Genomic DNA, 72,089 nt, shown 5'->3' with positions numbered 1-72,089 from the left:
AAATCTCGGAGCTCCGAACTCAAGCACAAAGTTGTCTTTTTTCTTATTTTCCTGCTGCTGATTCAATTAAAAAATAAATTTTTTTTTCAGTTTTTTAAAAATTCAAATCCTTATAGCCTGATACATTACCCACACCATCTTAAAAAAATAATTCAATTCGTTTGGTGTTTTCTACTTAATATTTTGTCCTTTTACTCTTAAACACTCGAGCAACTTGGCAAATATAGAACCAAATGGACGAATTCCATACGTTCCTTGTGCCAAGAAAACAACTTCTATCATTATTATCATTACTGTTCATCGTACAAGTGAGCGCTTCCACATTTTTTATCAATTTTTTTAAATTTTTTGAATTCAAACATTCTTTTTAATTAATTATTCAAAAAATTGATTGGATATTCAAATTCAATATTCGTTTTTTCATATTTACATTATTTTTGTTTGCCCAATCTATTGCTAAGAGATAAGCTCTTTGTTGGAAAGGAGTGGTTAAAGGCCATATTGTTATTTAAGTTTAATAGTGGTGTAGAAAAGTGATTTTTGAAAAAAATGATAGTATTTATTATTGTTGTTTATAAGTGCTTTTGGAAAATAAAATTTTTATCTTAGACATTATGTTGTCAAGTAGAAAATTTAATGAGGAATAAAAATGTTTTTAATTGAAAAGCACCTTTCCAAAAGGTAAAAGCTAGAAGTTTTGGGTTGGCTTAAAATTCTAATTTAAAATCAATGTTTGGTTTGAAATAATTGTTTGGGTTGAATGATGCTTTTCAACCTCAATGTTAAGCACACCCTAAAAGAGTGAGCGCTCCTTCAAACACTATGATAAACATGAATAAAATAAGAGATATATTGATTGTTTATGTAATTCAGCTTTCCTGTGTCAAAGGAACCAAATTGATTTAACAATAAGACTTTTATAATTTTTGGGTTTTGTGCATGTAACTTAAGTTATATTAAATATTGACTGGTCTAAATGGAGGCTAATATTACACAAAATGACATTTGCAACTGTTGTAATAAACATGTGACGCTTATTGTTAGTGTTTAATTACTACACCAAGATATCATTTGCAAATTAATATATTTGTCCAAAAATGAAATATTAATGGAGTGATCGGTATCTTATGGTTTACTTTTATTTGAATTTATTATTATTTTGTTTTATATTTGAAGTCTTACGTGAGATTGTTTTGTTTGATACAACTACAATTATACCTGCCAACATTACTGCATGCATTAATTGTATTCTTATATTAAATGACACCAACTTCAAGTTATGACAAGAGAATATTAAGATAGTTCAATAATATTCTCATCATCTCTATCCTTTCTCGTCATCTTCCAATTTTCTAGTTAGATCCCTCTTAAAGTCCTCTCTTTTATTTCTAACAAAACTCACCCATCTCACTAAGCCCTTCCTCACACCTTCTAGCTTAGCCAACATATCACCCGAAGTAAGCTGACATATCGATTTAACCTCCTCCTCAAAAGATTCTTCCATCACCCACCGTGTTTCAAATTGAAACCTTTTCTGCCTCAACCTATTACTCTTCTGCTCCGTATGATTAAGAAGGGGACAATGATCCAAAAAAACAATGTGGTAAATGCTAAATTATTGCATTAGAAAACATGTTCATCCATTCGGCATTCGCCACTCTTCTATCTAGTCGCTCTCTCGTATTCGTTTTCGGGAAGTTTCCTTTTTTCCAAGTAAACCAAGCCCAAAAATATCCAATGTCCATTAACTGACATTCCTCTGAGACTACTCGGAAGACCTTCATTCTCCTCTCCTCTCTTGGCACCCTAACCTTTTCAAAAGAGTACATAATATCATTAAAATCGCCACACACTAGGCAAGGGAACTCTTGAGAGTGTCTTAGATTTCTCAACAAATTCCATGAATCGTCTCTGCTACACGCATACAACGTCCTATAGAAGCCAGTAAACCTCCACTATTTTTCTCCATCAGTCTCCTGAAACACAACATCTACATGACTACTAGAATGACTCCTTAGATTCATTTTAACATTTTCCTTCCAAGCCAGAAAAATACCTCCTCTTGAACCATTGGTCGAAACATCACTACCATTTAAAAATTCACACATTCTATGCACATTCTCCATTCGCACATTACTAATTTTTGTTTACATAAAGAAGACCACTTGGGGATTATACACCTTCAGACTATGCCGAAGCCTTCTTATAGGCCATGGACACCTTAATCCACAGACATTCCAATTAATTATTTTCATTGCGACTGACCATCTTGCCTCTTGGCAGCCGCTGATCAAAAGTGAGTTCGTCCCAACGATCTCCCATCTCCAATCACAAGTGAATTTGTCACAATTGAAACACTGTGATTTCCATTATCCTTTTTAGGTCTTTTCTTCCCATCTCCACCTTCTATAGTGCATTCCTCTAAGTAGCGATCCATATTCGATTAACCCTGTATCTTTAAAGAGTCCTATTGCATACCCGACACAAATTTTAAATCACCTTCCAAATTTAACCCCAACACAAGATCTATGGGAATCCCAGATTCTATCCTTCAATCATACCATAATCCCTACCCTAAATCAAAATGTCCTAGGGTATTTCCCCTTATCTCCCATTCACCTTCCTCCCGTAGCCACACACTGTTCATCGCAGCAGCTCTCCTAGAATGGGCTTTTAGAGACAGATACCATCTTATCTTTACAAATTCTAAGCCTTTAGCTATTCTAACCTGAAAAAATGAGTCATTGTGTCCCAAACAACTATAGAAAAAATAGAACAGGGTCAACCATTTGTATATAAAGTTGACATAGGAACACTTGCCAAGTGAAAACATAATCTTCTTTTTTCACTTAAAGAGCGTCTAACATCCATCTAAACTCGTATATGTAAGAAATTCCTCATGCCTTTACCCAAACTTTTGCCATCAGTCCCAAAAACTTACCCATAAAATCGCCTAACTTCTTTTCTATAGATTCGGTAAAAAACCCTAGGGGTAAATTATGCACTTGTACCTAAAAAGTCGTATAGATTAGCGGTACCTTCATCAGATCCTCACCACCCTCCAAACGATGAATCACTAAAAGATGATTATTGAAAGCCCATGGATCCTTATTTAGTACCCTATCAATATCCATTTTATGAAAAAATCGAAACAAGAACCTTTTATCCCCTAAATCAGAGATCTGAAGTCCTCTTAGAGGATGCCATAGATTTGCCATCGTGCTTCTCATTATTGGAAAGTGGATTACACTCGTTGTGAGAAAGCATCCAACTAGACAAAGATCATAAACCACCATCGTAGAATCAATTTCCTTCTGTACTTGCAAAATCTCCTATTCCTCATCCTTTAATGTTAACTCTGCCAATTCATCCTCCATTTCCATGAATCAAAATCAACCATATTGATAAGAAACACTCTATCCCAAGAACTATCGTCGTTAGAACAAAGAGAAACAAGCCAAAAAAACCCTAAAGAAAAACCAAAACATGCTAGAGCAGCAGATTAGAGACGTGCTAGAGTAGCAGACCTTCGATATGTCGAGTTAATAATTTAAATACACATATTTGATTCAATTGATATATGAATAAGAAAACCCATCTTAAACATAATATATATCAATATTAATTAAGAATGGAATAAAGTAAATCACCAACAATGTTGGGTGTAATGGTAAGACACATTACATGTTCAAAGGATGACACATGTTTAATCCTTGAAAATGGCATTGTTGTGAGGAGTAGTCACGAACTCCGAACATGGACCAACCCTTCATCATCTGAAAGGATAGGGTGCCCTAACCACCCAACAACTATTCCATTCCCGTTGTCCATTGAAACCGCTTTGAATAATCCTCCTTTTGGTGAATTTAGATCGAGCTTCTGATAAAATTTGATTTTTAGCTAACTCGACAATAACCCTTCAAAATATTTCTTATTGGAAGTATCATTCTTCCTATCGATAACGAATGAATAGGATGAAATAATTCGATGGGGGTAGTTTTTGAACCATACCACTCTTGATAAGTAGTCATACTTCCACATATTTAAACCTGGTTTTTGTCACACACAAAAAATGCCATATACCTGGAAATTTAGTATTACCATTTTTCACTTGGTACTTGGTAGTCTATTTTCCTCTCACTTTTTTTTTTTATTTTGATAGATATATACATAACTTTTTGGTTAATTACAAGGTAATGTATTCAAGTTAACGAGTCTAATGCTACTAGAACCAATGGCAACAAAAGAAGTAAATAAGTAAACAGTTTATTCATTAATGTGAAAAGAGTACAAAGAGGACTCTGAGAGACAAACCTTGTAAGCAAGCATATATATATACATGCTGCCGCTTCAAAGAAGGCCATCTTAACAATAAGTTCTCTCAGCATTATTTACTTGAAGCTAATATTATTAGTTCATGCATAATGATTGCTTTCAATCTAAATATGAACAACTTGTTGAATCTCCATTGTAGCGACGTAAATTTTTTTTTGCTTTTCGGTCGCTAATTGAGGCGATTTATTGAAAATTTGAAAACCGACTTTTAATTTTATTAAAAGGGGAGTCGCCACCGATTTTTTTTCTAGGTGTGATCGGACACCTAATAAATTATCTTTTTTTGAAAAGAAAATTTATTTGAACAAAAATGAAGGCCAAATTTGGGTTTACGCGAAAATCCAGAGAAAAATAGGGTTCGGGAGTCGGTTATGCACGAGGAAGGTATTAGCACCCTCGCGACGCCCAAAATTGGTATCTTGTTAAACACGCGTTGTCTTTAATTTCAAAGAACGAATTCAATTTAATGTTTACTCGTGATCCAATTGAAAAATGATAATTTTTAGTTTTCGATTTTTTTAGAAAGGGTGTCCTGTTTTTAACACGAATCGACAAATTTCACCCAACATAGCGATGAAATCGATGACTTAATGTTAAATCGGTACATTGCCTTATTTTTGAAATTAATTAAAACATGAGAAAAATATTCCTAAAGTGAGAAATTAAAATAGATATCATTAATGAAAAATATTAACATGGAATACTAAAATATTAGAATAACAAGAATAATGATATTTACAATAAAAAGAAAATAAAAACAAATCATGTACTAATAATAGAATAAGAAAAATGATATATTTGGTAATAATAATATAAAATAATAATATGTACACAATATATATATGTATATATAAGTTAATAATGGTAATGATAATAATAAAAGAATATAAAAATATAGCTTAATAATATTAAAAATAAAATAATAGGTAATAATAGTAAAAGGGTAAATATATATAATATATACAATATTAAAATAATACTATAAATATAAACGACATACATATAATGAAAACACACAATAATATTAATATAATAAATGTAATAGTGATAATAATATAATAATGATAGTATGAATAATATATACAAAAAATAATAATAATATAATAATAATAACAATATTAAAATACAAAAGCTACTATATATAATAAAAATGTTAAAATAAAGTAATAAAAACATTTATATATATATATATATATATATATATATATATATATATACGTACATAAAATATACACTAACATAATAATAATTATAATAATAATAGCAATAATAATAATTAGTAATAATAATATATACACAACATGGTATTTAAAAAAATAATTTTTTTAATTTTTAAAATAATTTTTAAAAATTTAAATTAATGTCGCTTGAGAACAACACCATCTTAAAATGATCCAGGTTAAAATGGGACATAAAAAGTTTATTCATGAAAGTAAATTACCATGATTGTGATGATGATATCGAATGTAAAATGTGAAGTTTAATAAGAAATATAAGGTCATACTAATTGAAGAAGACAAAAGCCTTCCAATTCGTTTGGTGTTTTCTACTTAATAGTTTGCCCTTTTAACTCTTAAACACTCAAGCAAGTGGACAAATATAGAACCAAATGGACAATCCCATAAGTTCCTTGTGCCAGGGAAACAACTTCTATCATTATTATCATTACTATTCATCATACAAGTGTGCCCTTCCACGTTTTTTATCAAATTCTTTTAGATTTTTAATTAATTATTCAAAAAAAAATGATTGGACATCCAAATTCAATATTCGTTTTCATATATACATTAGTTTTATTCGCCCAAACAGTTGGTAGGAGATAAGCTATATGTTAGAAAAGAGTGGCTAAAAGGCCAGTTAAAGGCCAGCATTATTGTGAAAAAGTGTTTTTAAAAAAATTAATAGTATTTATCGTTGATATTTATAAGTGTTTTTGAGAAAATAAAATATCTATTTCAGACATAATGTTATAAAGTTTGAAAGATTTTTAATTGAAAAACACTTTTCCAAAAGGTAAAACCTAAAAGTTTTGAGTTGGTTTAAAATCCTAGTTTAAAATTAATGCTTGGTTTGAAATCATTGTTTGGATTGAATGATGCTTTTCAACCTCAATGGTAAGCACACCCTAAAAGAGTGAGCATTCCTTTAAGTACTGTGATAAACAATAATAAAATTGGTGATACATTGATTGTTTATGCAATTCGGCTTCCCTATGTTAAAAAGAACCAAATCGATTTAAATTAAAAAAAAGTTAAATGCCATAGTTCAAATTTTAAATACAAATATTTTATTTAATTGATATCCATGAATAAGAAAATTTATATTAAATGTGTAACACCCCAATTTTCGGGAATCCTGTGAATGTTGGCATAGGTTTAATTATGTTAGTGGGCCTCTAGAAAGCCCAAACTTAAGATAGAACCCGACAATTTTAGTTAATTTTTGTTCCATAACAAAAAGGGGATGAAATTATGAAATAGGACCTATGTGAAAATGTTTGAAAATGCTATAGGCTAAATTGAAGTGACCAAATACATAGGAGTGCAAAATAGGAGGATTTGCATGACAAACCTCCCATTTTACATGAAGTGGCCAGCCATCATGTTGTTGTAGACAAAATGTACACTTGATATCCATAATTTATGGTACAAATTGATACAAATTGATAATAGGTTAGGTAAATGTTTCATGATAATAGGTTAGGTAAATGTTCCATGATAATGGGTTAGGTAAATGTTTCATGATAATGGGTTAGGTAAATGTTTCATGATAATGGGTTAGGTAAATGTTTCATGATAAGAATTTCATGTCTTTTGTATTAAAGAATTAAATGGATGAAATATGAAGTTTTATTAAAAGAAAAAGGGGTGAAAAGAACAAAGTTTTGTCCATCGTTGTTCATCATAGCTGAAAGTTAGAGAAGAGAAAGGAGAGGAGAAAGCTCTTGAGTATTCGGTCATTAGGTGGAGGAAAATTGAAGGTAAGTTCTTGGTAGCTTGCTTCTATTTTGAGGTTCATGAGTTCTTCTTGATTCTACCTTAACTCTTGAAGTATATTTTGATTTTTAGTTGTGTTGTGAGCATTTGGTCGTGAATTAAAATGAAGGAAATGGTTGTTGTTTCATGTTCTTTTGATGAAAAATGGAAGATATGTGAAGTTGAGCCAAACAAATGAGCATGCATGTGCCTTAGATGCTAAAGGGAAAAATCGGCTAACATGTTGTGCTTTAAAATGATGAAATGGAGATTATGCTTAAGTAAAAATCATAGATATGTGATGATTGACTGGTGATATACATGTTTAAATAACATGCATGCAAGATAGGTGTATGAAAGAGTGATTTGGTAATAAATCTGCTTGAGACAGCAGCAGTAACGTGACTTTGGAAAATCACCATAAATTGTGGGAGATGAGTTAGAAGCTGCATAAATTATGTAATTAAAGCTTATTGAGTCTAGTTTCTAATGAAATAAACAAGAACATATTTTGAATTCTGTACAATGAGAAATTTGATTTGTAATGAAGAGTGGTCAGATTAGTCAAACAGTGAAACATGGGAAACTTTAAGAAAAATCTGGTATTGATTGGCCATACCACAAAATTCTGAAAACTTTATGGATAAAAGATATATGAGTCTATTTTCAGGGAAAATTAACGGCACTTGATTTGGAGTTTCGTAGCTCCAGTTATAAATAATTTAGTGACTGTTGCTCAGGAAGACAGCTTGCAGTGAAATTATGATTATGTGGTAAACATTGACAAAAATTTGTTAATGAGTTGCTTATTGATTTCTTATAAGCTTACTATGATCTGTAGGTGTGGTTGGCGAATATTGTAAGGGATTAATCGTAGTTTGTATTTGAATAGTTAGATTAATGTGTTAGTAATCCAATTGTAGGCGGTTCGTGTGTGGATCTAACAATATAAATCGCAAGCAGTGTGTAACTAACACCCTCTTTCTTAGTCTAGATCGGCAAAAGCCAAAAGCGAAATGCCAAAACCGGTATTTTATAGATTTGCGAGTGTGCGAATGCTCGTGAGGTAAATCGATTAATGTTTTTGGTAAGCTGCAATGTTTGGACCGCAAAGTGCATGATTTCTATACCCTCGATATTTTTGGGCTTAATGGGCCAAAATTGGAATGATGGGCCAACGGGCCCAATTCGTAAGAACCCTCAAGACGTGATTCGTTATACGTGAAAAGTAGGAATATGCATGAAAACCCTAAAATAGATAAATTCTTGAAATACCTTTAAAAGTGGAAAATTTATAGTTTTACCCCTAGTAAATAAATTACCAAATACCTCTAGGTTAAATTGACCTAAATGCATGTTTGATTGTTGTTATTTCTTGCATGCCATGTTATTATCGATGCATGGGATGGGATATTGACGAGGAAGTCTGAAAGTGGCTTGTCCACGCGTCTTGGAGGCTTTGCCTCAATTCTCGTTGATTAAAAGCGATGAAGGCTACAACCGTGGAGTGTTAAATGGGTGGGTTGAGCTATTCCCACATGGAGTGTATGGCTGGTACGGTGGAGTGTAGTGGTTGGTGGGTTGAGTAGTCTCCCAAATGGGCTTGCATATGTTTCTTGATGTTGCATGTATTTTGAAATGGGCCTATGGGCCATCTTGTTATCTGAATAAGGGCTAAGGCCCGCTTTATTGTAATCTGAAAGGGCTCGCCCAGTACCATATTACTGAATGGGCTTAGGCCCAATGGGCTTGAGTGACTTAGGCTTTGAATGGGTTTTCCTTACACCTGAGTTTCCCCAAACTCACCCCTTTTATTTTCATCCACGCAGAAATCCCCAACCATAGTGGGCTTGGAGTCGTGAGGGAATTGAGTGGCCACCCGCTCAAAGTTTGATTTTCTTCCGTGAACTGGACATCCTTTTAATTACGTTTGAGGTTTTAGGCTTTTAAATGTAATAAGGCCGCTTATTTATTTTTGATGGTTTTATATGTTTTATTAAGATAGATAATATTTATTTTAACTGTTGAAATTGGATAGCTTTAGGCGCGTTTTCAAAAACAACAGTTGATTTCAAAATAACACGACAACAAGCAAAGCTTCCGAATGAAAGTATTTTCCAAAATTAAAATTAATCACTTTTCCTAAAAATGACTTAATCAAATCGGTTTCCTAGAAATATCCATGACGTTAAGGTGTGGCAATGGCGGTGTGCATGTCTAGGATTGGATCCGAAGGAGCTTGGTACTTAAGCGATCGATGGACTCACCACCTCTTTTCCGCTTCCTACCGGTGCATGACTTCCATTCACTTTAACCTATAATGAAATTATCTTTTAAAACACTAAGTAAGTTTTTTCTGGTTCAACAATATAAAATGTTTTGAATGCTTCGATCTGGCATGCCGGATCCGGCCATAACTTCTAGGTCGGGTTTGGGGTGCTACATTTAGTGGTATCAGAGCCTAGGTTGTAACAATTCGGCTGTGGAATGGGTTTACAAAAATAAAGATTTTTGAAAACAAAAATTTTATAAAGAATGCGAAAAACTCGATTTTTAAAATTTAGATCTTTAGAAGGTGGCATTCCGAATCTCCGGCTCAAGTCTGTAAGTATTACTCTGAACTCTTCTGAATATTTTTCTGAATTATCTGTCTGTACTGAAACCCTACTAGGATACTCTAGATAGGATTATTTTGAAACCATAGGAAAATCTGATAAGAGACTGAAACTATAGCTAAACTTCGATTCTGCGAAAACAAACTCTGAACTACTGTCTGATTCATAAAACATCTGTAATAAACACTGGAATATTAATTAATGCATAAAAATTCGTAATCAAGATAATACGATATGAGTACAAGAGGCCGTGGACGAAGCCGAGGAAGTGCTCGAGCGAGATCTTCGTCTTCGAGACAAATGCCTGCGGTGGATGCACCGGTACCACCGACAACAGAGGTAGAGTCTCATGACCGCGGTGCCGAGGATGATGCCCTGTCACAGGAAATGCTTCGTGTTCTGGAAAGGGTTGCATGAGCAAGTTTAGACAACGAAATTCAGGGATCTATTTCTGAATGACTTCGGGACTAACGGAACGGAGATCTTTAAGGGCGTGTCTGGTATAGCCCCGAATGTGGCAGAAAATTGGTTGGAGGCCACAGAACAGATTATGGATGACTTGGACTGCTCTGAGGAGATTGTGAGTGGGGTATCTGTACTAAGTCCCTTGGGTCACTCGGTTAGGGTAGACAAACAATATAGGAATGTACCCTTAGAAACTCAAGGTAAGATTTTCCATGGAGATCTGATGGAGTTACCATTCGGAGAGTTTGATCTCATTTTGGGAATGGACTGGCTTGTTAAGTATAAAGCGACTCTGGATTGTGCTACTAAATGAATGGAGTTAAGGACCACAAAGGATGAGGAGGTTATGGTGATAGGTGAGCGAAGGGATTATTTGTCCAATGTGGTGTCGGCATTAAGAGCCGAAAAGTGGATTCGGAAAGGTTGTGAGGCCTATTTGGCATTTGTAAGTCAGTCAGAAGAGGAGGGACTGACAGTGGATAAGGTAAGGACCGTAAAGGAGTTCCAAGATATTTTTCCGGAGGAGCTTCCAATATTTCCTCCGAACCGAGAAGTTGAGTTTGGAATAGATTTGTTACCTGGAACGGCGCCTGTGTCCATCGCACCGTATAGGATGGCACCGAAGGAGTTAGTGGAGTTAAAGGCTCAAATTCAAGAGTTGTTGGACAGGGACTTCATTAGGCCAAGTGTGTCTCCATGGGGAGCACCGATGCTATTCGTGAAAAAGAAGGATGGTACGATGCGGATGTGTATTGATTATCGCCAGTTGAACAAACTGACGATTAAGAATAAGTATCCACTGCCAAGGATTGACGATCTATTCGACCAGCTTAGAGGAGCTTCTGTATTTTCCAAGATCGACCTTCGATCTGGATATCATTAGTTAAGGGTCAAGGAGGCAGATATCTAAAAGACGACATTCAGGACTCGGTATGGTCATTACGAGTTTCTAGTTATGCCATTTGGACTAACGAACGCTCCTGCAGCGTTTATGGATCTGATGAATCATGTGTTCCAACCATTTTTAGATCAATTCGTAGTCGTCTTTATTAACGATATCCAGGTATATTCTGAAACTAAAACGAAACATGATGAGCATCTCCGTATAGTGTTGTAAGTATTAAGGGAGAAGGAACTCTTTGTGAAGTTCAGCAAGTGTGAATTTTGGTTGAGGGAGGTAACTTTCTTAGGACATGTGGTCTCTGCTGAGGGGATTAAAGTGGACCCTCGAAAAATTGAAGCGGTTTTGGAATGGAAGCCGCCTAGGTCAGTGTCGGAAATACGGAGTTTCCTAGGACTGGCAGGATACTACAGAAGGTTTGTAGAAGGTTTTTCTGTGATGGCAGCACCTCTGACAAAACTCATAAGGAAAGGGGTACCGTTTGTATGGACTGAGACCCAGTAGGAGGCTTTTGAGAATTTGAAGAAAGTTCTAACTGAAACACCTGTATTAATTCAGCCGGAGTCTGGGAAGGATTTTACTGTGTACAGTGACGCATCACACGTGGGTTTGGGCTGCGTGTTAATGCAAGAGGGTAAGGTGGTTGCATATGCATCACGATAGCTTAAGCCTCATGAGGGAAACTATTTGACTCGTGATTTAGAGTTGGCAGCAGTGATATTTGCACTTAAGATTTGGAGACATTACTTGTACGGAGAAAGGTGTACTATATACATGACCATAAGAGTCTTAAGTATTTGTTGACTCGTAAGAACCGAACCTTAGGCAAAGGAGATGGATTAAGTTGCTTAAGGATTATGACTATTCGATCGAGTATCACCCAAGCAAGGCTAATGTGGTAGCCGATGCTCTAAGTCGTAGAGCTATATCTCGATCCGAGAGCAATGTTTGCTCGTCTCGAGTCAGATGATGATGGAAGTCATTGGTGAGTTGCAAGTGAGGCCAACCTAGGTGGATCGATTAAGGAAAACAGTTGAACGATGAGTCTTTGGTCGCTCGTTTTCAACAAGTTAAGGAAGGGAAACTTCGAGTTTGGGAGCCGAAGAGACGATGCAACAACAATACCCTCATCTGTTTGATTAGGTAAATTTCGAGGACGAAATTTCTTTAAGGGGTAGAGTTGTAACGCCCCAATTTTCGGGAATCTTGTGAATGTTGGCATAGGTTTAATTATGTTAGTGGGCCTCTAGAAAGCCCAAACTTAAGATAGAACCCGACAATTTTAGTTAATTTTTGTTCCATAACAAAAAGGGGATGAAATTATGAAATAAGACCTATGTGAAAATGTTTGAAAATGCTATAGGCTAAATTGAAGTGACCAAATAAATAGGAGTGCAAAATAGGAGGATTTGCATGACAAACCTCCCATTTTACATGAAGTGGCCAGCCATCATGTTGTTGTAGACAAAATGTACACTTGATATCCATAATTTATGGTACAAATTGATACAAATTGATAATAGGTTAGGTAAATGTTTCATGATAATAGGTTAGGTAAATGTTCCATGATAATGGGTTAGGTAAATGTTTCATGATAATGGGTTAGGTAAATGTTTCATGATAATGGGTTAGGTAAATGTTTCATGATAAGAATTTCATGTCTTTTGTATTAAAGAATTAAATGGATGAAATATGAAGTTTTATTAAAAGAAAAAGGGGTGAAAAGAACAAAGTTTTGTCCATCGTTGTTCATCATAGCTGAAAGTTAGAGAAGAGAAAGGAGAGGAGAAAGCTCTTGAGTATTCGGTCATTAGGAGGAGGAAAATTGAAGGTAAGTTCTTGGTACCTTGCTTCTATTTTGAGGTTCATGAGTTCTTCTTGATTCTACCTTAACTCTTGAAGTATATTTTGATTTTTAGTTGTGTTGTGAGCATTTGGTCGTGAATTAAAATGAAGGAAATGGTTGTTGTTTCATGTTCTTTTGATGAAAAATGGAAGATATGTGAAGTTGAGCCAAACAAATGAGCATGCATGTGCCTTAGATGCTAAAGGAAAAATCGGCTAACATGTTGTGCTTTAAAATGATGAAATGGAGATTATGCTTAAGTAAAATCATAGATATGTGATGATTGACTGGTGATATACATGTTTAAATAACATGCATGCAAGATAGGTGTATGAAAGAGTGATTTGGTAATAAATCTGCTTGAGACAGCAGCAGTAACGTGACTTTGGAAAATCACCATAAATTGTGGGAGATGAGTTAGAAGCTGCATAAATTATGTAATTAAAGCTTATTGAGTCTAGTTTCTAATGAAATAAACAAGAACATATTTTGAATTCTGTACAATGAGAAATTTGATTCGTAATGAAGAGTGGTCAGATTAGTCAAACAGTGAAACATGGGAAACTTTAAGAAAAATCTGGTATTGATTGGCCATACCAAAAATTCTGAAAACTTTATGGATAAAAGATATATGAGTCTATTTTCAGGGAAAATTAACGGCACTTGATTTGGAGTTTCGTAGCTCCAGTTATAAATAATTTAGTGACTGTTGCTCAGGAAGACAGCTTGCAGTGAAATTATGATTATGTGGTAAACATTGACAAAAATTTGTTAATGAGTTGCTTATTGATTTCTTATAAGCTTACTATGATCTGTAGGTGTGGTTGGCCGAATATTGTAAGGGATTAATACGTAGTTTGTATTTGAATAGTTAGATTAATGTGTTAGTAATCCAATTGTAGGCGGTTCGTGTGTGGATCTCGTCAGCATATCGTCGCAAACAGGTGTGTAACTAACACCCTCTTTCTTAGTCTAGATCGGCAAAAGCCGAAAAGCGAAATGCCAAAAGCGGTATTTTATAGATTTATGAAAGTGTGCGAATGCTCGTGAGGTAAATCGATTAATGTTTTTGGTAAGCTGCAATGTTTGGACTGCAAAGTGCATGGTTTCTATGCCCTCGATATTTTTGGGCTTAATGGGCCAAAATTGGAATGATGGGCCAATCGGCCCAATTCGTAAGAACCTCAAGACGTGATTCGTTAATACGTGAAAAGTAGGAATATGCGTGAAAACCCTAAAATAGATAAATTCTGAAATACCTTTAAAAGTGGAAAATTTATAGTTTTACCCTAGTAGATAAATTACCAAATACCCCTAGGGTTAAATTGACCTAAATGCATGTTTGATGTTGTTATTTATCGCATGCCATGTTATTATCGATACATGGATGGGATATTGACGGAGGAAGTCTGAAAGTGGCTTGTCCACGTCATGGAGGCTTTGCCTCAATTTATTGATAATGAGCAGCAAGGTCGCAATCTGTGGAGTGTTTTGGGTGGGTTGAGCTATTCCCACATGGAGTGTATGGCTGGTACGGTGGAGTGTAGTGGTTGGTGGGTTGAGTAGTCTCCCAAATGGGCTTGCATATGTTTCTTGATGTTGCATGTATTTTGAAATGGGCCTATGGGCCATATCATTATCTGAATAAGGGCTAAGGCCCGGTTTATTGTAATCTGAAAAGGGCTCGCCTAGTACCATTATTACTGAATGGGCTTAGGCCCAATGGGCTTGAGTGACTTAGGCTTTGAATGGGTTTTCCTTACACACCGAGTTCCCCAAACTCACCCCTTTTATTTTCATCCACGCAGAAATCCCCAACCATAGTGGGCTTGAGTCGTGAGGGAATTGGAGTGGCCACCCGCTCGAAAGTTTGATTTTCTTCCGGTGAACTGGACATCCTTTTAATTACGTTTGAGGTTTTAGGCTTTTAAATGTAATAAGGCCGCTTATTTATTTTTGATGGTTTTTATATGTTTTATTAAGATAGATAATATTTATTTTAACTGTTGAAATTGGATAGCTTTAGGGCACATTTTCAAAAACAACAGTTGATTTCAAAATAACACGACAACAAGCAAAGCTTCCGCAATGAAAGTATTTTCCAAAATTAAAATTAATCACTTTTCCTAAAAATGACTTAATCAAATCGGTTTCCTAGAAATATCCATGACGTTAAGGTGTGGCAATGGCGGTGTGCATGTCTAGGATTGGATCCGAAGGAGCTTGGTACTTAAGCGATCGATGGACTCACCACCTCTTTCCAGATTTCCTACCGGTGCATGACTTCCATTCACTTTAACCTATAATGAAATTATCTTTTAAAACACTAAGTAAGTTTTTTCTGGTTCAACAATATAAAATGTTTTGAATGCTTCGATCTGGCATGCCGGATCCGGCCATAACTTCTAGGCCGGGTTTGGGGTGCTACAAAATGTAATATAAATAATAATTACTTATTAATAATAAAATTAAATCATTAACAAGTGTGGGTACAATAATAAAATAAGGCAGATACAGAATAGAGTGGCAACATTATTAAAAACGATAATCACAAATTCTGAAGACTTGAGAAAAAATCAAATTCTTGATTTGTTTTTTGGTCGAGGCTAAACCTTTAGAGACTAAAATATTTTTAGAAACATAAAATAAGAGATATTGCTAAATTAAAAGAATTTTTATAACCCTGAGACTAAAATTATAAAAAAGCATTTTTAAAAATAAAATCTAAAAGCAATTTTTTAAGGAAAAAGTTAGAAAATTCAACGTTAATAAAAGGTACTGTAAACATTTATTTTTCTATATTATTTCAGTGTTTTTCTAATTTTTTAATTTTGTTTTTCTTTTTACATTTTCTCTATTTTTTATTTTATGTATTTTTAAAATTATATTCTCATAATTTCTGACTTTCTTTATAAATTTTAAGTTTTTTTCAATTTTTTAAAATTGAGATTTTTTGTTATTTCTCTATTTTTATTTTTGAATTTATTTGAAAAGAATAGTTTTTTTAATGGAAATAGGCTTTGGAGTAATGGGTATAAACATTTTCAAACTTCAGGTACCAAATTGATGCAATACAATCTTTAAGTACTAAAAAACTTATTTGGTACAACTTTAGGGACTAAATTATGATTTAACCCTTATATATAACACATTTCACATGTGAGGTTAATTATTAGGTCCACTTTGTTTTCGTCTTTCTTATCTTCTCATAATCAAATGCTGAGTGACACGTAATAATAATAATAATAATAATAATACATTCTTGTAAATTAGGCCGGTGAATTAGTGAAATAATCAATTCTTGATTTGATTAAAGTCAATCAATCGATCTTTGATTCGATGAGTTTACTATTCAAAAATTATAAAATTCAAACAAAAAGTATTTAAAATTTATAAATATATTTAAATAACAATAAGGTTTTTATAATTTTGGGATTTTGTGTATGTAATTTAAGTTATGTTAATATTGACTGGCCTAAATAGAGGTAATATTTAACAAAATTACATTTGCAACTATTGTAATAAACATGCGACGCTTAGTCTCAATATCTAATTACTACACCAAGATATCATTTACAAATTAATATATTTGTCCAAAGATGAAATATCAATAGAGTAATTAGTATCTCACAGTTTACCTTTATTTGAATTAATTATTATTTTGTTTTATATTTGAAATCTTACTTGAGATTGTTTTGTTTGATACAGCTACAATCATACCTGCCGCAACATTACTACATGCATTAATTGTATTATTATTATTATTATTATTATTATTTTGTTTTTGTTTTTGTTTTATTTTATTTATTTTCTTTTTTCAATTGAACATTTTAGCTACCGTATTCAATAATTGTCGATGTTGCCGTTCACAATGGCCTTTTGTGCCTATTGCGGCACCAAAGAAGAATTTTTGTTCACTTCTACGATTTAAATTTCCTAAAAATCGGTTCGAAATCCTTTAAAACAATGACCAAGTCTTCAAACTACTCTTTTATCAATTCCTGTTTCGCTCCATCAAATTGTCGTTAGTCGAATATATATTATTCCCCGTGGTTAAACACATCACCTCACAGTTTAGATCACCGAACGAAATCTCAGAGCTCTGAACTTAAACTCAAAGTTCTCTTTTTTCTTATTTTCTTGCTGCTGATTCAATCTAAAAAATAAATTTTTTTTTCGGTTTTTTAAAAATTCAAATCGGTATCCCTGATACATTACCGACATCATCTTAAAAAAAACCAATTCAATTCGTTTGGTGTTTTCTACTTAATATTTTGTCCTTTTAGTCTTAAACACTCAAGCAACTGGGAAAATATAGAACCAAATGGACGAATTCCATAAGTTCCTTGTGCCAAGAAAACAACTTCGATCATTATTATCATTACTATTCATCGTACAAGTATGCGCTTCCACATTTTTTATCAATTTTTTTTAGATTTTTTGAATTCAAACATTCTTTTTAATTAATTATTCAAAAAATTGATTGGACATTCAAATTCAATATTCGTTTTTCATATTTACATTATTTTTGTTGGCCCAAACTATTGCTAAGCTCTTTGTTGGAAAAGAGTGGTTAAAGGCCTGATTGTTATTTAAGTTTAATAGTGCCGTAGTAAAGTGATTTTAAAAAATTAATATCTATAACTGCTTTTGAGAAAATAAAATTTCTATTTTAAATATTATGTTATAAAGTAGAAGATTTAATGAGGAATAAAAAGGTTTTTAATTGAAAAGCACTTTTCCAAAAGGTAAAAGCTAGAAGTTTTGGGTTGGCTTAAAATCCTAGTTTTAAATCAATGTTTGGCTTGAAATAATTGTTTGGGTTGAATGATGCTTTTCAACCTCAATGGTAAGCACACCTAAAAGAGTGAGCACTCCTTCAAACACTGTGATAAACATGAATAAAATAGGGGATACATTGATTGTTTATGCAATTCGGCTTCCCCATGTCAAAAGAACCAAATCGATTTAACAATAAGACTTTTATAATTTTGGGGTTGTGTGCATGTAACTTATGTTAATATTGATTGGCCTAAATGGAGGCTAATATTTAACAAAATTATATTTGCAACTATTGTAATAAACATGTGACGCTTATTGTCGGTGTTTAATTACTACACTAAGATATCATTTACAAATTAATATATTTGTCCAAAAATAAAATATTAATGGAGTAATTGGTATCTTAGGGTTTACCTTTATTTGAATTAATTATTATTTTGTTTTATATTTGAAGTCTTACGTGAGATAGTTTTGTTTGATACAACTACAATTATACCTACCAACATTATTGCATGCATTAATTGTATTCTTATATTAAATGACACCAACTTCAAGTTATGACAAGAGAATCTTAAGATAGTTCAACAATATTCTCATCATCTCTATTCTTTCCCATCATCTTTTCCAATTTTCTAGTCAGATCCCTCTTAAGGCCCTCCCTTTTATTTCTAACAAAACCTCCCCATCTCACCAAGCTCTTCCTTACACCTTCTAGCTTAGCCAACATATCACCTTAAGTAGATTGACATATTCGTTTAACCTCCTCCTCAAAAGATTCTTCCATCACCCACCATGCCTCAGATTGAAACCTTTTCTACCTCAACCTATTACTCACCATCTTCGTATGATTAATAAGGGGAAAATGATCCCAAAAAAAATGTGGTAAATGCTAAATCACTGCACTAGAAAACATGTTCACCCATTCATCATTCGCCACTCCTCTATCCAGCCGCTCTTTCATATTCATTTTTGGTAAGTTTCCCTTTTCCCAGGTAAACTAAGCCCTAAAGTATACAATGTTTATTAACTGACATTCCTCTAAGACTCCTCGAAAGACCTCCATTCTCCTCTCCTCTCTTGGCACCCCAACCTTTTCAAAAGAGTACATAATTTTATTAAAATTGTCACACACTAGCCAAGGGAACTCTTGAGAGCATCCTATATTTCTTAACAAATTCCATGAATCATCTCTACTACACGCATTCAATGTCTCATAGAAGCCAGTAAACCTCCACTATTTTCCCCAACAATCTCCTAAAATACAACACCTACATGACTACTAGAATGACTCCTTAAATTCGTTTTAACATTTTCCTTCCAAGCTACAAAATGACCTCCTCTTGAACTATCGGCTGAAACATCAATACCATTTAAAAATCCATACCTTCTATGCACATTCTCCATTCTCACATTACTATTTTTTGTCTCCATAAAGAAGACCACTTGGGGATTATACACCTTCAGCATATGTCGAAGCCTTCTTTAGCCCGTGGACACCCCAATCAATGGACGTTCCAACTAATTATTTTCATTGCGACGGTTCATCTTGCCCTTTGGCTGCCACAGATAAAAAGTGAGTTCGTTTCAACGATCTCTCATCTCTAATCACAAGTGAATCTGTCATAATCGAAACATTATGATTTCCATTATCCTTTTTGGGTCATTTTTTCCCATCTTCACCTTCTATAGTGCATTCCTCTGAGTCGTGATCCATATTCGATTGTTTCTGTATCTTTGAAGAGTCCCCTTGCATACCCGACACTAATTTCAAATCACCCTCCAAATTTAACCCTAACATAGGATCTATAGGTATCCCAGATTCTTTCCCTCCATCCTCCCACAATCCCTACCCTAAATCAAAATGTCCTAGGGTATTTCCCTTTATCTCCCCTTCACCTTCCTCCAGTAGCCACACACTATTCATCGCAGCAACTCTCCTAGACTGGGCTTTTAGAGACAGATACCATCTCATCTCTACAACTTCTAAGCCTTTAGCCATTCTAACTTGATAGAAAGAGTCATTGTGTCCCAAACAACCATAGAAAAATAGAACAGAGCCAGTCATTCGTATATAAAGTTGACATAGAAACACTTGCCAAGTGAAAACATAATCTTCTTTTTTCGCTTCAAAGAGTGTCTAAATCCATATAAACCCGTATACTTAAGAAATTCCTGAGGCCCTTACCCAAAATTTTTCCATCGATCCAAAAAACTTACCCTTAAAATCGCCTAACTTCTTTACTATAAATTTAGTAAAAAATCCTAGGGGTATATCATGCACTTTTACCCAAAAAGTCTTATAGATTAGCGGTACCTTCATCAGATCCTCACCATTCTTCAAATAATGAATCACCAAAAGATGATTATTGAAAGTCCATGGATTCCCATTTAGTAACCTATCAATATCTATTTTATGAAAAAATTGAAATAATAACCTCTTATCCCCCAAATTAAAGATCTAAACTCCTCTAAGAGAATGCCATAGATTCGCCACCGCGTTTCTCATTGTCGTAAAGTGGATTACACTTGTTGTGAGAAAGCATCCAACCAGACAAAGATCATAAACCACCGTCGCAGAATCAGTTTCCTTTTGTAATTGCAAAATCTCTTATTCCTTATCTTCCAATGTTAACTCTGCCAATTCATCCTCCATTGCCACTAATCAAAATCAACCAGATTGATAAGAAATACTCTATCCCAAGAACTTTCATCGCCAGAACAAAGAGAAATAAGCCAAAAAAACCCTAAAAAAAACCAAAACATGCTAGAGTAGCAGACCTTCGATATGTCGAGTTAAAATTTTAAATACAAATATTTGATTCAATTGATATACATGAATAAGAAAATCCATCTTAAATATACAATATATCATAATTGTTAATTAAGAATATAATAAAGTAAATCACCAACAATGTTAGGTGTAAGGGTAAGATACATTACATGTTTAAAGGATGACACAAGTTCAAACCTTAAAAATGACATTGCTGTAAGGGTTAGTCACGAACTCCAAACATGGACCAACCCTTCTTTATCTAAAAGGATAAGGTGCCCTAACCACTCAACGACTATTCCATCCCCATTGTCTATTGAAATCGCTTTGAATAATCTTGTCCATTGAAATCGCTTTGAATAATCCTCCTTTTTGTGAATTTTAGATTGAGCTTCTGATAAACTTTGATTTTTAGCTAACTCGATACTAACCCTTCATAATATTTTTTGTTGGAAGTATCTTTCTTCCTATCGATAACGAACGAGTAGGATGAAATAATTCGATAGGGGTAGTTTTTGAACCATACCACCCTTTGATAAGTATTCATACTTCCACCTATTTATACTTGGTGTTTGTCACACACAAACAATGCCATATACCTTGTAACAACCCGTTTTTAGTCAAATTAGAATAGTGTTACGAGACCACAAATTTGAAGTTAAAATAATTATTTTTTTTATCATTTTAGTGTCAACAGCATGATAGCATAGTTGTGTGAAATTTTCGTTAAGAAATTTTATTGTTTGAATGGTCAATTTGATAAAAAAGGACTAAATCGCATAAAGCATAAAACTTGTGTTCTAATAGCTAAAGGTGTCTAATAGCTATAGAACTTAAAAGTAGATATCCTTATGTGGTAATCAGCCCACTTATGAGATAGTGGATGATAGTGGCATGGTATTGGTGCAATTAATAAGTATTTTAAATGTTAATAGTGTAAATTGGTAATTAAAGGTAAATTTAATAAAACAAAAGAAATTTTATTCTTTCATTCATCTTCTCCACCAATTTTTAACCTAAGAAAAGCCATGGGAATAGCTTGAAGTATTCAGTTACTTCTCCTAGTGCATGTAAGTCATTTTTGACTCGATTTTTAATGATTTCTATGTTTTCGGGATTGTTACAACTAGGTCTAGCTAGCCTAGGGACTAATTTGCAAAATTTTTAAAGGTTTAGGATGTTTCCATTTATGAATATGTATGAGCTTTAATGATTGATGATGGATTATGAATGTTTGATGATATTTATACAAGTTTTGTTAAGTGATTTTTAGTGAAAATACAAACTAGGGATTAAATTGAGAAATGTCAAAATTTTGTGATTAAATTTTGAAATAAATGAAAAATATAGTCTGCTAGGGATCTAATTGAAATTCGTCTAGCATGGTTATAAGTTGAATTTCATGAATTTTTATTTTCATGAGATAAGGACTAAATTGTAAAAATGTGAAATATTAGGTGCAAAAGTGTAAAATGGTTTTAAAGCGTATTTTGGATTAAATTGAATAAAGAGATTATTAAATAAGTTAATTTTGATTATATTTAGATCAAGAAAGGTGAAATACAGATTTAGATAGCGGAAAGAACAAAGTTTCAGATTAATCGACTTAATTCGCCGTTTTTGCATCTAAGTACGTTCGTATGTAATAAGCTTTGTTTTAATTGTATTTTAATTGTAACGCCCCAATTTTCGAAATTCTGTGAATGTTGGCATAAGTTTAATTATGTTAGTGGGCCTCTAGAAAGCCAAGTTTAAGATAGAACCCGACAATTTTAGTTAATTTTTGTTCCATAAGAAAAAGGGGGTGAAATTATGAAATAGAACCTATGTGAAAATGTTTGAAAATGCTATAGGCTAAATTGAAGTAACCAAATAAATAGGAGTGCAAAATAGGAGGATTTCCATGACAAACCTCCCATTTTACATGAAGTGGCCAGCCATCATGTTGTTGTAGACAAAATGTACACTTGATATCCATAATTTATGGTACAAATTGATACAAATTGATAATAGGTTAGGTAAATGTTCCATGATAATGGGTTAGGTAAATGTTTCATGATAATGGGTTAGGTAAATGTTTCATGATAAGAATTTGATGTCTTTTGTATTAAAGAATTAAATGGATGAAATATGAAGTTTTATTAAAAGAAAAAGGTGTGAAAAGAACAAAGTTTTGTCCATCTTTGTTCATCATAGCTAAAAGTTAGAGAAGAGAAAGGAGAGGAGAAAGCAAATGAGTGTTCGGTCACTTGGGGAAGAAAATTGAAGGTAAGTTCATGGTAGTTGGCTTCTATCTTGATGTTAATGAGTTCTTCTTGATTCTACCTTAACTCTTGAAGCATATTTTGGTTTTTAGTTGTGTTGTGAGCATTTAGTCATGAATTAAAATGAAGGAAATGGTTGTTGTTTCATGTTCTTTTGATGAAAAAAATGGAAGATAGGTGAAGTTGAGCCAAACAAATGAGCCTGGCATGTGCCTTAGATGTTAAAGGGAAAATCAGCTAACATGTTGTGCTTTAAAATGATGAAATGGAGATTATTCTTAAGTAAAATCATAGATATGTGATGATTGATTGGTGATATACATGTTTAAATAACATGCATGCAAGGTATGTGTGAAAGAGTGATTTGGTAATAAATCTGCTTGGGAAAGCAGCAGTAATGTGACTTTAGAATATCACCATAAATTGTGGGAGATGAGTTAGAAGCTGCATAAATTATTTAATTAAAGCTTAATGAGTCTAGTTTCAAATGGAATAAACTAGAACATATTTTGAATTCTGTACAATGAGAAATTTGATTCGTAATGAAGAGTGGTCAGATTAGTCAAACAGTGAAACATGGGAAACTTTAAGAAAAATCTGGTATTGATCGGCCATACCAAAAATTCTGAAAATTTTATGGATAGAAGATATATGAGTCTATTTTCAGGGAAAATTAACGGCACTTGATTTGGAGTTTCGTAGCTCCAGTTATAAATGATTTAGTGACTGTTGCTCAGGAAGACAGCTTGCAGTGAAATTTTGATTATGTGGTAAACATTGACAAAAAAATTGTTAATGAGTTGCTTATTGATTTCTTATAAGCTTACTATGGTCTGTAGGTGTGGTTGGCCGAACATTGTAAGGGGTTAATACGTAGTTCATATTTGAATAGTTAGATTAACGTGTTAGTAATCCAATTGTAGGCGGTTCGTGTGTGGATCTCGTCAGCATATCGTCGCAAACAGGTGTGTAACTAACACCTTCTTTCCTAGTCTGGATCGGCAAAAGTCGAAAAGTCGAAATGCCGAAAACTGGTATTTTGTAGATTTACGAGTGTGCGAATGCTCGTGAGGTAAATCGATTAATGTTTTTGGTAAGCTGCAAAATTTGGACTGCAAAGTGCATGATTTTTGTGCCCTCGATATTTTTGGGCTTAATGGGCCAAAATTGGAATGATGGGCCAACGGGCCCAATTCGGTAAGAACCCTTGGTACGTGATTCTGTTAGTATGTAAAAAGTAGGAAAATGCATGAAAAACCCTAAAATAGATAAATTACTGAAATACCTTTAAAAGTGGAAAATTTATAGTTTTACCCTTAGGAGATAAATTACCGAAATACCCCTAGGGTTAAATTGACTTAAATGCATGTTTGACTGTTGTTATTTACTGCATGCCATGTTGTTATTATCTGATGCATGGGATTGGGATATTGACGGAGGAAGTACTGAAAGTGGCTTGTCCACGTACTGGAGGCTTTGCCTCAATTTATCTGATAACTCGAGCAAAGAAGGTCAGAATGTGGAGTGTTGGGTGGGTGGGTTGACCTATTCCCCACATGGAGTGTATGGTGGTACGGGTGGAGTGTAGTGGTTGATGGGTTGAGTAGTCTCCCCAAATGGGCTTGCATATGTTATTGATGTTGCATGTATTTTGAAATGGGCCTATGGGCGATACTGTTATCTGAATAAGGGGCTAAGGCCCAGTTTATTGTAATCTGAAAAGGGCTTTGGCCCAGTACCACTGTTACCTGAATGGGCTTAGGCCCAATAGGCTTGAGCTGACTTGGGCTTTGAATGGGCTTTCCTTACACACTGAGTTTCCCCAAACTCACCCCTTTTATTTTCATCCACGCAGGAAATCCCCAACCATAGTGGGCTTGGAGTCGTGAGGGAATTTGAGTGGCCACCGTTCTAAAAGTTTGATTTTCTTCCGTGAACTGGACATCCTTTTATTTACGTTTGAAGTTTTGGGTTTTAAATGTAATAAGGCCGCTTAATTATTTTTGATGGTTTTAATATGTATTACTAAGATAGGTATTACTTATTTTAACTGTTGAAATTGGATAGCTTTTTAGGCGTTTTCAAAAACAACAATTGATTTCAAAATAACACGACAACAAGCAAAGCTTCCGCAATGAAAGTATTTTCCAAAATTAATCATTTTTCCTAAAAATGACATAATCAAATCGATTTCCTAGAAATATCCATGATGTTAATGTGTGGCAATGGCGGTATGCATGTCTAGGATTGGATTCGAAGGGAGCTTGGTACTTAAGCAGTCCGATGGACTCACCACCTCTTTTCCGGTTTCCTACCGGTGCATGACTTCCATTCACTTTAACCTATAATGAAATTATCTTTAAAACACTAAGTAGGTTTTTCTGGATCAACAATATAAAATGTTTTGAACGCTTCGATGTGGCATGTCGGATCCGGCCATAACGTCTGGGCCGGGTTTGGGGTGTTACATTAATTGCTTTAATATTGCATAAATTGTGAATACGATATTGCAGACTTATTCGACGAAGATTCGACATTGGAAATCCCGGTTGAACCTTAGGAACAGTTTAGGATACAAATGACATGTCATTAGGGGTTATTATTGTTTTGGGTGCTGGTCCGTACGTCCTACCAGTGGCTGAGATATCCAGCATGTGTTGTTGATTCTCGTCAGCTTGTGTAGCTTCATCATGACCATCAACTTATGTGAGTAGACCTATTTATTAGCTTGAGAATGAGCATTATCGAGATAGCTTCAGCTATATATATTGGCATTTTGGGTGCGAGATTTATTGAGATAGCGTCAGCTATATTTATAATGGCACTTATTGTGCGAGATTCCCAGGTATCTGATATTAATCCAAATGGTTTAACGGGTATATCAAAGATATGAAATGGTGAGAATAGATATGTAACAATACAGGTATGTACGGAAACTATGTGAGCATCGAATTTATGGAAGTTATAAGTTCATGATTATATTTGTAATTGAATACAAGTTAACATTTTGATTTGAATGTTTTGTAGCATATTATGTTTATATTATTTGATTGTGAATAAATGGTGAGTTTGCTTATTAATTCATACAAGCTTACTAAGCTTTATAGCTTACATCATTTATTTTTCTGTGTTTTATAGTGATTTCAAAGCTAGCTCGGATTTGGGAATTGTCGGAGACTTCATCACACTATCCTACTATCACTTTGGTACTTTTGAACTTAAGTATTTTGAGTATATGGCATGTATAGAAGTTTGGTTATTTTGGTATATATGTTAACTATGAATTTAGCCATTTAAGTTGGCTTGTAGATGTTTAATATTTGGTTTTGTATATAGCCATGAAAGTTGGCTTAACTTGATTGGTTTAGTTGTGTATACAATTGTGCATATAGTTCATATTATGTGTTTGAATATGGTTATATGATGCTTGTTGTTATGGATAGCAAATGGTTGAGTTGTGGATATTTGTATGCTAGTGGAATCAGGCAAGTAATGCATATTTGAAATTGGTTATTTTCATAGTTTGTGTAAGAGAATTTTGTAACGATATTGAATAATAAATTATGGTTTATGTGAGACATGTTGTTGTTGGTATTGAAATGGTATGTTTTATGCTTGGTTGAGATTGGATGAGTGCCTATATATGTTATGTTTTGGTGCCAAATGGGTTGGTTTAGGTATGTGCAAGTTGGGTGGCAAATTGGCTTGGTAAATAGCCTATTTTTGTCCACACGGGTAGAGACACGGGGGTGTGTCTCAGCCTTGTGTGATACACAGTCAGGTTGCACGGCCGTGTCTCTCCTGGTGTTGAAATTAAAATCAAGTCAGTATGCTCCACACGGCCTAGCACACGGGTGTGTGACTTGGCCTTGTGACATAAGTCAGTATACCTTACAAGTTTGACACGGCCTAGCAAACGGCCTGCCACATAGGCATGTGTGGCCATTTTGAAGGCACACGGGCTAGCCACACAGGCGTGTGTGTTGGCCGTGTGACCCAAGTCAGAGAGTTACACGGGGTCGAATATGGGCTGAGACATCGCCATGTGATCCCATTTCAAATGTCCATATGGCCTGTGACACGGGCATGTCTTTGGTCGTGTGAGACACACGGCCGGGCCACACGGGCGTGTGTCCCCTATATTTTGCAAACAAATTTCTAAGTGTTCCAAAAGTTTCCTGAGTTATCGGTTTAGTCCCAAACCATCCCAAATGCATATTTTGGGCCTCATAGGCTTATACTAGGGACGATATGAATGTTATTGAATGATGATTACTTGAAACTTGAAAATGTATGTGAAATGTATGTGTAATTGTATAAAATGTTCAGTAATACTCCATAACCCTATTTCCGGAGTTGAATAGGGTGAGGGGTGTTACATACTTGAAAATTTAGTATTACCATTTTTCCCTTGGTACATGGTAGTCTATTTTCCTCTCTCACTCTCTTTTTTTTTGTTTTGATATATATATACATAACTTTTTGGTTAATTACAAGGTAATGTATCCAAGTTAATGAGTCTAATGCTACTAGAATCAATGGCAACAAAAGATGTAAATAAGTAAACAGTTTATTCATTAAGCTGAAAAGAGTACAAAGAGGACTCTGAGAGACAAACCTTGTAATCAAACATATATATATATATATATATATATATATATATATATATACATGCTGTCGCTTCAAACAAGGCAATCTTAACAATAAGTTCTCTCAGCATTATTTACTTGAAGCTAATATTATATAGTAACTACTAGTTCATGCATAATGATTGCTTTCAATCTAATTATGAACAACTTGTTGAATCTCCATGGCTGATTTTTCAACTTTCTTAAAGTAAAATGGCCATCCATTGCCAGTGGAGAGAGCCAAACGTACCATTTCTCCATCAAAGTCTCTCCCAATTTCGTTGCATAAGGCTGGGCATGTTCCACATACTGCGGGCAGTATTTAAATTTGTAACCAATATCACTCACCTTCTCTATTCTAAACCAACTGGTCAAAGTGTTGGCACCTGGGTTCCCTTTAGCCCCATCGGTTATCACCCATCATTTTTCGGCTGAAACCGTAATCATCGACCTTCAACACCGTTGTTGTTCAGCAAAGTTTAGGTCTGAGGGGAATGAACTCTATGTTTATGTCAGAGGATAGGCGAACAACGCCATCGTTGGAGTCCGAATTAGAAAATATCACCGGAATACCATCGTCAACGGATCGTCTTTGAGCAACGACTTCCGGGCATTTGTTTTCGCTTGGCCTGGCTAGGGCAAGCCCCCCCACCAGCACCCCATATTGACGACACAACGTAATATGGGGTGCCTGTTTAAACCTCGTTGCCATCAATGTCGAGTACAAGTTCGTTTGTAGCGTTGGCTACGCCAAACAAAAGGATGATGGTGTGACTGAGAAGATGAATAAAAGAAGAAACACTGAAGCTGTTGTAGTTTTCTTGGTTATACAGATTGTGTTGATGTACTGCTTTATTTCTCCATGCGAATTTATAAAGATGGGAAAGGATAAACCTCCAAAATTAATAAAGATATCAAATGTGAGGTAAATTAATAGGACCACCTTTGGACCACTTTTTTTTATGAGCGTCCAAACTTCTAAATATATTCAATAAGTTTTTTCTATAATATTTGTTTTTCTTTTATAAAAATATTTCATTATAACAATTAGATTTATTGTAGAATTGATTTTTTATATTTAATATTTATCGTTTTATAATAACTTTTCATTTATAATGACTATAAATTATGAAGTAATTTTTACTAATTTAATTTTCTATTACATCTTTTTATCTCAAATTTTATTAAAATTAATTTTATTGATAAAGAAATAAAAATAATAAAATTTAGCTAACACTATTTCAATAAAATATTTCAATTTTATATAAAATATAATAATCATGTTTTATTAAATAAAATAATATTCAATAAATGAAATTCCCTTTTAACTTTTATTAAGTATATATAAAAATAACATTAATCATATTTGTTGTAACCTTTTTTTAGCTTTATGGTTTATCAGAATTTAAATTGTAAGGGTCATTGAATTACTTTATTACATGATATTTTAAATTGGACGGTGATTGAACTAGTAAAATAATTAATTCTCGATTTGATTGAATTTAATCAATATGATCTCTAATATGATGGGTTTAATATTTAAATAATTTTGGAAAATTTAAAAATCATAAATTTTTAAAAAGTATTTAAAATTTATAAATATATTTAAATAACAATAAGGTTTTTATACTTTTGGGGTTGTATGCATGTAACTTAAGTTATGTTACTATTGATTGGCGAAACAAATGCTAATGTTTAACAAAATTACATTTGCAACTATTGTAATAAACATATAATGTTTATTGTCGGTGTTTAATTACTACACCTAGATATCACTTACAAGTTAATATATTTATCCAAACATGAAATATTAATGGAGTGATTGGTATCATATGGTTTACTTTTATTGAATTAATTATTATTTTGTTTTATATTTTAAGTCTTACATGAGATTGTTTTGTTTTATTCAACTACAATTGTTTGATTCAAGTTATGGCAAGAGAATCTTAAGATAGTTCTCGAAATCATGGGTCTCGACCTTGCATTAAAGGTTGATTCTTGTCCATTGCTTATATATGAGAGTACCTCTAATGAAAAAGGTGGGAGAGATCAAATCGCATGTGTATGATGATCATGAAGAATGTCATTCTAGAAACATTTAAAGGCGCTATGCTCAATAAGATTACCACAATTAAGGAATTCATGAGCGACATTGAGAAGAGGTTTGTCAAGAATGATTAAGTTGAAATTTACATATGCTTAACAAATCTAATTTCAGTGAAGTATGCAAAGAAAAATAAGAAAGCTATAACATCACAAAAGAAACAAATCAACTAAGGATGATTATTTCTCTTGTGGTGCTTTTATAGGTGCCCTTTTTAATTTTGTTTGTTCTAAGGTTAATTTGACTTTGGTACCTAGACACACTTGGTGGATATAATTTTTGGGCATATATTTTTTCCAAACCCTCTCATTTTTTCAAGCGGGCATTCCTTGGCTCGGTTCATGGACAACTCTATATATGATATAAGTAAAAAGTTTATGTAATAAATTTATGGGATAAATACCAAAACTATACATGAATTATGGTTTAATGTGCAATTGTATACATGAACTTTGATTTTGTGTAATTTTATACATGAAATTTTGATTTGATCCAATTCTTGTAAATTATTAACATAATTATTGATATAACATCATTTTATGTTATATATTGCACACATAAATAATTATATTTACCCAATATAAAAATAAATTGATGTATTTATTTATTTAAATGTGTATGATTAAATCAAAATTAAAATTTCAGGTATATATTTGAACCACAATTAGAGTATCACGTGTATAATTGCACAAAATTAAAGTTTATGTATAATTTTAAGATTTATCCTAAATTTATAAAAATTAATATAAAATTAAATGATTTTAAATGAAATGCTAATATATATATATATATATAAATATATAATTAGTTGCATACATTAAAATGGTGAGAAGTGGCGCAATTATGCTAGTGCTATTTAATTTTTAGTTATTAATTATCTATTAAATTTATATATTACAAGGTGTTAGACTTCAAGCTGACATGGAGGTTTGATTATTTGACACCTGGCATATTTATCATGTTGACACGCTGCAACTAAATCATTGTATATAATATTTATTTTGTTTTCAAATTAATACAAAATAATAATTTAAAATTATAAAATTTATACGGTTTAATTTATTTTAATTGAATATTTTGAATTCAATTAATCGATTAAAGAAAATACCATACTCTATTTTGATTCTAAATAGAGTTAGACATCGTTGTATTACTTACTCTTATTATCCAAGGCAACGCCAGGGGGACTGGCATGGGCCCCGACCCCCCTAAAATGTAAAATTTTATTTTACGCTCTTAAATTTTTTTTAAAATTTTAAATTAGTAAAGCTAAAATTACACTTTGGCTCCCCTAAAATTATAAAAATTCGATTTAATCCTTTATAAATTATAAAGATATAAAATATAAAAAATTAAAATTTCATCCGGCCCCCCTAAAATATTTTTCTGGCTTCGCCCCTGCTTATTATTTGTTATTACTATAAATCTATATTGATTTACTATACTGATTGCAATGAAATTTTTCAGGATATGGTTTTGAGTTAGCAACTTTTATTTCTTTCTTTTTTTCATTCCTTTCTTCTTCGCTTTTGATTGGAAAATAGAAAAGTTGGGCAAATTAAAAACTCAAAGGAGGTTCATGGTCAAGAGTAAAGATGTCGGAGTAACGATTATTTTGGAGTGTACTAGTTGTGTTCGAAACGGCGTTAATAAGGAATCAACGGGTATTTTCAGGTATATTACTCAAAAAAATCGACACAACACGCCCAGTCGATTGGAATTGAAGAAATTTTGTCCCTATTGTTACAAATATACAATTCACGGGGAGATAAAGATATAAATCGAATCAAGTGCTCGTATGTCACCACTTCCTAAGAATATGAAAATATGACATTAGATATAATTTATTAAGTGTATAATTGATTATATATATAACGCATATTTTTTTATATAGTTTAAATCAAGATTTGTTCAAAAGCATCGCCCCCACAATTCTCTTATTATTATTATTATTATTCTATCTTTCTTTATTTCTTTTCACGTTTTTCTTTTTGTTTTTCTTTCCATTCCTTTTTTTTTAGTTGAAAACTTTAGTCACTGTACTCAATAACTATCGATGTTGCCGTTCACAATGGCCTTTTGTGTCGATTACAACACCAAAGAAGAGATTTCTTCTTCGTTCACTTCTACGATTCATATTTCCTAGAAGTCCGCTCCAAATCCTTTAAAATAATGACCAAGGCTTCAAACTACTCTTTCTTTGATCTCTATTTCGTTCCACCAGATTGTCGCCAGTCAGATATATATTATTCCCGGTGATTAAACAAACCACCTCACTGTTCGGATCATTGAATGGAGTCAAAATAATTTAAATAAATTTTTAAAAAATTTAAATTGGTATCGCTTGACACGTTGACGGTACCATCTTAAAGAATTAATTCAATTAATAATTTTTAATGATTCAGAATAAAATGGGACATAAAAGTTTATTCATGAAAATAAATTAAAATGATTGTGATGATGATATTGAATGTAAAATGTGATGTTTAATAAGAAATATAGGTCATACTAATTGAAGAAGGCAAAAGCCTTCCAATTCGTTTGGTGTTTTCTACTTAATAGTTTGTCCTTTAACTCTTAAACACTCAAGCAAGTGGACAAATATAGAACCAAATGAAGGAATCCCAAAATTATAACTTAAATTTTTTTTCAATTTTTTAAAAATTGTAATTTTTTTTGTTATTTTCTCTATTTTTATTTTTGAATTTATTTCGAAAACAAAAAGTTTTTTTATGGAATTATGCTTTGGAGTAATGAGTATAAACCTTTTGAAACTTTAGGTATAATAATAATAATAATAATAATAATAATAATAATAATAATAATAATAATAATAATAAAGAAGAAGAAGAAGAAGGAGGAGAATGAGAAGGAGAAGGAGAAGGAGAAGGAGAAGCAAAAAGAGAAGCAGAAGCAGAAGCAGAAGGAGGAGGAGGAGGTCCAAAAGGCTTCCTTGGGCAAGAAATATCTTTATTATCCTTTTCTTTTCTTTTTCATAATAATAATAATAAGGAGAAGGAGAAGGAGAATGAGAAGCAGGAGAAGAAGAAGGAGAAAAGAATAAGTAGAAGGAGAAGAAGGAGGAGGAGGTCCAAAAGGCTCCCTTGGGCAGGAAATATCTTTATTATCCTTTTCTTTTTCATAATAATAATAATAGTTTAAATTACATAATCTTGTAAATTGGACCGATGATTGAACGAGTGAAATAATCAATTCTTGATTTGATCGAATTCAATCAATTTGATCTTTTATCTGATAGATTCACTATTTAAAAATATTTGAAAACTTAAAAAAATCTATAGCACCCTAAACCCGGCCTAGAAGTTTAGACCGAATTCCAGATGTCGCATTGATCACCGAAGTGATCGTAGGTAAATTTTTACAAAACAAGTTGTCACGTAGAATCGAAACGTTTAATCATTTAAAAGCCAGTCAGAAAAAATTACAGTTATGTTTAAATATATATATATATATATATATATATATATAAAACCAGAATTAATAAGAAAACGAATGGAACTTAAAAAAAATGGAACTTGTACCACAGTTTAATAAAATCTTACAGTCCAGAAACAATTAACAAATAGAAACAAACTGATAATTTTTTCTTTTCTTAGACTGTTCGAGACCTTCGCATACCGAGCCCAGCGTCAGAATTCAGGAATGTACCTGAAAAGGAAACACTAAGAGGGGGTGAGCTACTCAAGCTCAGTATGAGTTCGAATCAAGATAAAGAATAGAAATACAATATTCAAATCAGAAGCGCAACAGAATTTTAAACACACACAGAGTCAGAGAGTATACTTGGAACTAGTATCCCAACCAAACTTATCAATCAAAGCACATCAAGTTCACACAAAAGTCTCAACACAAATGCTGTTCAGACAAACAGATTACAGTCAACTAATCTTACAGAGAGAACTCATAGACAAATGCAAATGAAATGCAGTCAGATGAAAAACCCCACCCATCTAGCCAACACACCCCTCCGTCCCCCAATCACATCCCATAAGAGCTATTAAGCTCATCCAACCGAAACACACCACGTAGGACCTTGACAGGCCCATCCAACCCTACACACCACAAATGTGGACTAAGCCACTCAGATAATAATACGCAACAGAGTTGACGTATATGCAGTATAGTGCAATGCGGTAGTCCGTTGTACAGTCATGTTACAGTTTAAGCTGCCAGAATAGATAATATTAATACACAACAAAGCTGACGTATATGTGGTACAGTGCAATACGATAATCTGCTATACCGGTAAGATGCAGTTAATGTAACACCCCTAACCCGTATCCGTCATCGGAATAAGATTACGAGGCATTACCGGGCTTATACACTAGTATTGATATAAAACTGAGTCAAAAATTTTCTTTCCAAATCAAAACTTTTCATATTTCACCATAAAGTCCCTAATATGGGCCTACGGGGCTCAATACATACTTTGGAAGTGGTTCAGACTAAACCGGCAACTTTGAAAATTTTACCTTGAAGATAGGGGGCACACGCAAGTGTGGCTTGAGACATGGCGGTGTGGCCAGCCCGTAGGGATCCCATGGCCGTGGGGCCAGCCCGTGGGCAGTTCTGACTTGCAATTTCTTAAGCATCAAAGGGCACACGGCCTGGGCACACGCCCGTGTGGCTAGGGCGTGTGGTACACTGATTTTTTCACCATTGTTAAGCTATTTTCACATGTTTTTGACACACGACCATGCTTGAAACTCGTGTTCTTCACACGACCAATACACACGGCCATATCCTTTGTCCGTGTACTAACCTGACTTCATATTTAAGAATGCAGGGGACACACTGTCATTTCACACGCCCGTGGGCTGTCCGTGTGTCACACACGGCCTGGACATATGCCCGTGTGTCTTACCTGTGTGGAAAAATTAGGGCCATTTCCTAGCCCTATTTCTCACCCAAACTTAACTATTTTCCTGCATGAAAACTTACAAGTATATACCTTCCATTTCAACCAATTTCCACAATTCAATCTAACATTTCCAACTCTTGACCATATTTGAAACTTACCTTTACATTGATTTGTAAATCATGTCTTAATAAAGGTGATTTGTATCTTGTTGAACATGAACATACCATATTACCTCAAAATATATATTACTAGCCATTCCAATGGCTAGGTTGTAAACAAATATGTTACATCATCATTTGGCCTCATTAGTCTATACATGCCATTATATCAAAATGGGTTTATCGTTTATACCAAAATTAAGTAGTTGATAGTGTGATGAATGCTCCGACTCAATCCAACCTTCACGAGCTTTGAGCACTATAAAATAGAGAAAAATAAACCTAGTAAGAATTATATGCTTAGTAATTTCATATAACCTACTACACTTACCATCCATATATAGCAAGTAAATTCACACATAAGGAAACTTATCCATCAATTTAGCAAACTAGCAAATATGGCCTATTCACAATCATTCAACCAAATTGGTTAGTACCAAAAACATTAATATGCATAGATGAGCCCATCATGTCATTTCTTCTTATTTCACTTGTTAATACATTTCAGTTGAATCTTTGAATTTTCGATGGACCTTTTCTTTTCTAATTGTACACCCGAGATGTACATTCCTTTTTCAAGTAGTACACATGAAGTGTACATACCCTTTTCAATTTGTACACACAAAGTGCACATAACCTTTTCAAGTGTACACACATAGTGTTCCTTTCCTTTTCAAGTGGTATACACAAAGTATACCCTTCCTTTTTATATGGTATACACAAAGTATACCCAACCTTTCCAAGTGCACACACATAGTGTACATAGCCTTTTCATATGGTATACACAAAGTATACCTTTCCTTTTCATATTCGATAGCCGAAGCTATCCCTTTTCACATGGTACACACAAGGTGTACATTTCCTTTCCATAATGAGATCAAATGATTATCCTTTAAGGACAACCTTTATTGCAACATATGCAAGATCTCATATTCACGGTAATAACCTGTCTAATAGGAAATCAATATTCAAACGGACTCATGCATCATTTCATCATTTTTTTATAAAAATCACAAATCAACATTGGTTTATTACTTGTACATACCAATTACAAATCATAATAAATATAATTCAACAATCAATTCAACACATTTACACGCTTAATTTAGTTATATGAACTTACCTTGATAATTGTTCGTATCTACTAATCCGAGACTTTTTTCTTTCCCTCGATCTTTTTCTTTGTTCGACACTTTCAGATCTATATAAATAAATTTAATCATCTATTCTATGATTTTTTTTACATTCAATCAAGCTCATTTCACATTTTAAGCAAAAGTACCATTTTGTCCCTAAACTTTTAATTAATTCCAATTTCATCCCTAGGTTCGGAAATTGAAATTCATGCAATTTGCTCCTTATTCCAAGCTTATTCAAAATTTTAATATAACTTTTACAGCACATGTATTTCAAAAATTTTAGAATTTTTCCAAGAATTTCACTATTTTGCAATTTAGTCCTTACACATGCTTTCACTAAAAATCACTTTGTAAAAGTGATTTATCTATCAATAATCTTTCATTTTCTATCAAAAACTTTCAATTTACAGCATATTCATCCATGGGTAATTTTCTAAAATTTGGTTTTCTTTCAATTTAATCACTCAAATAAAGAAATTAAGCTTTCCCAATCTCAAAAATATAAAAATTACTAAAAACGAGACATAGAACTTACCAATTCAAGCTTGAGAAGTTTTCTTTCTCTCTCCTAGGGTTTCCATGGAATTTTTGGGGAAGAAGATGATAAAATGATATCTTTTTCATTTAATTTAATTAATATCATTTAAGTTTTCCACTTTCCAATTTGGTCCTTTACATTTTTCCATTTTTTCATAGATGACTCATTAAAAATATCTACATATTTTTCTTCAATGGTCTAATTGCCATATAAAGACCTCACACTTTGAATTCTCTAGCTATATAATCCCTATAGCTATTAATATGCAACTTTAACATTTTATTCAATTTAGTCCTTTTTGCAATTAGATACATAATTGATAAAATTTTTCAATAAAAATTTTCATGCAATATTCCTATCAGAATACTTATCACTTTATGAAATTTAAATAATTTCATTTTTCAGACTCGGATTTGTGATCTCGAAACTACTATTCCGATTTCACTGAAATTGGTCTGTTACAGTTAAACTGCCAGATCAGATAATAGTACGTAGCAAAGCTGACGTACGTACAGTATAGTGTGATAATTCGCTGTACATATAAGTCGCAGTAGAACTGCCAGATCAGATCAAAAACAAACTTCCTTCTCTTCACAACCCAACCCAAAAATAATTTATGCAAGTGTATGCATGCATTCAATCTCACAGGACAGTGACACAGTATTAGACATTCAAACAGAACACATATACACACACACACCCTGGTTAATCGGGTTCAGAGTCAGACATTCCCCACATCAATAAAAAATAACACTTAAGCCGTAGCCCAAAACGGAGTCTTAACTACCCTTGTTTAAGCTTAGCCAAGGGTTAAAGCACGTAAACACATTTTCAAATCAGAACCGCACACAAAACCAATATAAGTGCCTTCAGACCACTTGCTTGTATGCTATGGACGTGTGGAATTGCCTAGGCCATGTGGGAGGTCAAAAGCCCGTGAAAAGGGGCATACAACCATGTGACTAAGGCACACGCCTATGTGAAAGGATGCACATAGCAGTGTGACTAAGGCACACGCCCGTGTGGACCAAGGACATGGCCGTGAGAGCAGGCCGTGTAACTCTCTGTCTATTTGCACTAAATTTGAGTATAGGGCTGACACAGCCGTGTGTCCAAAACACATGCCCGTGTGGAATCCCTAAATCCCCGAATTAGCCACACGGTCGTGTGGCCAGACTGTGTGGCACCGAATCATTCAAACCCTAATCCCTAAACACAAACGCCCATATACCCAAGGGACACAGCCGTGTGGCACCAAAATTGGCCCAAAAACCCTAATTCCCAAAGGAACAGGGCCGTGTGAATTGGCACAAGCCCATGTGGAAACCCCAGTGGCCACGAAACCACCCTAAGACAGCTTGAAAAATGAGTTTTTGGGTCACCAAATCTTCTCAACTGATGGAACTCAGAACCGTACTAACCAAAGTGAATTTCCATACCATTCGGCAGTAATACTGTACTTAAATGATCAATTTCCAATATCCACCAATATTGCCACATTCTAACAAAATTAATTTGCAAATTTTATGGAAAAGTTTTAGAACCCACACCTGTTTCGTGAAGAAAACATCCCGATGCCGACTCGATGACAAAGAAAAATGAAGCTTTGCTGAAACCACCACACCACTGATTCAAAAAGAAAAGAAGCAAAGAAAAGAAAATCAAAGCCAAGAAGAAGAGAGAAAATAAAACGTGAAAAACAAAAGCAAAATAATAAAATAAAAATAAAAATAATTAAGTAAATAATTAAACAACCATATATTAAATTAACACAAAACAAAAATATTCCTCCAAAAAGTTCACATAAGGAATCGAACCAGGGACCAAAGACAAATTAACACACACTCAACCACTAGACCAACAAGCCCATTCTCACAGTTAAACACACGACTAAACACTAAAGCACACCCTTCTCTGTAACCATAACCATAAAACCCCAAAACTTCTAACTCCAAAATTTGGGGTGTTACAAAATCATAAAATTTAAACAAAAAGTATTAAAAAATTTATAAATAAATTTAAATAACAATAAGATTTTTATAATTTTTCCGTTGTGTGTATGTAACTTAAGTTATGTTAATATTGACTGACCTAAATGGAGGCTAATATTATATTACATTTGCAACTATTGTAATAAACATGTGATGCTTATTGTCTGTAACACCTTCTTACCCATATTCAATGCTGGAATAGGGTACGAGGCAACACCGAACTTACACCATAACAATCAAACACATTTCCAAACATAAACTTGCATAAAATTTAAAAATTTTATCAATCATTCAACATTGTCCCTTATAAGCCTCTAAGAGACCTTAAAACATGATTAAAAAGGGTTAAGGACTAAACCGATAACTCAAGAAACCTTTACAAAAATTTGAAAATTTTCTTCACTACAAGGGTCACACGCCCATGTGCCTAGGCCGTGTCACTCACACAGTCAAGTGACACGCCCGTGTCCACTGACCATGTTGGGATCACATGGCCATGTCCCAACCCCATGCCCAAACAAGTGAGCTTACTGACTTATCTCACACGATAAGACCACACGTCGGTGTCTAGCCCGTATGGCTCACACAGCCATCAGACACTCCCGTGCCCAAGCCATGTTGAAACAGGGCTAATACTGACTTGTATCACATGGCCAGACCACACGCTCGTGCGTCCAGCTCGTGTGGCGAATTAAATTCCAAAATTAAGGTGTAGACTTCACACGGCCAGGGTACACACCCATGTCCCTGAGCCTTGTCTCCAACACGGCCAAGACACGAGGTCGTGTATCAGCCCGTATGGCCAATTCGAACCTAAAAATACAAAATGCAGGGAATACATGGCCGGATCACATGCCCATAGACACATGGCCTAGAAACATGCCCGTGTGGACAACATTTAGGCTATTTTCCAAGCCATTTTCCACCTTCAATTCCACATAAACATGCCTACTTCCAATAGCTATTAACATAAAACAATTCAAAGCATAAATTAGACAATCCAACAACTTCATTCATGCTCATTAAAAACCATTTCTAGCATCAATCAACCTTAAGACAATAATGCTACTTCATGCTATCCCAATCAACCTCATTCAATCATACCTATCTATACCTAAGTCCTTAAACATACCAAATAACAATTTAACCATGAACCACATCAATCAATGAGCAACATACATCTATATTTACATGCCATTATAGTTATCAAAATAAGCCAACTTACATGGCTTTATACATCATCAAACTTTAACTATACACAAGCCAAATCACATGGCCACATCTACCAACAAAATATGCCAAAAAGACTCAAGTCTCTATACATGCCATATGACCTAAAATATAGTTTTCAAGATACCAAAAGAATGGTGGATAGTGTGACGATGCTTCCAACGATCCCCGGATCCGAGCTAGCTTTGAAGTCACTAAAAAAATGGAAAATTAACAACGTAAGCTATAAAGCTTAATAAGTTCGCATGAAATAAATTAATTCATTAAGTATGCATAATTCAACAATTTGCATAATCATTAAAAATTAATTCACCTCAATATACAAACCTTTCATTTACTCATTCACAAGGGTAAACATATCATTCTCTACCTTTGTTAACTTAAGGTTTATACAAACTATGCACGTACTTGTACCATTCCATATCAATCTCTCAATCATCCATATCTTCCATTTTCCCATTGAACCATATAGAATAGAAGTCGGATACTCAAGAGTCTCATACGATAGGTACCTATACCATGGCCCGAAGCCAACTCAAGGTAATCTCTGAAATGCCTATACCATGGCTCTAAGCCAACTCAAGGAAACTCACACCCGAAGTGCCGATATCAATACCTTAATGACATGTCACTAGCATCCTAAATTATTCTTAAGGTTCAACCGGGACTTTGCACACCAAAACCATATTAGACATCATCGTCGCTCATCATCGAGTCGATTGCAATTTCTTTCTCAAATCATTATAGAATCTCTCCAGAATAATTAAATATTATCAAACATAAAATTTATGCCATATCAATGCATTTAAACACCACATTAAATAAGTTTATCACATACAAACTTACCTCGGATGCAAAACCGATGAAATTATTTGACTATTCCTCGAATTTGTTCTTTCCATGATCTAAGTCTGATCTCGGCTTATCTTGATCTAAATGTTATCAAATTTAACCCTTTTAGCATTCAATCTATTCAATTAAGCCTATAATTCATAATTTGGTAAATTTACACATTTGCCCCCAATGTTTTGCATTTTTTACAAATTAGTTCCTATCTCGTAAAATAAGAAATTCATGAAATTTAACCCCAACCCATGCTAGCTGAATTATCCTAGCATTCAAATCAGCCCATATTTTTCATCCTTTCATAAATCTACCACATAAATTTCACATTTCACAAATAAAGCCCAATTTCACATTTTCATCAAAAATCCATTAACAAAAATTGTTTAACTTTCAACAAGCATTCATAAACTATCAATAAATTTCAAAAATCACACCAATCCATCAACATAAATATGCTATACTTTTAACAATTTCTCAATTTAATCCCTCCAATAGTTAGCTTAAGTTACAATGATCTAAAAAATGTAAAAATCATTAAAAACGGGGCCAAAATAGACTTACATGCAATGACTCTTGCTTGGCCGAATATCAAGCTTCTCCAATGGCTATTTCCTTTCAATTTTTGGTGGTGTAAGCTTAGTGGAGAAGATGATCCAATATTTTCCATTATTTCACTATGTTATTTAACTATTTCCTTATTTACCCATTTAATTTAATTCATTAAAACTCACCTAACATGCACATAATTGTCCACTAACACTATGAATGGTTTAATTATCATGCAAGTTCTCATAATTTTCCTTTCTATAGCCATTTAGTGCTTTTAACTTCTAGACCTCTAGTTTTGCACTTTACGCGATTAAGTCCTTTTTACAAATTGAGCACTCAAACATTAAAATTTCTTAACGAAATTTTCATGCATTCATACTATCATGGTATCGACCTCATATTAATAAAATAAATATTTTGACTTTGGATTTGTGGCCTCGAAACCACTTTTCTAATTTGACCAAAAATGGGCTGTTACAACTCTCCACCTTAAGGATTTTCGTCCCCGAAAATCTTACCATCGAAAAGGTTAGGGTACTATTTTCTCATAGGTTCCTCAGGTTCCCACATAGCCTCTTCAACACCATAACGATGCCATAATACTTTCACTAGAGCGATACGTTTGTTTCTCAATTCTTTGATTTCTTGAGCTAAAATTCTGATCGGCTTTTCACTATACGACATACCCGGCTGAATCTCTACCTCAGTCGGAGAAATAACTTGAGATGGATCCGATAATATCATCGCAACATTGATACATGAAACACGTTATGAATCTTCTCTAATTTTGTCAGCAAAGCTAATCGATACGCTACCAGCCCTATTATTTCAATGATCTCATACGGTCCAATAAATCTCGGACTCAATTTGCCTTTACGACTAAAGCGAAGAATCTTTTTCCACTGAGACACTTTCAGAAGTACTCTATCACTAATCTAAAATTCAATGTCTTTTCGTTTCAAATCTGCGTATGATTTCTGTCGATTAGAAGCCACTTTCAAGCAATCTCGAATTACTTTCACTTTCTCTTCGGTTTCTCTAACCAAATCGATCCTATGAATCTTTTCTCACTCAACTCGGTCCAATACAATGGAGTTCTACATTTTTGACCATACAATGCCTCGTACTGTAACAGCCTATTTTCAGTGAAATTGGAACAGTGGTTTCGTGACAACAAATCCGAGCTAAAAAGAAAATTTTATTTTAAAATTATGGCATGGTCTATATTATGATAGAAAGGTTGCATGAAAATTTTGATAATAAAATATTATTGATTTTGTAGTTAATTGAAAAAAAATGTATTTTCGGGACTCCGTTCCGGTAAACCAGATTCGTAAATATTTTTAATAAATATTTACGAAGTTAATTGTGTGGTTAATTAGGTTTTGGATAGGTGAATTTGTTAAATTAGGAGCAATTGAGTGGAAGGACTAGATTGAACATAGGGTAAAAGTTGAATTATAGAATAGAGAAAATTCAAGGGACTAAATAAGAAATTACACCATAAATTGACATGTGTGTGGTAAAAATAATTTCCATGTGTATAAATAATATACATATATTAGTAATTATTATATATTTACTTATAATTTAAGTAAATATTATTATTATATTATTATATTATATTAATTAAATAAAGTAAATTAAATAAATTAAATTATGACAATTGTGTGGTAATAATAATGTAAATGTGTAATAAATACATATGTACATTTGCAATACATATATGTATTTATAATAGAAACGAAAAAAAAAACAGGGGAGAAAGAAAGAAAGGAAAAAGGAAAAGAAAGAAAAGGGAGAAATTGCGGTTTAAGGTTTCAAGTTCAATTGGTAAGCCAATTTAGTTCATTTTCTTATAATTTTGATGTTTTTGGAATCCTAGAATAAAATATTACTTAGTATATGTTGAAATTTTGAAAGTCAGTAGATTTTTGGACATGATTTATGTTGAATTAATTGATGAATTAAAGGTTAAATTGATAGAATTTCAAGTTAGAATTAGGTAAAGGATTAAATTGAAGAATAAATTAAAAGTTGTGTAAAAAGGGACTAATTTGTAAACTTGTGAAATTTAAAGAAAAATTCTGAATTTTATGAAATATAAGTGCTGTAAATGTGAGATGTAAAAATCAAATAAGCTTGGAACAAGGATTAATTTGCATAGATATTAATTTCCGAGCCTAGGGACAAAAATGAAATTTATGAAAAGTTTAGGGGTAAAATAGTAATTTTTTCTAGAACATGAGTTGCATTCAAATGAGTATGAAATATGTTGAATTGATGTTAAATTTATTTATATAGACCCAGAAAGATCGAAAAATGAAAGTGATCGTGGAAAAGAAAAGATATCAGATTAAAAGAATTTTGATTACAAGTTGCTATCGGGGTAAGTTCGTATAACTTGAATGAGTATGTAAATATGTTAATTTAAATGTTGTATTGTATTGTATATGATGTATGAAATTGAATATATGAATTATATAAATGTGAAATGAAAGAAATAATACATGTTTGGAAATTAATAAATGGGTGAAATTCCGTTTGAATATTGGTGATCGATGGATAATGGAAATTTCTCGAAATATATGAGGTTCTGCATGTGTTGCAGAAATGGATTGAGCTAGGATGGAAAAATCTGAAAAAAGCCTTCTCGAGAATTAAAAGTGAATAGGATTTATTCCTGATTCACTAAAAGAAATTAAAGTGAATAGGATTTATTCTTGATTCACTAGAAATATATTAATTGGATTGGATTTGTTCCTGATTCACTATGGTAACTCAAGGTGAATAGGATTTTCCCTAAAATGGTAATCCTGATTCGCTACGGTTACTTGATATGTAACTCGAGAGAGTGCTTGATGATTTAACATCCTAAGGGCTAAATCCTAGATATGAATTGACGAAATATGAAAATGTACACTTTGTGTGTACTACTAGAAAATCCATCGATAATTCCAATGATTCAAAGGATGAGATAGTAAAAAAAAACATGAGAAATATGATATGGAATGAGACAATAGCATGATGAGCTCATTTATGCCTATTGGTACGTTTGTTACTAACGTATTTGATTGAAATGTTTATGAATAGGCAAATAACCAAAATGAATGGAAATTATGCTTTTATATGATTTAAATATTAAATATGATTGGTAAGTTTGATTCATGTTATATGAACTTACTTAGCATAAATATACTTATTAGATTTTATTTTCCTTGTCTTATAGTGCTTGAAAGCTCGGAAGAAGTGGAAGACGGGTCGGAGATTTCATCACACTATCATCCTGTCAATTTTGGTATAATGGTTTACTTATTTTGAAAACGGCATGTATAGCTAAATTAGTGAAATGATAAATGTTACACAATGTTTGGAAGTTAGCCATTGGTATGGCTAGCAATGATGTATATATATATAAACATATGAGTTCATAAGGTTATAAATGGTTCTCATACACACATGGATGAAATAGTATAAGTATGGTAAGGAAAAATATGCATATTGATGTGCCATATGGTATATTAATTAAGGATATATGATATTATGTAATAGGTATTTGTGATGTTAAAGTAGAGTTTTCTTACATGAGGAACTATGTTCATAATATGATAGTGAAGGAAAATAAAAGGGAGTGATAGGAAATATTGTAGTGAAAGGAAATAAAGGTGTTATAAACTTAGTCATTAATATTTTGCACTAAAATAGTCTTACATAATAGCTGTAGTCTGACTTTGAAAATCCACCAAAAATTGTGGAAATTGAATTAGAGATTGAATTAAAAATGAAATTAAAGCCTATTAAGTCTAGTTTCATATAAAGGAAACTTTTAAGCAAAAGAATTTCATATTAAGATATATTTGAATTTGTGTAAGACAGAGTCAGGATGATTTTGAAATCCCTTGTTCTGAATTTAGAAAATCATTAAAAAATTTAAAAAAATAATTATAAGTTATAATTTATATGTTTAGAATCCTTGATGAGTCTATTTTCAAAATAAATAAACTAGAACATGATTAAAATCTTGTACTAAGAGATAATAAAATTTTTGTGAAGAGGGGTTAGGACTGTTGGACAGTGAAACAAGGGTGAATTTAAAGAATAAACTGTACTTATTGGCTAGACCAAAAATTCTGAAAATTTTATGGTAAGAAGATATGTGAGTCTAGTTTCAGGGAAATTAGCAGTTCTCAATTTGGAGTTCTGTAGCTCAAGATATAAATAATTTAATGAATATGACTCAGGTGGACAGTTTTGTTATGAACATTGGAAAATTTTTGAAATTATGTGTAATTATTCTATAAACTCTGGTAACATCTTGTAACCCTGTTCTGGCGACGGATATGGGTTTGGGGTGTTACACGTACAGTGTCATTTTTATACTTGACTGGAAACTATTGTTGTACGCGAATTCAACTAATGACAAATATTTCTCCCAATTGCCCTCGAACTCAAGAATACAACATCGAAGCATATCTTCGAGAATTTGAATTACTCTCTCAGACTGACCATCGGTTTGTGGATGAAAAGCGGTACTAAATTTCAACCGCGTATCCAAAGCTTCTTGTAATTTCTTCCAAAATCGCGACGTAAACCTCGGATCTCTATCGAAATAATAGAAATAGGTACCCCTTGCAGTCTCACAATCCCAGAGATATAGAATTCAGCCAATCAATCAAGTGAAAAGTCCGTACGTACCGGAATAAAATGTGCCGATTTCCTCAGTCGATCAACAACAACCCAAGCGGCATCTTTCTTTTTCAGACTTAAGGGTAAACCCGACATAAAGTCCATCGTAACCCGATCCTATTTCCACTCTGGTATCATCACCGGCTGTAACAATCCTGAAGGCACTTGATGTTTGGCTCTCACTTGTTGACAAACTAAGCATTTCAAAACAAACTCCGAAACATCTCGTTTCATCCCCGGCCACTAATACAACTGTTTCAAGTCGTTATACATTTTAGTGCTTCTCGGGTGAATAGACAAGCAACCACTGTGTGCCTCGTGCAAAATTTTTTGAATTAACTCTGGATCTTTCGGTACACATATTCTATCTTGGAACATTAAACAATCATCGGATCTTATTTTGAACTCTGAATCACTAGTCAACTCACATTGTATTCTTTTAGCTTGCAACTCGGTATCACATTTTTGAGCATCACAAATTTGTTGAAGGAAATCTAGTTTAGCTTTCAACTCAGCTAATATCGAACCATCCATAGACAAACTCAACCGTGTATTCATTGCTCTCAAAGCAAACAATGATTTTCTACTCAAGGCATCCGCGATTACATTAGCCTTTCTCGGTTGATAATCAATCACAAATTCGTAATCTTTGAACAACTCGAGCCATATTTGTTGTCGTAAATTCCAATCTTTCTGAGTTATGAAGTATTTTAAATTTTTATGATCAGTAAAAATATGACATTTTTCCCCGTACAAATAATGTCGTCAAATTTTCAACGCAAATACAATCGCGGCCAACTCCAAATCGTGTGTTGGATAGTTCTTCTCATGCGGTTTCAACTGTCTCGAGGCGTGAACTATCACTTTACCCTCTTGCATCAGTACACAACCCAAACCGTTCGATGACGCATCACTGAAAATCACAAACTCTTTTCCTGACTCAGGTTGAACTAAAACTGGTGCCTCTATCAACAATGCTTTCAACTGCTCAAAACTCTGTTGGCATTTATCAGACCACTCAAACTTCACATCTTTTTAAAACAACCGAGTCATCGGCGTAGCAATCATCGAAAATCCTTTTACAAATCTTTGGTAATAGCCAGCTAATCCCATGAAGCTCTGACTTCAGACACATTTCTAGGCGACTTCCAATCCATAACAGTCGAAATCTTACTCGGATCCACTTGTATACTATCCGCTGAGATAATATGGCCTAAAAATCTGACCTCTCGGAGTCAAAACTAACATTTGCTAAATTTAGCAAACAGTTGTTTCTCTCTCAAGGTTTGCAGCATAATTCTCAAATGCTCGGCATGCTCGGATTCATCTCATGAATAGATCAGAATATCATCAATAAACACGACAACAAATCTGTCCAAATACGATCTGAAAATTCTATTCATCAAATCCATAAAAATTGCAGGAGCATTAGTTAATCCAAAAGGCATGACAAGAAATTCAAAATGTCTATACCTCGTTCTGAAAGCTATTTTTGGCACATCCGACTCTTTGACTCTCAACTGATAGTAGCCGAATCTCAAATCTATTTTCGAAAATACAGTCGCCCCTCTCAACTGATCAAACAAATCATCGATCCTCGGCAATGGATACTTATTCTTTATTGTAACTTTGTTGAGCTGACGATGGTCAATACACATTCTCATCGACCCGTCTTTCTTTTTAACAAATAACACCAGCACGCCCCAAGGCAAAAAACTCAATTTCAAACTCAATACCAAACTCTACCTCTTAGGTCTGTGGTAATCTCGAAAACTCTTCAGGAAATACATCTAGATACTCACATACTACCGGTACTAACTCAATCTTCGATTCAAGCACTTTGGTGTAATATCCCGAATTCGGGCTTAATCGGAATAGTGGTTTCGTGACCACAAATTTGAGATAGAAATAATTATTTTATAATTATTTTAAGGTCTATGATATTATTTCATGATTGTGTGAAAATTTCGTGACGAAATTCTATGCATAAAGTGCTTAAGTTGAGATAAGGGACTAAATCAAATAATTTGCAAAACTTGCATTCTAGAAGTTTTTAGTATGAAATTGCTTTGGAATATTAATGAGGAGGCCTTAAATATAAATTTGACCAATTTCTAAGTTTATGGACAAAAATTTGGACATGGATGGAATTTTTGAAAGTTTAGTAAGGAAGGGTATTTTGGCCATTTTGATATTAAATGAAATAAAATGGGAAAAATAACACAAAAATGGTCATCTTCTCCATATGTTGCTGCCAAATTTTGCTCTCTCCATAGCTAGGGTTTCTTCAACTTTCAAGCTTCATAGTAAGTGATTTCAAGCCCCGTTTTTAATGATTTTTATGTTTTTAAAATCCCGATAGCTCGATTTAGCTTATGCTAGCAATAATTCAACCTAGGGTTCATAATTGGAAAAATACCCATAGGTAAATTTTGTGTATTTTGGTGTTTTATGATAGAATATGATGTTTTAAATTATGTTAGACAACTTGTGCTACTCGGTTTTAAGTGAAAACGAGTAAAAGGGCTTAATCGGTAAAAATACCTAATAGTCATAAGTACATGTTAGAGTGAGAATTTGATGTTGTCATAGAAGGGAAAAATGATCAGGATGTCATAAAACATAAGAAAATAGGATGAAGTTTAATTTACGAGCATTGGGGCAAAAGTGCAAATATGTAAAAGTTTAGGGGCAAAATTGTAATTTTGCAAAAATATGATTTTGGCTTGATTTGAATAATATGAGTCCTAATTAGGCTATATTTGAAATGATAGAGCAAGGAAAATCGAAATTTGGGCTAAAATCGACAAAATACCAAGTTGTGGACAAAATGGTAAAAATGACCATTTTCGCATACGAGGTAAGTTCCTGTGTAAATGTAGTAACATAATTGTCATTTTAAGTAATTTAATGTTATTTATATGATATGATGATTAATATCGTGAAATATTATGCTTTGTGGTTATTATTGAGTAATATGCAACTATGCGTACCCGATAACTTCGATCACGTATGTAGTACTAAGTGCAGGCTACTACGTGTATCAGATGGTTAGATCGCGTGTGTAGTACTAAGTGCAGACTACTACGTGTATCAGATGGTTAGGTCACGTGTGTTGTGTAGTACTAAGTGCAGGCTACTACGTGTACCGGATAATTGGTCGCATGTGTAGTACTAAGTGCAGGCTACTATGCGTACCAGATAGCTTGGCTACATATGTGGCACTTTTGTGCAAACTTTCCATGTTTCCGAATTATATTCCAATTGTGTTCAACGGGTAAAATTCTAGTGAAATGGAAGAATTCTCGAGATGAAAGTGACTAGTTGGTAAGTATTGTGGAACGAATACTTTGTACAGGTATGTACTTAACCCTCGGGTTTAGACTTCAATATAACAATAATATGGTAAGATCACGAATGAGAAATATGATATGAATGTTTTGGTGATATTATGCAAATGTGGACTTCGTATTATTGCATGGTTATGTTACTTGCTATTTACATGTGAACTTACTAAGCATTTATGCTTACTCCCTCCCTTCCATTCATTGTAGTTTTGACAAGCCGGCCTGGAGATCAGGACGGTCGGAGGCACGCTCATACTGTCAACGGATCATCTCGATATAGTGGCTTGCATATTTTTGGAATATGGCATGTATAGCATTATAATCCTTTTGTGTATATAATCTTATGATATGGTGAATGAGTGATGTGGAAATGCTTGTTGATGATTAGCTATTGGAATGGCTAATCAAAATTTATATTTAGTGTTATGTATACTTAATGTATTACCCACTCCATGGAAAACCATAAAATGGTGAAATTGCTATAAAACAGTGTCATACAGCAGCAGTGACGTGAATTTGAAAAATCACTAAAAATATTAGAAATGGAAATAAATGATTAATAAGTTATGGAATTGAAGCTTGATGAGTCTATTTTCATATGGAAGACACGAAAAAGTAAATGAGTTATATTTTATGAGATATTTAAATTTTGGTGGAACAGGGTCAGAGCGATCTCTGAATCCCCTGTTCTGACTTTAAAACTTCACCATAAATTGTAAAAAAACAATTAGGAGTTTTTGCTTACATGTATGAAATCCTTATTGAGTCTAGTTTTATGAGAAATAAATTGCATAGTCATTGAAATTCGGTACAGGGAGATATCTGATTCGTAATACACAGGGGTCAGAGTAGCCGAACCCTGAAATAGGGGAAACTTTAACTAATAAACTGTACTAATTGGCCTGACCAAAAATTCTAGAAAAAAATTAGTAAGTAGATATATGAGTCTAGTTTCAGGAAAAATTTATGGATCTTGATTTCGAGTTTCAGAACTCGAGATATGAATTTTTAAGTGACTGTGATGCAGTTAGCCAGCTTGTCTGAAAATTTTTAAAATAAATTGTATGAATTGTATAATTAGTGATTTAAGTTTAGTAACACCTCAAGCTCGACTCTAGCGACGGTCTCGGGCGTGAGGGTGTTACACTTTGGTATCCGAAACATAAGCTAAATAAGCATCACAACCCTTCTTCACATAACTCTAAGCTAACATCGACGAAATTAAAATAGGTCATTCACTCGATTCATTTGATTCAATTCGAAGAATTTCACTATTTTGACATTTCAATTCAATAACCTTTCGTCTACAACTCACAACAACATCATGCAGAGTCAACCAATCCATACCCAAAATCACATCAAACTCATCAAATGGTAATAGCATTAAGTTAGCTGGAAAATAGTAACCCGGAATCATCAAAGGACAGTTATTGCAAACTTTATCAACTAAAACATACTTGCCTAAGGGGTTCGATACTTTAATAACGAATTTGGTTGACTCAACAAGCAAACTTTTACTAGAAACTAAATTCATACACACATACAAATGGGTTGATTCAGGATCTATCAAAGTAATCACATTAGTGTCATAAAGAGAAAATGTACCAGTGATCACATCCGATGAAGACGCATCTTCGTGAGTGCAAATTGCGTAAGCTTTAGCCGGTGCTCTGGCCTCGAATCTCACAGCTGTATCCCTCGTCACACCTTTGCTACTAGATACATTTACTCCCTCTCATCGACGTACTACTCAGTCTCACAAACTGAGGTTTATCTTTCTCAACTGACTCGGGGCAATCTCGCATAAAATGATCGGGTGAACCACATTTGAAACAAGTTCTACTATTGCCTTTATCCCAGCACTCACGAAATGTCGTCTCCCACATTACGGACATTCCAGTTTATTGTTCTTCACGCTGTCAACACTAGCCATAGAGGTAGCCTGAGCTTTAGGACTCGTATGTTGCTTCCCACGATCTCTATTTGAATAACCCACTGAAACTGCCGCTTGACTAAAGTAATCTTTCGATTTATTTGATAAAGAATGATAAGATTTACTCATCGATCTCTTTCTCGAATATCTGATCTCTAACTCAGCTTTTCTCTTTTCTTTATTGAGATCTTCAGCTTTACAGGCTCTTTCAACCAAAACAACAAATTCTTTCAACTTGAGAATCCCGACTAAAAGTTTTATGACTTCGTTCAACCCATTCACAAACCGTTTGCACATAATCTCTTTAGTAGAAACATACTCTCGGGCATATCTACTAAAACTGAACAAATTCCCTCTCGTATTCAGTAACCGTCATTCGACCTTATTTTAGTTCCAGGAATTCTCTATGCTTTTGGTCGAGGAATCACTGACTTATAAATTTCTTTCGAAATTCTGTTTGAAAGAACTCCCAAGTAACTCGCTCTTTCGGAACCACGGATATTAGTATTTTCTACCATTGATAAGCAGTATCTCTCAACAATGAAACCACAGATTTAATGCATTCGTCAGGAGTGCAAGACAGTTCTTCGAATATGCAGATCGTATTTTTAAGCCAGAACTCGGCTCTTTCAGCATCATCATCCGCCGTAGCCCTGAACTCTTCAGCCCGTGTTTTCATATTTTGTCTACCAGAGGCTTATTCAACTGTACTGGGTTCACCACTGGAGGAATAACAAGGAATTGTTGAGGAATAGGTAGGGGTGGGGGTGGAGGTTGTGGAGCGGTCGGGTTCGTACGAATGAACTATGCAAACCATTCATTCAAAACAGGGAAGAAGGCTTCCTTAGCCTCCTCCCCGATCGCTAGATATCGATCTCGATACATAGGTCTTGCGCCTCTCATCGAGCCGCGCGCATTTTGAACTTCATCATCAACTGCTCAGTTGGGATCCATTTTCTATATAAAAACACATTTTAAACGTCAAGAGTCGTCACACTATCACAGTTCATATATGGCATGTATAACTAGACTCTCACATACGCTACTTTAGTCCGAGAATCGACTAAACCATAGCTCTAATACAAATAAATGTAACACCCCCTTACCCATATTCAACGTCAGAATAGGGTATGAGGCAACACTAGACTTACACCATAACAATCGAACATATTTCCAAACATAAACTTGCATACAATTTAAAACTTTTATCAATCATTCAACATTGTCCCTTATAAGGCTCTAAGAGACCTTAAAACATGATTTAAAAGGGTTTATAAAAATTTGAAAATTTTCTTCACTGCAAGGGTCACACGCCAGTATGCCCAGGCCGTGTCACTCACATGGCCAATTGACACGCCTGTGTCCCCTGACTGTGTTGGGATCACATGGCCGTGTCTCAACCCCATACCCAAACAAGTGTGCTTACTGACTTATCTAACACGGCCATACCACACGCCCGTGTCTAGCCCGTGTGGCTCACACGGCCATCAGACACGCCCGTGTCCAAGCCATGTGGAAATAGGGCATACATACTAACTCGTATCACATGGCCAGACCACACGCTCGTGTGTCCAGCTCGTTTGGCGAATTAAATTCCAAAATTATGGTGCAGACTTCACATGGCCAAGACACACGGCCGTGTCTCAGCCCATGTAGCCAATTCGAACCTAAAAATACAAAATGCAGGGAATACACGGCCGGATCACATGCCCATGGCACAGGTCATGTGTCACACACGGCCTAGACACACGCCCGTGTGTCAACCCATGTGGACAATATTTAGGCTATTTTCTAAGCCATTTGCTACCCTCAATTCCACACAAACATGCCTACTTCCAATAGCTATTACCATGACACAATTCAAAGCATAAATTAGACAATCCAACAACTTCATTCATGCTCATTAAAAACCATTTCTAGCATCAATCAACCTCAAGACAATAATGCTACTTCATGCTATCCCAATCAACCCCATTCAATCATACCTATCTATACCTAAGTCTTTAAACATACCAAAGAATAATTCAATCATGAACCACTTCAATCAAGGAGCAACATACATCTATATTTACATGCCATTATAGTTATCAAAATAAGCCAACTTACATGGCTTTATACATCATCAACTTTAACTATACACAAGCCAAATCACATGGCCACATTTACCAACAAAGTATACCAAAAAGACTCAAGTCTCTATACATGCCATATGACCCAAAATATAGTTTCCAAAATACCAAAAGAACAGTGGATAGTATGACGATGCTTCAAACGATCCCCAGATCTGAGCTAGCTTTGAAGTCACTAAAAAACATGGAAAATTACAACATAAGCTATAAAGCTTAGTAAGTTCGCATGAAATAAATCAATTCATTAAGCATGCATAATTCAAAAATTTGCATAATCATCAACAATTAATTCACCTCAATATACAAACGTTTCATTTACTCATTCACAAGGGTAAACACATCATTCTCTACCTTTGTTAACTCAAGGTTTATACGAACTATGTAGGTACCTGTACCATTCCATATCAATCTCACAATTATCCATATCTTCCATTTTCCCGTTGAACCATACTGAATAGAAGTTGGATACTCAAGAGTCTCATACGATAGGTACCTATACCATGGCTCGAAGCCAACTCAAGGTAACCTAACACCAAAGTACCTATACCAATAACTTCGCTCGAAATACCTATACCATGGCCCAAAGCCAACTCAAGGGAACTCGCACCTGAAGTGTCGATATCAATACATTAATGGCATGTCACTAGCATCCTAAACTATTCCTAAGGTTTAACCGGGACTTTGCACACCAAAACCATATTAGACATCATCATCGCTCATCATCGAGTCGATTGCAATTTCTTTCTCAAATCATTATCGAATCTCTCTCGAACAATTCAATATTATCAAACATAAAATTTATGCCATATCAATGCATTTAAACACAACATTAAATAAGTTTATCGCATACGAACTTACCTCGGATGCAAAAATGATGAAATTAGTCGACTATTCCGCGACTTTGTTCTTTCCACGATCTAAGTTCGATCTCGACTTTTCTTGATCTAAATGTTATCAAATTTAACCCTTTTAGCATTCAATCTATTCAATTAACCCTATAATTCATAATTTGGCAAATTTACACATTTTCCTCTAATGTTTTGCATTTTTTCAAATTAGTCCCTATCTCGTAAAATAAAAAATTCATGAAATTTAACCCCAACCCATGCTAGCTGAATTCTCCTAGCATTCAAATCAGCCCATATTTTTCATCCTTTCATAAATGTACCACATAAATTTCACATTTCACAAGTAAACCCCTAATTCACATTTTCATCAAAAATCCATTAACAAAAATTGTTTAACTTTCAACAAGCATTCATAAACTATCAAGAAACTTAAAAACTCATACCAATTCATCAACGAAAACATCCTATACTTTTAAAAATTTCTCAATTTAATCCCCCAATAGTTAGCTTAAGTTACGACGATCTCAAAAACGTAAAAATCATTAAAAACCGGGAAAAAATGGACTTACATGCAATGACTCTTGCTTGGTCGAATATCAAGCTTCTCCAATGGCTATTTTCTTTCAATTTTTGGTGGTGTAAGCTTAGTGGAGAAGATGATACAATATTTTCCATTATTTCACTATGTTATGTAAACTATTTACTTATTTACCCCTTCAATTTAATTCATTAAAATTCACCTAACATGCATATAATTGTCCACTAACAATATGAATAGTTTAATTACCATGCAAGTGCTCATAATTTTCCTTTCTATAGCCATTTAGTGCTTTTAACTTCTAGACCTCTAGTTTTGCACTTTACACGATTAAGTCCTTTTTACAAATTGAGCACTCAAACATTAAAATTTCTTAACGAAATTTTCACACATTCATACTATCATGGTATCAACCTCATAATAATAATAAAATAAATATTTTGACTTTGGATTGTGGTCTCAAAACCACTATTCCGATTTGACCAAAAACGGGCTGTTACATTGTCAATGTTTAATTACTACATCAACATATCACTTAGAAATTAATATTTGTCTAAAGATGAAATATTAATGGAGTGATTGGTATTTTAGGGTTTACCTCTGTTCAAATTAATTATTATTTTGTTCTATATTTGAAGTCTTATCTAATGAGCTTGGATCTGAATTACCAGTCCAGGCTAAATTCAGACCCTAATTCGGATTACCCGTCCGGGCTAAATCCATTTTCCACATATTCTTCGGGAGGGCTATATCAGAATAGGATCATCCGTTCGGGCTAGATCCTTTTTACCGTCAATTCCTTTTCAGAGATCCATCGGATTTTCCTTTCATTCAACCGGGATTTCTTCCCATTTTATCAAATATATCAATGTTTCATTAGTTTTCATACAATGAACACTCAAATCATATTCACATCAATAACATACAATCTCAAGCATTTAAGAATATAATTCAAGTTACACGAACTTACCTTGATACTTGTTTGTAAACAAGAAAATCTACTAATCCCGAACTTTTCCTTTCCTCGATCAAGCTTCAGATTTGAATCTTATGGATTTAAATAAATAAATTTAATTATCAATTTAATACATTTCATGTTCATATGCAACATTCTCTATAATTCAACTATTATTTATAGTTCATTCAAAGCTGTCTACTTGAGTCATAGTCACTAAATTATTTATAACTTGAGCTACGGAACTCCAAATTAATATCCGTTAATTTTCCCTGAAACTAGACTCATATATATTTTTACCATAAAAGTTTCAGAATTTTTGGTTTAGCCAATCAGTACAGTTTATTCTTCAAAGTCACCCCTGTTCTGTTGTCTAACAGTTCTGACCCTTCTTCACTAAAAATAAATTATCTCTTTATACAGAATTCAAATGATGTTCTCGTTTGTTTCTATTAACAATAGACTCATTAAGAATTATATACATATAAATTTAAGTCCCTAATTATTTTTATTCAATTTTTTATAATTTTTCAAAGTCAGAACAGGGGAACCCGAATTCATTCTGACTTTGTCTCACAAAATTCATTATATCTAAAAATTTACAAATCCATTGCTTACAATATTGCTTCCATGAGAAACTAAACTCAATAAGCTTTAATTCCATATTTTTTTCATCTTCTAATTCGATTCCTACAATTTTTGGTGATTTTTCAAAGTTAGTCTACTGCTGCTGTCCAAACTGTTTTAGTGCAAGCTGTTTATTACCATTTTTCCCCTAAGCTTTTAATAAATGATAATTTCGTCCCTACTCAATTGAGCTGATTTTTCTCAATTAACATTTTATTCTATCACCTTAAACTAGTTTACAACCTTTTGGAATCAGAATTTCAGCAATAGACTTTAATTCCAAACATTTTCACAATTAGGTCCTAAAAATCAATTTCCATTGAAATTGCCTAATAAAATCATCTCATAAACAAATTAAAACTTTAATTTCATTATATTTCATCATAAAATTACAGCACTCAACCATGGTGACTTTCAATTTCATCCATGAAATCAAAAACTAATGAATTTAATAGTAGGACCTAGTTGTAAAAGTCTTAGAAACACAAAAATTACAAGAAAACGGAAAGGATTAACTCACTTGGTGCAAAAATTATGAAATACCAGCTTAGAGAACCCTCCTATGGCGTTTTTAGCTGCTGGAATTGAAGAGAAATGAAGAGAAAGCTCATTAGAGTAATTGTCGTTGCAGGGGATTTAGCCTGGACTGGTAATCCCGACAATACTCTATGAGTTTATATTGCAGGGGATTTAGCCTGGACTGGTAATCCCGCTGCAAGGTTGAGGTTCGCGGGAGTGTGCTCTCTGAAATGGAAATGTGCGCACATGAATATGAATTGACGGACCCGGAATTGTACACTAAAAGTGTACCTCTGAAAATCCATCGAAATTCCGATAAATTCAACGGGATAAATATGGAAAAATAGAAAGGAAATAGAAATCATGGTATTGACGAGCTCATCAATCATGGTATATATTATTGGTACATGGAAATTATTGTACTAACTTGAATGTTGAGTTTGTGCATATTAGGGTAATAATGCATTAAATGGATATATGGATGTTTATTGTATTATATTGAAAATATTAGGTAAGTATAATTCTTGTTACATGAGCTTACTAAGCACAAAGTGCTTACCCCGTTTCCTTTTTCCCTGTTTTGTAGTGTTAAGAGCTCGGAGGTCGGATTTGGTCGGAGACACATCACACTGTCAACCTCAAGATTTCGGTATATAAAGAAACTTTATTTTGGAAATCAATGGCATGTATAAGCTAACAAAGTAAATGTTAACGTGAAATGAATGTAAAGTTAGCCATTAGTATGGTTAACAAACCTGGTTATAGATATGTGATGACGTTATCTTATATAAATGCATGAATCTATCATGAAAATATGTTGAATTGATTTGGTTGATGTGGATTGGTCTCAATTTAATATTACAGAAAAGGTTAGATATTTATAAAAGAGCTATATTAAATATAAAAAAAAAATTTAATTCGTAAACTCCGGTAATGCCTCGTACCCTATTCCGGCAATGAATACGGGTAGGGGTATTACATCTTACGTGAGATTGTTTTGTTTGATTCAACTACAATTATACCTACCAATATTACTGCATGCATTAATTGTATTCTTATATTAAATGGCACCAACTTCAAGTTATGACAAGAGAATCTTATAATAGTTCAACAATATTCTCGACATCTCTTTCCTTTCCCATAATCTCCTCTAATTTTCTAGTCAGATCCCTCTTAAGGCCCTCCATTTTATTTCTAATAGAACCCACCCATCTCACCAAGCCCTTCCGCACACCTTCTAGCTTAGCCAACATATCACCCGAAGTAGACTGACTGACATATTCATTTAACCTCCTCCTCAAAAGATTCTTTTATCACCCACCATGCTTCAAACCAAAACCTTTTCTACCTCAACCTATTACTCTCAGAGGATGCCATAGATTCGCCATTGTGCTTCTCATTGCCGAAAATTGGATTACACTCGCCGTGAGAAAGCATCCAACCAGACAAAGATCATAAACCACCATCGCAGAATCAATTTGCTTTTGTACTTGAAAAATCTCTTCTTTCTCGTCTTCCAATGTTAACTTTACCATTTCATCCTCAATTTCCATGAATCAAAATGAACCAGATTGATAAGAAACACTCCTTTCCAAGAACCGCTGTCACTAAAACAAAGAAAAATAAGCCAAAAAACCCTAAAGAAAAACCAAAACATGAGGGAATAGTAGACCAGAGATGTGCTAGAGTAGCAGACTTTTGATATGTCGAGTTAAAATTTTAAATACAAATATTTTATTTAATTGATATACAAGAATAAGAAAATCTATCTTAAACTTAATGTATATCATAATTATTAATTAAGAATAGAATAGAGTAATTTACCAATAATGTTGGGTGTAATGATAAGACAAATTACATGTTCAAATAATGATGCAGGTTTCAACCTTGAAAACAATTTGGAGGAGTACTCATAAACTCCGAAGATGGACAAACCCTTCTTTATCTCTAACGAAAGGGTGCCCTAACCACCCAACAACCATTCCATTCTCGTTGTCCATTGAAACCATTCTGAATAATCCTAGTATTAGCATTTTTCACTTGGCATTTAGTAGTCTATTTTCCTCTCTCACTCTATTTTTTTGTTTTGATATATATATATATATATATATACATGACTTTTTGGTTAATTACAAGGTAGTGTATCCAAGTTAATGAGTCCAATGCTACTAGAATCAATGGCAACAAAAGAAGTAAATAAGTAAACAGTCTATTCATTAAGCTGAAAAGAGTACAAAGAGAAACTGAGAGACAAACCTTGTAGGCAAGCATATATATACATGCTGCCGCTTCAAACAAGGCAATATTAACAATAAGTTCTCTCAACATTATTTACTTGAAGCTAATATTATATAGTAACTACTAGTTCATACATAATGATTGCGTTCAATCTAACTATGAGCAACTTGTTGAATCTCCATGGCTGATTTTTCAACTTTCTTAAAGTAAAATGGCCATCCATTGCCAGTGGAAAGAGCCAAACGTACCATTTCTCCATCAAAGTCTCTCCCAATTTCGTTGCATAAGGCTGGGCATGTTTCACATACTGCGGGGCAGTACTTAAATTTGTAATAGACATCACTCACCTTCTCTATTCTAAACCAACTGGTCAAAGTGTTGGCACCTGGGTTCCCTTTAACCCCATCGGTTATCACCCACCATTTTCCGGCTGAATGGTCGTAATCATTGACCTTCCACACTGTTGTTGTTTGGCAAAGTCTGGGTCTGAGGGGAACGAACTAAATGTTTATGTCAGAGGATAGGCGAACAACGCCATCGTTGGAGTCCGAATTAGAAAATATCACCGGAATACCATTGTTGAGCAACAACTTCCGGGCATGGGTTTCCTCTAGGCCTGCCTAGGGCAAGCCCCCCACCACCAGCACCCCATATCCACGACACAACATAGTATGGGGTGCCTGTTTGAACCTCGTTGCCATCAATGTCGAGCACAGGTTCGTTTGTAGCGTTGGCTACACCAAACAAAAAGGATAATGGTGTGACTGAGAATATGATGAAAAGAAGAAACACCGAAGCTGTTGTGGTTTGGTGTGACTGAGAATATGATGAAAAGAAGAAACACCGAAGCTGTTGTGGTTTTCATGGTTATATAGATTGTGTTGATATGTGTTGCTTTAGTTCTCCATGCGAATTTATAGAGATGGGAAAGGATGAACATCCAAAATTGATAGAATATTTAATATTATTACATATAACACATTTCAAATGTGAGGAAAAAAGAACACATTTCCAAAATTAATAGGACCACTTTTTTTATTTTTAAATGAATGTCGAAAATTGGAAATAAATTCGAAAATTGGAAATAAATTCAATCAATATCTATTTTTTATAAAACATTTTATTATAATAATTAAGTTTATTGTAAATTTGATTTTTTTATGTTTAATATTTACAAGAAGTATAAAGTATGAGGTGCACTTTTTACTAATGCATACATTTTTTATCTCAAATTTTAATAAAATTAATTTTATTTGTAAAGAAAATAAAAATAATAAAATTTAGCTAACATACTATTTCACAAATTTTAAAGAATTAGAGGAAAAAAATCAAATTCTTGATTTGTTTTTTGGTCCTGACTAAACCTTTGGAGACTAAAATATTTTTAGAAACATAAAATATGACATATTGCTAAATTAAAGAACTTTTATAGCCCTGAGACAAAAGTTATAAAAAATGTATTTTTAAAAAAAATTTCAAAGCAATTTTTAGGAAAAGTTAGAAAATTCAACGTTAATAAAAGGTACTGTAGACATTTATATTTCTATATTATTTCAGTGTTTTTCTAATTTTTTATTTTGTTTTTCTTTTAAATTTTCTCTATTTTTATTTTATGTATTTTTAAAATTATATTTTCATAATTTCTGACTTTCTTTATAAAATTTAAGTTTTTCAATTTTTAAAAATTGAGTTTTTTTGTTATTTCTCTATTTTTATTTTTGAATTTATTTAAAAATAATTTTTAATGGAATTAGGCTTTGGAGTAATGTGTATAAACATTTTCAAACTTCAGGTACCAAATTCATGCAATACAATCTTTAAGTACTAAAAAAATTATTTGATACAACTTTAGGGATTAAATTATGATTTAACCCTTAAATATAACACATTTTCACATGTGAGGTAAATTATTAGTTCCACTTTGTTTTCGTCTTTCTTATCTTCTCATAATCAAATGCTGAGTGACACGTAATAATAATTATCGTAACCATTTTTTTTGAAAAAAACGGGTATCGACTTAGAGAAAAAAAAATGAAAACAGGAGTCGCCACCAATCTTTTTAGGTGTGATCGGATCACCTTAAGTTAACCATTTTAATAAAAGTTAAGATTTACTAAAACGATAATTTTTGGTCTATGAAAATCAGAAAATGAGTTCGGGAGTCGGTTACGCACGAGGAAGGATTAGCACCCTCGATACGCCCAAAATTGGTACCTAGTTGATTAATTAGTGTCTTAGTGTCGAAAATTTGAAAACTTGAAAGAATTTAAAATACGATCCCTCTTTGTAAAGAAAATGCTCAAATGTTAAGGACCTTCTCGTCTCACAATATAAAATGTCACATCCAGTAAGTTAGGACACGACATATTGAATTTTCGAGAACGAGCTTGCCTTTTATATAAAAATTCGTGTATTTCAAAAGGTTATTCAGTTAGTTAAGGTGAACGAGGAAAATCAAAACCCAGTAAGTTAGGGCACGCTTCCTCTAATTCCCAAACACCGAATATTGCCTTTACTTGCAAAAATCTTATTTCGAGGTAACAAAATGCCATACCCAGAAGTTAGGGCACAACACCTCGTATCTCCGAGAATAAGCATTTTCAAAACTCATGTCGCGATTTAAAAGAGTATTCATTATTTAGGTTAAAGGAGAAAATCGAAACCCAATAAGTTAGGGCACAATTGTCTCGAATTACCAAATACGGAATATTACTTTTATGAAAGAATTATTATTGGGTTGGATATAATGATAATAAGAATAATATTAAAGTAAAGTAAACAATAATACTATATATAAATATATATATATGTATATACATAAAAATATACCTAATATATAATAATAAAAGTGATAGCAAAAATAATGAAAATATGAGTAATATTAATAATATATTAGAATACAAAAGTAAAGTAATAACAATAGGGTGATAATAATAATAATAATACAAACAATAATACATATATATATAATAATAGTAGTTAGAAATAAAAATAATAAAAGTAACAATAATGATAGTAATAATATAAATAAATATGGAGAGGGCATATATAATATAATAATAATATAAATAATAATATATACATGAGAAATAATAATAATAATATAAATAATAGTAAAAATAATAAAATAATAAAATAAAGCTCTCAACTCTCTTTCTCTCTCTTTTCTAAATCCGGCCGTTGGTCCGGCTTTGCTTCGGTCATGGACCCCACGGTCACATCTACGCCATCAGACACGCATGCCAGACCTCAAAAAACCTTTTTCGTAATAAAATATGGGTAAGCTTCTTACTTTTATTTTTACTTTCGTATAAAAAAACAAAATAAAATTGAAAGGAAAACAATAAACAAACAAAGAACTAAAGATAAGAATAGACAAAAGAAACCTCTTTTGCTTTGATCTTTGATTAATCTCCAAAACTAGCCTTTCCAAGAAACAAAACAACCTTCTTTCCAAAAAAACAAAAAACACTTCCAAAAATAAAAAACCTCCTCCAAAACAAAGAACAATCCTCCTCCAAAAACCAAAAACCCTCCTAAAACAAAGTCTTGAATGGCTTTATAGCCAAATTTTACAAGTGGAGTGGTTGGGGTGGTTTAGGTGGCCAAGGGTGGTGGAGTTGGTGGCCAAGGTGGGTGGCCAACAAAGGTGGTGGAGTAGGTGGCCAAGGTTTTTATTTATTTATTTTTTTTGTGTTTGGGTTGGGATTAGGTTGGGCCAAAATTGGGTTTGGGCTTGTAACTGGATAATAGGCTAGGTTTAATTCGGGTTTGGTTTTATTGGGTCCCGCAAAATTTGGGTCTTATAATGCCCTCTTTGCTCATTATCGTAACGAGAATTGAGCAAAGACTACAAAAGACCAATTTTGCCGTGGCTCACGAGTCTTAAGTTATTGATCTTCTTTAAAATGGCCTCTTGACGGCTTCAATCGCTTCATCGCAACTCGGAAGGCGATATCCGCTATCTTTGATCTCGCTTCATTGTAAGCACAGGAATGTCAGATTTGCTATCTTCGATCTGTTCCCTATAAGCACAGGGATGCCAAATTTGATGTTTTCAACTTGTTCCCTATAAGCATAGGGATGCCAAATCTGATGTTTTCAACTTGTTCCCTATAAGCACAGGGATGCCATGCTGAAATCTTTGATCTGCTTCACTGTAAGCACGGGAATGTCAGATCTGTTATCTTTGATTTGTTCCTATAAGCATGTGGATGCCAAATCTGTTATCTTTGATTTGTTCCTATAAGCACAGGATGCCAATCGATGTTTTCAACTTGTTCCCTATAAGCGCAGTGGATGCCATGTTGAAATCTTTGATCCGCTTCATCGTAAGCACAGTGAATGTCGATCCGCTATCTTCGATTTGTTTCCTATAAGTGCAGTGGATGCCAAATCTGCTGTTTTCAACTTGTTCCCTATAAGCACGTGGATGCCATGCTGAAATCTTCGATCCGCTTCATCAGTAAGCACAGAATGTCGATCCGCTATCTTCGATTTGTTCCCTATAAGCACAGTGGATGCCAAATGCTGTTTTCAACTTGTTCCCTATAAGCAGTGGATGCCATGCTGAAATCTTCGATCCGCTTCATCGTAAGCATGGGAATGTCGATCTGCTATCTTCGATTTGTTCCCTATAAGCACAAGGATGCCAAATCTGCTTTTCAACTTGTTCCCTATAAGCACAGTGGATGCCATGTTGAAATCTTTGATCCGCTTCCTTTGTAAGCATAGGAATGTCGATCTGCTATTTTCGATTTGTTCCTATAAGCAGTGGATGCCAAATCTGCTGTTTTCAACTTGTTCCCTATAAGCATGTGGATGTCATGTTGAAATCTTCGATCCGCTTCATTGTAAGCACAGGAATGTCGATCTGCTATCTTGATCCGCTCTCTCGTAACTTCGGAGAGATAAGACTTGTTTTGATCTTCTTTCACTGAAACTTCTAGGAGATCTGCTGTGACTTTTAGCCTCTCCAATGCCATTTCTGGAAGAAGAGGTTTGCTGAAACTTCAAGGAGATCTGTTGTGGCTTTTAGCCGCTCCAACGCCATTTCAAGAAGAAAAGATCCTCTGAAACTTCAAGGAGATCTGCTGTGGCTTTTAGCACTCAATGCCATTTCAGGAAAAAGAAATTTGTAATTTCCACTGTTACCCTACTACTTAGGGGTTTAAGGCCCATCATCTTCGATCTATTTCCCAACCGCTTAGGGGTTAAGATCGTAAATTCAACTGTTACCCTCTTGGTTGGGGGTTAAAATTTGTAAATCTTGACTGTTACCCTACCGCTAGGGTTTAAGGTTTGTAAATTCGCTTGTTACCCTCATCGCTTAGGGGTTAAAGCCCATCATCTTCGATCTGCTTCCCCATCGCTAGGGGTTAAGATCTCAAATCTTCGATCTGTTACCCTATTGCTTAGGGGCTTAAGGCTTGTGAATTCACGATTCTAGGGACATCACCGAGAATCGGTTCCATATATCTATGCTTATGTCAAATGATTAGGATGCTATGATCGAAATGAATCAAATGCTCCTAACTAGATGTGTTATGAATGTGTCAAATAATTAGGATGCTATGATTGAAATGAATCAAATGCTCCTAACTAGATGTGTTATTATATGAATGTAGAAATGTCATGAGCCCTTTTTAAAAAGGCTTAAGGTATCATCGTGCGTTGTTCATTAGGACATTATCGCTGACGTATTATGTTGGCATCTTATTCAGCTGGTATTCTTGACAGAAAAGTCAAAGAAACAATCACATTTTGCTCGGAAAGCTTACCCCACTGTAATTTTAGAGTCCCTTCCACTGTACCTTTTAGGACATAAAGTTTGTGCCTCCTACTGCAATTTCAGAGGAATAACATTTGGTTTCTTCCATCCATTCCACTGCAACTCAAAGGCATAGTATTTGTATCATCTTCAATCGGTTTGATCTCATTACACTATTCCCTAGGTGTAATGACCGGATGTACATGAATGCAAAGTATCAATTCTTTTTCGAGAATGACCTCTTTTACACTTAGGTTGACATTACTCGTCATTTGTCGAGGTTGTATCACTGATGAAATGTCTCGTCTTTTGGTTCAACCAATAAAGAGTCCAAAGAGATAATATTTCCAACCTTTAGGCTTGGTGAGTTCTAAACAATAGTCCTGTTTCAGGTTCTTGTATTATTTAGAAACTTCCAGAGTAATATGCAAAACTTCTTTTGTGAAAGTGTTATTAGTCCATTAATCATTATTTCAATGCAAAATGCTTGAAAAATATCAAAACAATTAACAAGAAGGAAATTGGTTATGAGCATAGCTCGAAATGGATAAATTAATCAAAGATTGCAAATGCAATAAGAATGAAATCAACTCAGAACGAATGATTTAATCAAAGATAGCAATGCAATAAGAAGAAAATTTATTTGGACATATCTTGAGAAGAATCAAAGATAAAAAATTCAAAATGGGCAAAATGGAAGCTAGATGCCCCAGATATCGCAGCCTGAGCTTCTCTGTACCAACTTCTTGAGGACCTTTCTGAGTTCAATATGTGTTTAGGGGATCCGGAGTACTTTGTCGATGCCCCGAGACGTAACATACTTCTTCATTGTTAATTAAGGCATAGCAAGACTAATGTATGCCCCACTTTGATCCAAATTTGAGCTGCCCTTTTCGAGTTTTCAACTTGAATCCCTTTTAGTCTCAAGGCTCCATTTGCGGGGTTTCGCCCTAGCTTCTCTTTTTTTCCGTTTTTTTAGAATTTTTTTTTTTTTTTTGTGTTTTTGTGTTTTTGTGTTTTTTTTTTTTTTGCCTTTTCCTTTGCCTTTGCCATATAACGCCTAATCTTTAAACAGACTGCGACCTTTTGATATTGTACAGCTGTGTTAGACATGATTTTCTGGCACTCTTTATTGGCACCTTTTTTGAAATTTGATATTTGTCGACCTAGTGACATTGGCATATGAAACAACTTTTATCCTTTTCTGGGTAAACAATGACCCCAAAGACGAATCAAGATTGGTTAGAAGCTTTCAAAGAGATTGGCCCATAACCTCCATGCCCCACATGAAGGGCACATGAATTTTCTCTATAAATTTGGCATTTACAAGATAATCGATGCAATCCTTTCTATGGTGGGTCACAGAACCCAAATATCATGATTAGCCCGCCATCGTAAAACCATTAGCATATGTCATTCAAAACCCTGCAACATCCTCCTATCTTAGTAGCCAGACGTATCTTGATATGATCATGCAAAAAATCTTTAAATTCTAGGAAGTGACTCAACGACGTCTCGCTTTGCCTTTGTGGTAATGCAGACTCCGATGTTTGCATCTTTCTCTTGTCATAGGCCTACTGTCTACTGTCTTTTTGTAAGAGAGGATCTGTTTTCATCTTACTCTACCATCCTTAACAAATTAGAAAGTAGTCTACATCACTATCATCTTCAGAGTGTTGAGATCCCTTTAGGCCCATATTTCGCTCAAAAGGAGACTCGGAGTCAATGACAGCGTTACTCACATCATTGATATCTGGGGACCCGCTGAAGGCAGATTCTAAAGAAATAAATGATTTTAAGGATGATTATTTGTATGGTATGATCATGAATGAAGAATAAACGAATATTTGAAATAAATTCCAAAGAACAAAAGAATCTAAAAACAATTATTTGTATCGTATGAGATGAAATCAAAGAATATTTACTCAAAAAGATGCATTTTATTGAAATAAAGACTTGGGATACAAGCCTATTTCACAAAAGGGGTTTAATTGCTTCCAGGCTTAAAGCAACAAGCGTGTTTTGAATATTACTCTAGATTAGCTCTAAAAACTACAAGAGGTTCCTCTACAGACTAATCATTCAAAACATTTCCAGGTTTGTAAGGACGAATGCCTTACAAGTTTCTCTACTCAGGATCCGATGCTACTAATCCTCTTCTTATTTTTCTATCTTTGACAGAGTCCTTTAATCATTTGCTCTTATCATCGTGATTTGGTAACGGACTCTTTGTACCAGGGGTATCATCAAACTTCACAATCCCCATCTCGAGGAGTCTTTCAACCGTCTTCTTGAAGGCAGTACAGTTTTCTATTGAATGCCCCGATACTCTCGCATGATAATCACATTGAGCGTTTGAATCATACCATTTGGGGTATGGGGGTTGCAACGGCTTTATATAATATGGGGACACCACGTGTGAATCAAATAAACTTTGATATAACTCCTTATATGACATTGGGATTGGCGTAAATTGGAGCTTTTCAAAATTTTGCCTTACACTTGATTCCTGCTTTGTCGAACTTTGTTGCCCCCTCTTAGTCACCTTTGGTTGATTGACGTTATTGACCTTGAGTGATCTCTATTGTATGAGCTCATCTGTTCACTTCATTCTCCTTTTCTTTGAACCGACCTCTTGGTAGTTTCTCCAACTTCAATCTTGCCACCTCTTATGGCATTCTCAATCATCTCTTTGCCATTACCATATCGTAAAAACTTTTGGTAGTATTCTCAATCATATGGGTGATGAATGGGGCCTTCAAAGTATTAATGAAGAGCATGGTCGTTTCCTTCTCCAAAAGAGGTGGCTAGACTTGCATCGCTATTTCCTCCACCGTTGTGCATACCGCTGAAACTCTCACTCGGCTTCTTTTCCATGTTTTGTAGTGTGATCCTATCTGGCGCCATATCACCACATGGTTATATTGTTGCATGAAAGCTTGTGCAAGATCTCTCTATGAACCGATCTTTGCAGCTCAACTGATTGTACCACCTAGCATTGCTCCCATTAGGTCATCCGAAACAATGGATCAATAGTTGATTGTTGTTCACATAGCCATCATCCTTCTACAAAACATTGTTATGTGCGCCTCGGGCAAGTAGTCCCGTTGTACTTTTCAAACTCGGCATCTTAAATTTATGAGGAAGCACCAAATGGAACCAAACTTAAGTCTTTGGCATCGATCCTCTGATGATTGCCAGCGCCTTCTAAAACCCTAAACTTCTCCTCTAACCACCTGCAACGATCTTCCAATTGTTTCGAGGATTCAGTGGCCATTCTTTCCTTCTCTATTAAATCCAGATCAGGAGTAATAAGGTTGACCGAGCTATCACCCAAATTATTTCCCAACCCAGATGGGAAATTTATGGGGATTCCAGCATCCACTGGCCCATGTTGAGGCCTCACTGTGACAGATGGCCTTCTAGGAGGTACCTTGGTTTGCAGAGGCACATGAGGTGGGGTAAAACCCGGAGGGTAGGTAGGATCTTCATTATCTTCTCCCGCATTGATCAAAAGGCTTTTCCCCTTTTCTAATCCGCCAGCCAATAGACGAGTTAATTGATCCATCATGCTTTTCTGGGACTCTAACATATGGTCCCTCATATCTTGCTGTATCTTAGCCAGTTGCTCTTGCATCTGCTCTTGTAATTGTTCTTGCATCTCCCTTTGCATTTGTTCTATCCTTTCTAATTTCTAGTCCATTGCTTTGGTTTTACGGCGGGTATAGTGGCTGTGTTCGGTTGCTTGATTCTCGTTGGTTTCCAGATTAACTGAAATAATTTTGTTTAATCAGGGTTCTTTAGTGAAAGTTTAATGCAAATGTTGCAATGTAATGCAAATGTATGGAATGAATGCAAAAGAAAGGAAGATGTTGATCTTGAATTCAATTCCATTAGAATAACTTTTCTAGAAAACATATTTCTTTACATGAAAATATATTACATATGCGGTATTGCCCTTCATATCCCAAGTAAACGCTGATCTTTTCTTCATGGTCGAATCTTGTAAATTCTCTAAAAGATGCCTTTACTAGTTCCTTGCTGCTTAATCTGAGCCTCGATCTCTTGCTCACTTATCTCCATGATACTCATCAAAAGTGTCGGCTCTTGAATAATCTTCGTTGGCAATTAAATCAAGTCATGTATTCCTTCGTGGACTTCCAGCTTTCTCTCGTCATGCCTTTGTTGGCTTGAATCTCTGGCAATTATATCATGTATTCCTCCGTGAACTACCAGCTTTCTCTCATCGTGTTTACTTGGATTATATTCAGGCGATCGCACTATAATCTACTTTATCAAGAAATTCGTTTCCTTATGACAAACTATTCTATTTAGGAATTGAATTTCGAATCAACACATTCTTTTCTTTGATGTAATGTAATGCAAATGCATGAACGCAAAAAAAAAGGAAGGCATTGATTCTAAATTTAATTTCATTAGAACAACTTTTCTAGAAAGCAAATTCTTTTACATAAAACGGACTACATATACGACTTTTCTCTTGTATTCTAAGTGAAGACACCTATCTTCCTCTTCATATCCGGATCTTGTGGTCGAGTCTGACGAATTCTCCAAGAGATGTCTATATTAACTCCTTTTTTGCTCGATCCAGGCTGCGACTCGTTGCTCACTTATTACTGTGATACTTGTCAGCTCCTTTAAGAAGGTCAAGATGTGACGGCTCTCGAATAATCTTTGTCAGTTTCTGTCTTCAGGTAATGAAGCGAAGTCTTGTATTTCTTCACGAGCTATCAGTCTTCTTTCATGTATTCACTTGGATCATATTTAGACAACCGTGTTATAATCCACTTTATCAAAAAATTCGTTTTCTTATGACAAACTGTTCTATTTAGCAATCAAATATGAATCAACATCTCCTTCCTAGGATGATGTAATGTAATGCAATTATAAACAAAACAAAAATAAAACACGTTAGTGCAGGATAAATAAATAACAAATAAAGCAATTCGGGTGACCACTAGGGGTTCGGAGTGGCTCTACCTAGGGTGGGCTCCTAGGTCTCTCTATATGTGGTTTGGTTTTAGAGTAAGGGTACCTGAACCAACAGATTCCTCGATCCTCACCCATTATAGGCTCATTTGAATCGAGTTCAATTTAGGAGAATACATTTCCCTATGGCTACACGGAGATGAAAATCTCACGAAACCATAGGTACGGATGTATTCAAAGTGATCCACTATCACGCACGGAGGTGAAAACCTCACGAGGCGTAGTTTCTCACTCCCACTTAAGGGTGTGACCACAACGGTCATGCAATGCAATGCGAGAAGATATATGCATAAAAACTTGAAACAATTAAAGAAAATAGGAATAAAATGATGAAAAACAGACGAAAAACGGGTGAAACGCAATAAAGTGATCGTATATCAAAACCAAATTCTCAATTTTCGAAAAAAGACAAAAGTTAATCAACTTGTGGCTCGACTCTCTTATAAAACTCCCCAGTGGAGTCGCCAAGCTATCGTAACCATTTTTTTTGAAAAAAACGGGTATCGACTTAGAGAAAAAAAAATGAAAACAGGAGTCGCCACCAATCTTTTTAGGTGTGATCGGATCACCTTAAGTTAACCATTTTAATAAAAGTTAAGATTTACTAAAACGATAATTTTTGGTCTACGAAAATCGAAAATGAGTTCGAGTCGATTCACATACGAGGAAGGATTAGCACCCTCGATACGCCCAAAATTGGTACCTAGTTGATTAATTAGTGTCTTAGTGTCGAAAATTTGAAAACTTGAAAGAATTTAAAATGCGATCCCTCTTTGTAAAGAAAATGCTCAAATGTTAAGGACCTTCTCGTCTCACAATATAAAATGTCACATCCAGTAAGTTAGGACACGACATATTGAATTTTCGAGAACGAGCTTGCCTTTTATATAAAAATTCGTGTATTTCAAAAGGTTATTCAGTTAGTTAAGGTGAACGAGGAAAATCAAAACCCAGTAAGTTAGGGCACGTTTCCTCGAATTCCCAAACACCGAATATTGCCTTTACTTGCAAAAATCTTATTTCGAGGTAACAAAATGCCATACCCAGTAAGTTAGGGCACAACACCTCGTATCTCCGAGAATAAGCATTTTTCAAAACTCATGTCGCGATTTAAAAGAGTATTCATTATTTAGGTTAAAGGAGAAAAATCGAAACCCAATAAGTTAGGGCACGATTGTCTCGAATTACCAAATACGGAATATTACTTTTATGAAAGAATTATTATTGGGTTGGATATAATGATAATAAGAATAATATTAAAGTAAAGTAAACAATAATACTATATATAAATATATATATATGTATATACATAAAATATACCTAATATATAATAATAATAGTGATAGCAAAAATAATGAAAATATGAGTAATATTAATAATATATTAGAATACAAAAGTAAAGTAATAACAATAGGGTGATAATAATAATAATAATACAAACAATAATACATATATATATAATAATAGTAGTTAGAAATAAAAATAATAAAAGTAACAATAATGATAGTAATAATATAAATAAATATGGAGAGGGCATATATAATATAATAATAATATAAATAATAATATATACATGAGAAATAATAATAATAATATAAATAATAGTAAAAATAATAAAATAATAAAATAAAGCTCTCAACTCTCTTTTCTCTCTTTTCTAAATCCGCCGTTGGTCCGGCTTTGCTTCGGTCATGGACCCCACGGTCACATCGGCGCCACAGTAAGACATGATGCGGACCTCAAAAAACCTTTTTCGTAATAAAAATATGGGTAAGCTTCTTACTTTTATTTTTACTTTAGATATAAAAAACAAAATAAAATTGAAAGGAAAACAATAAACAAACAAAGAACTAAAGATAAGAATAGACAAAAGAAACCTCTTTTGCTTTGATCTTTGATTAATCTCCAAAACTAGCCTTTCCAAGAAACAAAAACAACCTTCTTTCCAAAAAACAAAAAACACTTCCAAAAATAAAAAACCTCCTCCAAAACAAAGAACAATCCTCCTCCAAAAACCAAAACCCCTCCTAAAACAAAGTCTTGAATGGCTTTTATAGCCAAATTTTACAAGTGGAGTGGTTGGGGTGGTTTAGGTGGCCAAGGGTGGTGGAGTTGGTGGCCAAGGTGGGTGGCCAACAAAGGTGGTGGAGTAGGTGGCCAAGGTTTTATTTATTTTTTTTTTTTTGTGTTTGGGTTGGGATTAGGTTGGGCCAAAATTGGGTTTGGGCTTGTAACTGGATAATAGGCTAGGTTTAATTCGGGTTTGGTTTTATTGGGTCCCGGGCAAAATTTGGGTCTTACAATAATAATACTACTTTAAATTACATAATCTTGTACATTCGGCCGAGGAATTAGTGAAATAATCAATTATTGATTTTATCGAATTCAATCAATCTAAAAAGTATTTAAAAGTTTATAAATATATTTAAATACACGATAAAGTTTTTATAATTTTAGAGTTTTGTGTATGT

General features: G+C 34.0%; 2 pseudogenes; both read right to left on the bottom strand.

Moving 5' to 3' along the window:
• Positions 1-27,735: 27,735 nt before the first annotated feature.
• On the bottom strand, positions 27,736-58,153 carry LOC128282182 (21 kDa seed protein-like; annotated as a pseudogene).
• Positions 58,154-58,990: 837 nt separating this feature from the next.
• LOC128282181 (21 kDa seed protein-like) lies at positions 58,991-68,281 on the bottom strand (annotated as a pseudogene).
• Between the last annotated feature and the right edge of the window lie 3,808 nt (positions 68,282-72,089).

This window comes from Gossypium arboreum, chromosome 10 (genome assembly GCF_025698485.1).
Source record: "Gossypium arboreum isolate Shixiya-1 chromosome 10, ASM2569848v2, whole genome shotgun sequence".
Lineage (NCBI taxonomy): Eukaryota > Viridiplantae > Streptophyta > Magnoliopsida > Malvales > Malvaceae > Gossypium > Gossypium arboreum.
This window is presented reverse-complemented; position numbering and strand designations above follow the sequence as displayed.